At 51.1% G+C, this 70,036-nt stretch overlaps 3 protein-coding genes across 3 annotated transcripts; all 3 read right to left on the bottom strand.

Moving 5' to 3' along the window:
* Positions 1 to 8,144: 8,144 nt before the first annotated feature.
* On the bottom strand, positions 8,145 to 11,831 carry LOC144266419 (acyl-coenzyme A amino acid N-acyltransferase 1-like). Its single transcript, XM_077819874.1, has 3 exons — positions 11,369 to 11,831; positions 9,399 to 9,601; positions 8,145 to 8,735 (listed from the first exon to the last, which is right to left on the bottom strand). The coding sequence occupies exons 1-3, from the start codon at positions 11,829 to 11,831 to the stop codon at positions 8,145 to 8,147; spliced, it is 1,257 nt and encodes a 418-aa protein (XP_077676000.1).
* A 12,548-nt stretch (positions 11,832 to 24,379) lies between these two features.
* CCDC86 (coiled-coil domain containing 86) lies at positions 24,380 to 30,463 on the bottom strand. The gene is made up of 4 exons (XM_077820858.1): positions 30,119 to 30,463; positions 29,620 to 29,749; positions 26,398 to 26,472; positions 24,380 to 25,489 (listed from the first exon to the last, which is right to left on the bottom strand). Exons 1-4 carry the CDS (start codon positions 30,457 to 30,459, stop codon positions 25,370 to 25,372), a joined length of 666 nt encoding a protein of 221 aa, XP_077676984.1. The 5' UTR covers positions 30,460 to 30,463; the 3' UTR covers positions 24,380 to 25,369.
* A 6,023-nt stretch (positions 30,464 to 36,486) lies between these two features.
* LOC144267138 (membrane-spanning 4-domains subfamily A member 15-like) lies at positions 36,487 to 49,223 on the bottom strand. The gene is made up of 7 exons (XM_077820857.1): positions 49,095 to 49,223; positions 46,339 to 46,505; positions 44,266 to 44,385; positions 41,512 to 41,568; positions 40,252 to 40,404; positions 38,544 to 38,663; positions 36,487 to 38,093 (listed from the first exon to the last, which is right to left on the bottom strand). Exons 2-7 carry the CDS (start codon positions 46,492 to 46,494, stop codon positions 38,085 to 38,087), a joined length of 615 nt encoding a protein of 204 aa, XP_077676983.1. The 5' UTR covers positions 46,495 to 46,505; positions 49,095 to 49,223; the 3' UTR covers positions 36,487 to 38,084.
* Positions 49,224 to 70,036: the final 20,813 nt, after the last annotated feature.

Raw genomic sequence — 70,036 nt, 5'->3', positions numbered from 1 at the left:
GAAGTCTTTAAACCATGATTTGAGGACTTCAGTAGCTCAGACATAGGAGAAAGGTTTATTGCAGGAGTGGGTGGGTGAGATTCTGTGGCCCGCATTGTGCAGGAGGTCAGACTAGATTATCATAATGGTCCCTTCTGACCTTAATATCTATGAGTCTATGAGGATACTGGGCTAGATGGGCCATTGGTCTGACCCAGTATGGCCGTTCTTATGTTCTTATGGGGGATTTGCAACAGGGGCAGGAGGTAATCTTGCCCCATCCAGAAATGTTCAGTGGCTCCACTTCCCACCGCAAACATAACAAGTGCTTATGTAAAACTCAAAATAGCACTGAATTCCCAGAACCCTGAGAGGGCTCCAGAGCAGAACAGCAGGGCTGGGCCTGCCCAGAATTGAAGTGAATTGCTCAAGCCGTAATGGGGTCCAGCACTGGGATAGCTGGGGGTGCATGGGGCAGCAATGAGACTGGTTGGCACAGCGTGGCCTATTCCCAGCTCTGCTGCTGGCCTGCAGGTGATCCTGGGCAAGTTACTTTGGCTCAGATCCTCAAAGGTATTTAGGTGCCAAACTCCCAATGGGGGCCTTCACCTCCCGATGCCTCAATTTCCCCATCTGTGTAATGAGAATAATGATCCTGGCCTTCTTTGTAAAGTGCTTTGAGAACCACAGGTGAAGAGCTCTAGACAAGTGCTAGGGAATATCATTAAATGAGAACCAGGCTCTGCATCTGGAAGTCTACAGAACACACAGAAAGAACAGGAGTACTTGTGGCACCTTAGAGACTAACAAATGTATTTGAGCATAAGCTTTCGTGAGCTACAGCTCACTTCATCAGATGCATGCACACAGAGACATCCAGGGGCCAAATGACAAATTGCCAGTAAAGGTATCACTTCCCAGCTGCTGCTGCATTAGCTGGGGCAAGAGATGGGTCATGCAGTTGAATCGGACACAGAGCGTACTTTACAGCTCAAGCCAACATCTTAAACACCTGCTGGAAATTGATGGGAAGCCAGCAGGGGTCATAGAGCTCATGTCAGGAGCTGACTGTGGGAAACCCCTTTTGGGCCAGGAGCCAACAAAATGCATAAGCACATGCTTGACTTGAAGCACGAGTTGTGCCACTGAAATCAACGCTTACGGTTAAGTGTTTGCCGGGCTTGGTTCCTTGTTCAGCAAACGGCTGCCGGCAACACTAGCTTCAGTTTCAGAGTGAGCGAAGGCTCACTTCGCAGTGACCCACTCTGCAGATGACATAGGACCAGAGAACACCGAGCAGCTCCCTGCATGCCAACCGCAGCTGAGATAAAAACTCCTTCCCCTATTTTAATGGGGTGACCATGGCAACGAGATGGAAGGATTCTGGAACATTAAAAGAAGGGGTGCTATAGCAACAAAGGGGGCTGGGGCTGGGCGTGGGCGTGGCTACCAACCTCAAGTCCCAGAACATTGCAACAGGGGTAACCGGGTGGGCAGGTTCCAGAACATTACAAAAGGGGGCACTATGGCAGCCCGTCCGAGCAGATCCAGGATGGCAGGGAAATGGCAGCTGGCTGGGGAGGGCAGCACAGGAGCTGGAGGGTGACAGGTGGGTAAGAGGCAAGTGGTGAAGGGTTGGGAAGTTAGCAGAGACCAAGCAAGGGGAAAAGCAGAGAATCAGTTGCACTCCGGGCTCAGCATGGGGGAATTTAGAGTTCAGGTGGGTCTCATGGGTCTGTGAGTGACGACCAGTCACTCGGGGCTTCTTCTCAGAGGGACTTCCTGATAGACTGGAGAAGCTGGATTCAGAGCCAGAGATCTCCCACCCAGCAAACCCCCAGAGAGGAATTTTTCCTTAAAGAAAGCAGTTGAGATCAACCATGTTTATTCCCATTATCCTGCCGAGGGTTTTGGTCTGACATGGGATGGGAGCAACACAGACTTTCTGGGACAGCCACCAGACTATATGCTAGAACAGGGGTCGGCAACCTGTGGCACGTGTGCCAAAGGCGGCACGCGAGCCAATTTTTACTGGCACGCTGCTGCCAGCCGGGGTCCCAGTGCAGCGTATTAAGTTTTTCCCCGTAGGAATGTGATACTTGCGGAGCACTGGGACTGGCAGCCATATAGTAGTACCCCGTAAGTAGCACGTTCCTACGTGGAGAAATTTAATACACTACACCTGGGTAGGGAAGGCTGTGCCTCCCCAAACAGCCCGCCCCCATCCGCCCCCTCCCACTTCCTGCCCCCTGACCCATCCAACCACGCCCCCCCCCGCTCCTTGTCCCCTGACCACCCCCTCCCGGGATGCCCCACCCCCTGACTGCCCTCCTCAGAGCCTCCCACCCATCCAACCCCCCCTGCTCCTTGTCTCCTGACCGCCCCCTCCTGGAACCCCTCACCCCTCTCTGCCCCCCCCCAGAACCCCACCCACCCATCCAAGCCCCCCCGCTCCCTGTCCCCTGACTGCCCCGACCCCTATCCACACCCCCAACAGGCTCCCTGGGACTCCCATGCCTATCCAAGCACCCCTGTCCCCATCCCCTTGCACGAGGACGGGCAGCCGTAAGTAGTACGCTGTAAGTAGCACATTCCTATGGGGAGCAATTGAATACACGACACGCAGCCCGCTCACAGTCTGGAGTTCTCAAAATATGTTCTCGCATCACTTATCAAAAATTACACTACAATTAGCTTAAAAAACTTGAAAACTTAAAAACTTTGTTTGTATATTACAGTAATTGTTAAAAAATTTATAATGTTAAGACATAGGTTTGATGAAACAAAGTAGTTGTACTTATATGCCTGTGCTTAATTTGTGTTTTCCATGATTTACCTTCTAAAAAAATCTCGCATGTCTCGCACCCCCAGAAAGGGCATCTCGCACCCCAGGTTAAGAACCACTGCACTAAACTGATAAGATCTGCATTTTAATTTAATTTTAAATTAAGCTTCTTAAACATTTAAAAAATCTTGTTTACTTTACATACAACAATAGTTTAGTTATATAATATAGACTTATAGAGAGACCTTCTAAAAAAGTTAAAAGGTATTACTGGCACGCAAAACCTTAAATTACAGTGAATAAATGAAGACTTGGCTACACCAGCTTGGGATCTGAGGGGCCCAGAAGTTTCCTCGAGGTCCTCAGAGGCCATGGGCCATGTTCAGAGCAGAATCCAACCGCCCTCAATGGGATCAGGTGGGCTGTGCGAGCCGTGTGAACTGGGATCAGCTCGTTCCCTGACTCTGCTATCTTGCCCATAGCTCTGGCATTATGCAGGGAATTTCCACCTGCACTCTTGGGACAGGCATTACTGGTTGTGCTTGTACGGAATCCATGGTGTTGCCTCCACTCTCTCCCACATATATAAGAATGGCCATACTGGTCAGACCAGTGGTCCATCTAGCCCAGTACCCTTTCTTTTGACAGTGGCCGGTGCCAGGTGCTAAGGAGGGAATGAACAGAACAGTCAATTTATCGAGTGATCCAACCCCTCAGGCCCACCAACAGCAATGCTGGGCCCCAGGGCGGAACAGTCAATGGGCCCCCACTGGTGCCCAGTCAGCTGCTGCCGGCTGGGGGTGCTCTTCTGGCATGGCCAGGGCTTCCGCATGCCTGCCCAGCGGCCTTCACTGCCACCAGTACTACCCCGCGCACGCCTAGGAGCATATGCACCAACTTCCAGATTTCCCAGGGGGTGCTTGACCCCCCCGCTCCATCCTAGAGCCCTTTCCCCAATGCCCCACCCCCACCCCACCTCTGTTCCGTCCCCTCCTCCGAGGGCACCCCATATATAACTGGTGCCTCCCCATAGCGTGTGGGAGGCACGATCTAAAGGGCAGGTCACGTTCCCCGCCCCCCCCCCACTGCCGCGCTCTCCCCACCCCATGTTATCTGTGCGGGGGGGGGGGCGCTTTGTCCCCCTGCTGCGCCTCCCCCCCAGCACACTCTGCGGCTCTCCCTGGGGGGGAGCAGGAGGGACCCCCTTTTAACCCAGGCCCCTCCCGGACACCGCTCTGCAGCCCGGCCCCTCAGCTGCCTGAGATACCTGGCTGGGGAGGAGGCAGCTTCCGCTCCCCACCCGGCTCAGCTGCTGGGGACCCCGCACCCGAGCCCGGGCAGGAAGTGGAAGCGAATCCCCCGGCCAGACTCTCTCCGGCAGCCGCTGCAGAAGGCTGGTCCCGCCCCTTCCAATCCCAGGATCTGGGCCATGAGTCACCCAGGCCCGCCCCGCACCCCCGCTCCGCCCCCTCCGCCCAGCGCCCGCCCCCTGCGGCCAAACAGCTGATAGCAGCGGGCGGGAGGGACTGGAGGGGATGGGGACAAGCTGATTGCTGCCGCTGGTGGGAGGCGCTGCGGGGGTCGAGGCGGGTGGAAAGGGCCCGCTGGTGGGTGCTCAGCACCCGCTTGGTGCCTATGCCTAGGAGCCCTGCAGCCCCAGGCACTTTAATCACCCGGGCCCCTGGGCAGTTGCCCCCTTTGACCCCCGTCAGTGGGTCTGCCTGCCATGCATTCACAGTCTGGCAGTCAGAGGCTAGGAACACCCAGAGCATGGGGTTACATCCCTGCCCACCCTGGCTAACAGCCATTGATGGACATATCCCCTGTGAACTTTTCTAATTCTTTTTTGACCTGTTAGTTTTGGCCTTCACAACATCCCCTGCATTCCAAACATTGACTATGTGTTGTGTGAATTACTTCCTTTTGTTTGTTTTAAACCTGCTGCCTATTGATTACATTGGGTGACCCCCTGGCTCATGTGTTATGTGAAGGTGTAAATGGTTATTGCCTTGAACTCATGCTACCCTTCTCCCCAGCATGGAGTGGGTGCATTCATAGTACATAAGAATGGCCATACTGGGTCAGATCAAAGGTCCATCTAGCCCAGTATCCTGTCTTCTGACAGTGGCCAATGCCAGGTGCCCCAGAGGGAATGAAGAGAACAGGTAATCATCAAGTGATCCACCCCTGTCGCCCATTCACAGCTTCTGGCAAACAGAGGCTAGGGACGCTATCCCTGCCCTTCCTGGCTAGTAGCCATTGATGGAACATAGTGCACTGTTTTTCAACAATACATGACTGGCATAGCAGGCCCTTGGGGATCGTACCAAGCCAGCAGAATTTAAGAGCTGTCCTGAGATTGCTCCAAATTATGCCAGAGGCCAAATCTGCCCTTGGCAGCTCCGAGGGTCGGTAGAATGCAAAGGTGGCTTAAAGCCAGCTTGCCTGCCCCCCCCGCCCCCCCCCCAGCTGTGTCATGCACAGCTCTGTGCCCCGGGAACTGGGTTAAATCCTGGGACTGTACAATCATCAGCCCAGATCCAGGGTCGCATTTAAATGTTAATGGTGCTGTAAGCTGGTCCTCTGACTTTTGCAATTATAACAGAGTCAAGCTTTGTGCTAGCACAAGAGAGGGAGATGAAATTGACCAGACAGACAACCCACAGCCTTGAAGCTGAGGAGCCTATTGTCATTTTGCAAAAGGAGAGAAAAAGTCAGTCAACTTCATGTTGATGAATCAGTTAAATGCTTAAAAAAATTTCTGTCAGAAGAATTAACGTTAACTTCGTGAAGGATATTTGTTTGTGTGGCTTTTCAGGTATGAGGTTTTTTCAACAGGATGATGCCCCTTTAACAAATGCTCCTTTCTAATCAGCCCCAAGGCTCATTAATTTGCTCCCCCCACAGCAGAATAGCTCATCACTGTTTGAGCCTAATCCACCCAGGGGCACGACTGGATGTGAGGAGTAATGTTAGGCGCTACTTAGCAAAGGGTGAAGTGACAACATGTATAGTAAAAAGAAAAGGAGTACTTGTGGCACCTTAGAGAAGTATTCCTTTTCTTTTTGCGAATACAGACTAACACTGCTGTTACTCTGTAACATGTATAGTCTGGTTTCAGACTAGCAGCCCTGTTAGTCTGTATTCGCAAAAAGAAAAGGAGTATTTAGAGACTAACAAATTTATTTGAGCATAAGCTTTCGTGAGCTACAGCTCACTTCATCGGATGCATTCAGTGGAAAATACAGTGGGGAGATTTATATACACAGAGAACATGAAACAATGGGTGTTACCATACACACTGTAAGGAGAGTGATCACTTAAGATGAGCTAATACCAGCAGGAGAGCGGGGGGAGGGGGGCGAAGGAGGAGGAGAAAACTTTTTGTAGTTATAATCAGGCCATTTCCCTCAGACATTCTTGTCAACTGCTGGAAATGGCCCACCTTGATTATCACTACAAAAGGTTTTCTCCCCCCTGCTCTCCTACTGGTATTAGCTCATCTTAAGTGATCGCTCTCCTTACAGTGTGTATAACACCCATTGTTTCGTGTTCTCTGTGTATATAAATCTCCCCACTGTATTTTCCACTGAATGCATCCGATGAAGTGAGCTGTAGCTCACGAAAGCTTATGCTCAAACAAATTTGTTAGTCTCTAAGGTGCCACAAGTACTCCCTTTCTTTTCATGTATAGTCTGTCACCCTTCCATGGTGAAAGCCTGGGCTGGGGCCTTTAAAACACAAGGATTATTCCCCTAATCCTCCTCGATCAGCATCACGCCCAACCTGGAGCACAGTTTGTCTTGTGGATTTATGTTGCAGCGAAAGCTCATGGGTTACGGATATGAAGGACAATGAGAAAGGCTTCCCCTTTGTACAAGGGAATATGGCCACCTGCAGCCTAGACATTATTCACTGAGTATGACACCCTCCCACCACCTCGGTGCTTGATTGTCTGAGGCTCCATCTCAGCTACAGAGTCCAGATAAGGAACTCAAGCCATGCAGGCTCCTGCTCTTAGCTCTGCAGGGCCCACGTTTAGCTGCAGGAAATGACCAAGACAATGGCCGTTCCCCAGGCTAGTGTGGCACTTAATTCCCACCCCTGAGGATGAGATTGCTTTCTGTAAATTATCATGGCACAACGAGGCGTCTCATTTTAAAGTCATTTTCAGTGAATTACCTTGGAAACCAAGCAGCCATGGATGTGCAGTAACTAAGCTTTTCTCTGGGAGCTAAGAGGGGAGGGTGAGAACATCAGAAGATCTAACGTAATATCTGGTGCAATGGCTGCAGTTTAATCCACTTTGAACTTGTTATAACTAAGGCTATGAAGCCCAAGGCAGTGGGGGTACCCAGCTGCTCCTGGCCACCGTGGGTAGCTGGGTCCCCGCAGCTACTGGCTGTTGTGGGTGGACCCTCACAGCTCCCTGCAACACCTGCCTGCCACAGGGCGCCGGGTACCCCGCAGCTCCTCACCACCATGGGCGCAGGGGAGCTCCAAATGAGTGAAGGGGGACCCCACAGTTCCTGGCCCATCCCCACAGCTCCCAGCCTCTGGTGGCAGGGGACCCCACAGCTCAGAGTGCGGAGGAGAGGGACCCTGGAGCTCTGAGCCCCCATGGGGGGTGGGGGCCCCCAGAACTCCCAGCCAGGCCCCTGCAGCTGCCTAGCGGCTACCTATTTTGTGATGGATATTTTTAGTAAAAGTCAAGGACAGGTCACGGGCTTCCATTACTTTTTCTTTATTGCCTGTGACCTCTTTGTGATTTTTACTAAAAATATCTGTGAAAAAATCTTAGCCTTAGTTATAACCTAATGGGGGATGGATACCTGTTCCCTTGTATCTAAGCTAATTATCTCCTGCAGATTCCCCTGCCTATAAATGCAGGGCGTCCCCTTCTCCCTTTAAAGCAGCGCCCTCTCCTACATAGCCCTCTTTACCAGCTAGATTCCAGTAGCACCTTCAGACTCTGAGTCAGGCCCGTGAGCTGGGCATTGCACACACACTAAGAGCCACTCATTCCATTGACGAGCTTGCTGTATACGTAGACAAGGCAGAAGCATTATCCCCATTTTACAGACAGGGAACAGAGGCTTAGAAAGATTCAGTGACCCACCCATGGTGTCAGCAGCAAGGCTGAGACTTCAGCCCAGGTCTCCCAAATCCAGGGCAGTGCCTTAAGCAGCAGGCCAGCCTGCTTCCTTCCTTGGGCACTCCCCCTTGCACCCCCACACCCACCCCTGGTGCTCCCCTGGAAGCTTCCCACATATTCTTTCTATGTTCTCAGTATTTATTATGTTGATCAGGCTGGGGTGATGGGAGGAGCTTCCCCAGCCTGGCAGGAGGGGGTCCCCCTGGCCCCCCACTCCCTTGGCTGTTACAGGTCGCTGGTGGGTCCAAGACAGCGGTCGAGGAATTTCAGGATCTCCTGCCAGGAATGCTCCTGAGCTTTGGCATGGGGCTCCGGCTCACCCCCCCAGTGCACAGGTTTGGGGCTCCCCCGGATCAGCGAGATGCTGCACAGTGGGGACCCTGGCGGCTCGATCAGGTGCCCAGCCCCGGGGTAGGAAAGCAGGGTATAGTTCTTCTTCCCATGGCTCTTCATCCTCTCTATAGCCATCTCAGCAAACAGCTTGCTGTTAAAATTGCGGTCGGCTTCTCCCACGACGAAGAGCACCTCCCCTTGAGCCTTCTCCACAGGGATGGCGGCAGCCGCGTGGGCTGGGTCCCGGGGATCCCTGAAGACATGGTAGTTGTCCAGGGCCCCCATCTCTGTGATGAGCAGCCGCTCAGGGCAGTAGGGAATGTGCGGGATGTGGACCCCTTTGTAACGGAGTGGCGTGCCGTTCAGGAATCCTGTGCCATTGATCCAGACCGCGGCCACCACCTGCTCTAAGAAGGCAGCCATGGCCAGCGAGACCTCAGCCCCTTTGGACACCCCGATCACGCCGAGGCCTGGGCCTCTCACCTGAAAAACCCATGAGAAGCCACATTGGAACAATCATGCCAACAGCCTGGGAATCTGCAATTTGAAGCCAGCACAGGATGGTACCAGGAGGAGCCTGCAGAGGGCGCTGTGACACAGACGAAGATGGAGCCTGCACTAGCCAATCCCGCCCTAGCCAGCAAGGGGCACTATGACCCTGGGGCAGGAACCTGCACTGCCCAGCCCCATCCTCCCCAGCAGGGGGCACTGTGATACCATGGAGGGGGAGGAGCCTGCACTGCCCAGCCCCATCCTCCCCAGCAGGGGGCACTGTGATACCATGGAGGGGGAGGAGCCTGCACTACCCAGCCCCATCCTCCCCAGCAGGGGGCACTGTGATACCATGGAGGGGGAGGAGCCTGCACTGCCCAGCCCTGTCCTCCTTAGCAGGGGGCAATGTGACCCCGGGGCAGGAGCCTGCATTGCCCATCCCCACCCCTCCAGCGGGGGTGCTGTCACACCAAGGCAGAGGAGGAGCCTGCACTGCCCAGCCCTGTCCTCCCCAGCAGGGGGCACTGTGACACCAGGGAGGGGTGGATCCCATGGGTGAGAGCCGTTGCCAGGACATGTCAGATATCTAGGCTGGAGCCTGAAGCCCCTCATCCAGTGGCTGTGAAGGGACCCTAGTGAAGGAGTGGGACATACCTTGGGGTGTTTCAAGAGCAGGTTGGCTGCTTCCTCGAAATACTCCAGGTCCACCTCCGCCAGCACCTGCGGCAGGTCGTCATAGCCAAAGAATGCCAGCGCCAGCACGGCGAAGCCCCGGCTGGCGAGCAGGCTGGATCGGAATTCAATGAGCCCGCCAGCCCCGCCAAACATGTCGATCACCCCCGGAAAGGGGCCCGGCCCTGCAGAGAACGGGGGAGAGAGGCATTGTGGGGAAAGGGAAAAACACAGCCGTTAGTTATGGCGACCCCAGGGCTAAGGGCTTAGCTTAGCCTTAGCAAACTAGGGCTCAGTAGAGAGGGAGGATCACAGGAACAGGAATCTATTTCACTTGTGCAAAAGTCTTCCATTGAACTGGATATCAATGGAAGTTAGAGGCCTAAATACCTTTGTTGATCTGGGCCACTGCCTCTTAAGAAACTCCATATTCCTGTCCTTCATGTGTTGAGACCATGGCCACAGGACTATCGCCAACTCTCACCATTTTATCCTGAGGTCTCGTGAGATTTGCGGATTTTCTTTAATGCTCATGCAGATTTCAGCTTTCTTTCTTTTTTTAAAAAAGTTCCTAGCTCCCATTGTTGGAGAAATATTAAATGTGACCCAAACACGCTCAGGAAGCAGATGGCCCAATAGAAAGAACCCTATATTTATTATTTTTCAAATCTCAAGATTTTTAAACCAATCTGGTGATTTTTGAACACCTGGGATTGGCAATCCTGTACCTCTGTTTTCTCTGAGGGGCCGAGCAATTAGTTTGGAAGTTTTTGTTCTATTTGAACCTCTGAGAATTGTCTCTAAAGAGAATTAACTTCTTGATGAGCCTTGAAGTGGTTATAAGTGGGGAGGGGGGGAGGGCAGGGGAAGATTTTTTTTTTATATAATTTTGATAGTATTGATGTTTATTTTTAAGCATTTTTTCTATTTTTATTGATTTACATTTTCACAGTTGTGTAAAAGTTATGGATTTTAAGCATGTTTAAAAAATTTTATAGATCAAAATTTTCACTGTTGTGGAAAATGATGGGGCGGGGTCAGACAATTATTTAATGGCAGCAGATATTGAGACTCAAAAAGTTAAAGCTTTACAACCGTTAAAATACAAACTATCAACATGACATCAGAATATAAAAAGGCACTATCCTTCAATCAAACTAACGATCTCAGCCAGCATTTTTCTTACTTTATCGGCAAATTTGTATTATTATCGATGGAAATAATTATCCGTCAGTTTGTGTGTCTCTGATGAAATCAATCTTTACTGATGTTTACCAATAAAAAGCTAAGTGCGTTTATAAGCTCCACCTAAACCCAATCTTTGGTCCAAGGAGACCAACAGCCTGTGGTTGCTGCAAGGTTGTGCAGCCGAACTAGCTCGGCTAAAAGCGACAATATACTCCCCCAGCCAGGCCTGAGAAAGGGATGGCCTCCAGCTGATGAGCCCACTGCTTGGGGTCAAGGAGGCTGTTGCAGTGGGACTCCAGACATCTGCCTCAGCAACCGGGAAGGGCTTGTTATTCACTATGGCAGGGAATCAGGGTGATTTAGGAAGAGAACAGGGATGAGTCCGGCTTTGTGCTGAATACAAATGTTCATGTGTCAGTGGGTGGCATTTCTGTGACATCATGGAGGGGAAGGAGCCTGCAGCTGTCCAACCCTGCCCTCTCCAGCAGGGGGTGCTGTGACAGTGAGAAGGAGGACAAGCTGTTGGTCCTGCTGGGACACCAGGGAGGGGGACAGAGTCCACAGTGAGCTTACCTGATGGTCATGCCCTATTGCAGGGAGACTGACCCTTTGGGTTGAGGGGTACAAGAGGAACTTGTATATGCAAACAGGGCAAGACAAGCACCAGAGAGAGGTAGGAAGGGGACGCCAGGCTGGACTGGGAAGGGAGGAGAACAGGGATAAAGGATGCAAAAGGCAGGGATGCGATGAGCCAGTTTCCTTACCAGGAGGCAGGAATAGGGCCCCTCGGACCCGGCCCTCCTTGATTGGGACACGCTCCACTCCGGGGCCCACATACCACCTCTCCACGGTGCAAGTGGCAAGGGGCACCAGCTGGGGTGAGGGAAGGAGCTGGCAGGAGTCAAAGAGGTCGAGCTGGAAGCAAAAGGGGCCGCTCATCACATCCCGTTTCACCAGCCTGTGGAAGAGCTTCTCCGGCTTGAGGAACCAGAAGAGGCCCATGGGCCAGACGCCCACGTAGTCACCGCCCTTGGCAGCTGCCCGCTCCAGGTCCACCTCCCCAGCCTCGTCTGCCCGGTAAAAGGCTCGGGCCCGGAACTGGACGCCCCTCTCGTCCGTCAGCGATGACTGCAGGGTCACCAACTGAGTGGGTGCTAGGCCAGAGACATGGATCCTCACCGGCATGTCGACCAGCGATGTCTCAGGCGTGACCCGGAGCTGGATCATGACTGATGGGTGTTGGGCTTGGAACCTGGGAAAGGGGGAGTCTGGGGAGCAGAGTGGGGTGAGGGAAACAGAGGAAAGGGAAATGGGGGGACAGACTGTTATCAATGGGAGAAGCTAGGAAAGGTTTGAGGGGGGCAGGGAAAATACCAGCAGCACTAAGCTGTCCCTCCTCTGTCCCCTGGTATCCCTGCCTTCCAGGGGGCAGAAAATGGGGTGCCTGGGCTTGGGGCGGGGAACCGATTGCAAGACCAGAACCTCCCCCGGTGACGCTGGCAGGGAGTAGTTAGAGCTGGCACCCTCACACCCCTGCCCCTAGCTCCCTGACCCGCTCCCCCGATGGCAGACCCCCAAACCCCACAGGGTCTGACTTTCCAAGGCTGGTGCCTTAACAGGAGCTTTGAGTCCAACACTCGGGGATCTAAAAACTGAGCTCCCTGCCCCCACCCCTCCCAAGTCCCTTCAGTGCCCCCACCTCTTCCTCCAGCCCTGGGGCCCCTTGATACCCCCTCCTCTACCTCCGGCCCCGGGCCCCTCGGCACCCCTGTCTCCCCCCCGCCACCAGGGGCCATGCAGGCCCCCAGAGCTAGCCGCGGCGCCGCCAGCCGGGCCCTCTGTCATGTGACCCGCCCCCCACGTGACCCTGCAGAGTTCCCCACCCGATGGAGCGTGGCGCTGGGCCGCTCCCCTGCCGCTGTGGATAAGGGGATCGCGAGTGAGGCGGGGCGAGGCTGGGCTGTTTCCTGCTCATCCCGCGCTGAGCGGCCGGCGGGGGGCACAGTCCCCAGCGCCCCCTGCCTCCGCTCCGACGGCGACCCTCCTGCGTGGGATGCTTTGAGATGCGCCGCACACGGGCAGGGAATTGCTGCTGCTAGATGCGGAGCGGGGCAGATGATCTCACGCCTGCTACGGCAGCGTTACCGTCCCCTGAAGCGTCGGGGGCCAGCCGACCCCCCTCGGGCTCCCGCGCTCGGAGGATCCCCTCGCCTCTGATCCAGCCTGGCAGCAGTTCCCATGCCCCCCTGCCCCGCCCACCCTGGGGCCTGGAGAGCCGAGTGTCGGTCACCGGCAGCCCTGAGCCCCCCTTGCTTCTGTCCAAGGGCCCCGTGCCGACCCCGAGCACAGCGCACAGCCCTGGCGCAGCCCGATCTATCTAAGGTACCGACCCGGCTTCCGCTGCTGTCAGGGCCAGTGGTGCAAGGATGTTTGCGCCCTAGGCGAAACTTCCACCTGGCACCCCCCCCCCCGCCCTGAGGCGCCCCCCCGCGGCAGCTCCCCGCCTGCCCCCCGTCTGCCCTGAGGCTCCCCCCCCACGGCAGCTCCCCGCCCGCGCCCCCTCCGCCCTGAGGCGCCCCTCCCCCACGCGGCAGCTCCCTGCCGCCCCCTCTCCCCTCGGGGAGCTGTGCAGCAACTCCCTGCCCCAGCTCACCTCTGCTCTGCCTCCTCCTGGAGCAGGCCGCCACTTCTCCCGCCTCCCAGGCTTGGGGCGCCAATCAGCTGTTTGGCGCTGAAGCCTGGGCGGGAGAGACGCAGAGCGGGGCGGTGCTCAGGGGAGGAGGCGGAGCAGAGGCGAGCAGGGGGGGGAGCGATTCCCCTGGGCGCCACCCCACCCCCCGTTACTTGCTGCAGGCGGCCCTCCCCGCTGCCCCCTGCCCCCAGCTCATCTCCGCTCCACCGCCTCCCCAGAGCGCGCTTTTGGCCGCCCCCAACCACTTGGCGCCCTAGGCGACCGCCTAGTTCGCCTAGTGGTTGCACTGGCCCTGATTGCTGTAGTATCTGAGCGCCTCACAGTCTTTATCGTACCATTATCCTCATAATACAGATGGGGAAACTGAGCCACAGCGAGGCTACGTGCTGGATTCACAAAGAGACTTAGGCGTCTAAGTCCCAGATGCTAAAGGTGACCATATTTCCCAATGGGAAAACAGGACAGTGCATGGGGCTGGCCCGAGCCCTCCCCTCCATGGGGCTGGCTCAAGCCACTCACCTGAGAGCCCCCCCCCACTGCTTGCCCAAGCCCCCTCCCCATGTGGGGGGTCAGGCAGGGCTTGGGCAAGCAGCAACGCACATGTTAGATAGGGTGACAGTATTTCCCAAAGGCTGGGGTTGATGTTGCTGCTTGCTTGAGCCCTGCCTGCCCCCCTCCCAAGCCCTGCCTCCCCCCCCATGGGGCTGGCATCGCCAGTCACCTGTCCCCCCCCCCCCGCCCCCCCGCATGTTCCTCTGTACCTCATTTTTTTGACAAAAGTGGGCATTTGTCTCATTTGCTCTTGCCAACTGATCAAGCTTAAAAAAGGGATTGTCACCTGCCCCGCTAACCCCGTAGGAGCCTAAACTCACTCCGCACCTACATTTTTGCAGTACAGGTTTGTTGGGTGCCTCTGTTTCTGCCTTTGAACATTCACACTGCACCCTCCTGATAGGCTGGAGCCGGTGCCTGGTAGGTGCGTTCTAAGCAACATGTGACTCTAGCCCTAAGTGATTTGCCCCAGGTCCACAGGGAGTCTATGGCAGAGCAGGGATAAAGGGTCTGTCTCTGCTTCACACTGGTGCTGGTCAGGCCAGTACCTTTTGACTGAACTGGGTCTAGATCAGGGCCCACGCGGTCACTGACGCAGCAACTCCATGTGTACCCAACCCACACTGATGCGAATGTAGCCAACATCAGGGATCAAACCTGTCATCATCCCTACCGTAAACCTCATACACACCCCACCTGAGCCAAAGGACCAACTCTGCAGATTGTCACTAAGTAGTCAGCTATCATAGCTGCTAAAGGAGACCCAATTCCCTGTGCTAAGCCAGCATGTTACCCCTCCACCCCCGCTCCGACTCCCACCTTCCTCAGCTCTGTCTCTCTCACCCCCACCACTTCCCCAGAGTCTGAACTCGGAAGACAGGGCAGTACATAGGTGCTGGAATTAGGGGTATAACCACAGTCTGTGGCTGGAAGTATACAGGTAACAGTTTGGTTCAATGGCTCTCAGCACCCCCACTATACAAATTGTTCTGGCACCTCTGGAGCCGTAGGGAGGGAAATCTGCTGTGGAGGCCCATGATCCCATCCAAATTCAGCCTGCTCCCTTCCCAGCCCAACTCAAGGGAATGGATGCTCCCCACGGCTTGAAAACTCCAGCCACCAGACAGCTCAGATACCGCTGTGATAGGCTCCAGAAGCTAGGCCAGGGTAAGAGCGTTCCCTGAGTCCAGGAGGAAAATCAAGGTCTTTTTACCAGACAGGAAGGAATGAAGGTGAGCTCCTTGAGTCTGCGGGAAATCTCCAGGGCTCCCACCGAGATGGAGCAGTTTTCAGGGTTCCCCCCTGGTGTGTCTGCAATGGGCCAGAGTTGCAGGAGAGAGAAGGGTGTGAGAGATCCAGGACTTTGCTCTTCATCTGACCCCACAAACCTCTTGTTCTCGCTTTATATCTCCCGCCCTCCTGGGATGCCCTTTGTGCTCAATAGTGGAGATAATCATTAACCCGGAGGGACAATCAAAGCTAGAAATATTTCCCTGTCTCAGAGGGCACTGCATCGTGACTGAGGAGCCAATGAACCTCAGACTTGCCCCACTTAACCCTCTCCTATCCCAGCCCTGTGTTCCCCCCAGCTCTGCCAACACCCCTCAATCCCAACCTTTAGCTCCCACTGCTGTTCCAGCCCTGGACTGCCCACTCTCAGCAGTGCCAGTGCCCCTCAATCCTGACCCAGAGCTACCTGCTATCTTAGTGTGGGTTACCTCCCACCCCCCAATCCCCTGCTGCCCCTGGGCTCGGCTGCCAATGCCTCTCAATCCCAACTCATAGCCCCTCAGTGCCCCCTGCCATTCCGATCTCATCCTTTCTCTGGCTGTTCAGGGCAGGCTCTGTCTCCCACTAGGAGTGTATTCAGCACCCAGCGTGTTGTGGCATTTAACGGCTACCCTCATCTAAAAATAAAGATGAACTAGGCACCACATTTTCCAAGGTCTGAGGTGCTTACAATTGCAGCCAGGCACCTAGTGGGATTGGCAAAAGCTGCTTGCCCCACGTAACCCCTTGATCCCACCACCAAGGGGTTAGCCTGAGAGCAGTCACACCTGTGCTCCACAGCCAGCCAGCTCCAGGGTGAAGTTCAAGGCCCTAATGGTGGAAAGACCTGGCTACTTCAGAGCCTGCTGCTCTCCCCTGCGCCAGCCTGGCCTGAAGCATTTATGACGCAGCGCTCCTCTATTTAATCTCTCTACCCATCCAGGTACTTTATACTGTGCTTATCTCCATGGGATCTGGGTCACCATAGGAAGGTAATAAAGTCTGGTTCACTGTCACAGGGCCTTGTCTGTCCCGGTTCCTAGGGCTCATTAGTAGGCAAGAGTTTCCTTACTGAGAGAAAGCAAGGGCAGAGGAGAAGTCTCTGTGTTGCGAGGTAGTGTGGCCTAGCAGACTGAGCACAGGACTGGGCATCAGACCAAGATTCGTGTTTCTATTCCCACTGCTACAACTGACCTGCGGTGTGATTTTGGCCAAGGCCCTTGCCTTGTTCCCCAGTTCCCACCTTTTGTCTGTGTAATAATACCTAGTTCTTTATATCGCACACAAAGGTGGTCAGTATCATCATGCCCCTTTTACAGCTGGGAAAAGTGAGGCACAAGGCAGTGAAGTGATTTACCCAAAGTCACCCAACAGGCCAGTGGCAGAGCCAAGAATGGACTCCAGATCTTGAGTCCTAGTCTAGTGAGCTATCCACTAGGCAATACTAGCTTTGCACAGTAGGGACTGTCTCTTGTGTGTACCCTGATCTCAGGCAGGATCTCTATTCAGTGCCGGGTTTACAATGGCTCCAGTGGCTCCATGGAGCCGGGCCTATGCTCAGAAGAGGCCGCAGCCTGCTCCACTTGCACTGCGCCCCGAGACCCCATTGGCTCCCCTCGCCCACCACTTGCTCCTCTCAGCCTGCCTGCTGGTTAGCCAAGGACTCCGCTCCACCCCCTAGCCCCACCCCCTGCTCCTCTCAGCCCCCCAGCCAGACCCCAGTGCACCTCCGGCTCTGGGCAGTCTCTGCTTCCCACCACCTGTGGGGCCCCACCTTTCCCCCCAGAGCTGAGCTGCCTGGGATTGGTGCAGAAGCCTGCCCAGTCTCAGCCAGGTGTGTGTGGGGTTGGGGGGAAACAGTGTGGTGGGCTTGGCTGGGCCCCTCCAGGCAAGCACATCTTGAGGGACCCTGGCTGGGGCAGGTCCTGGCCTGGCTGATGGCAGCACTCCTGAGGGGCCAGAGCTATTCTCGGCCCTGGGACCAGTCCTGGCTGCGCTGCCAGCTCAGCCCAGCAGACACAGTCACCTCCCAGCAAGGCCAGTGAGTGCAGCCGAGAGGCAAGATGTGGCGGAGTAGGTCTGTGGGGCGTGTGTGTGTGGGTTCTGGGTTGTGAGGGGGCAGGGAAGATCTGTGTGTGTTGGGGCAATAGGAAGTGGGGGTTCTGTGGAGGGTGCTGGGCAGTTGTGGTGGGGCTATGGGCAGGGGTGGTGTTGTGCAGGGCACTGTGTATTTGTGGGTGGGTCCAGGGGGGCTCTGGCCACAGGGAGTCAGGGGGTGTTGGGTGGGGGAGGCCGTGTGGTGTGGCATGGGCCTGCCCCTGAGGGAAAGGGATACGCTGGCAGCACAGGGCCAGGCAGGCCACTGTGCGTCTGGCAACTGCTGGTTTGTAAATAGTGCCCTCGCATTGGGCAGAGCAGAGCCACGCCTGCCATGCCATCCCCCATTGCCTGTAGCTGATCTCCCTGCACCATGCTCCATTGCCTCCTTGGGAGCCCACAAATATGTTTGGAGCCAGGCCCACAAAAGGTTAATCAAACCCTGGCGGCTACTGTGCTGACAATGCATCTAGAGCTGCATGAACTGAGAGGGATGATCATCCCGGGCAGGGAGCTCCACAACCACAGCCTGGCTCCTGAGAAAGCCCTGCCTCTAACCCACCAGCCTCTTGTTACAGGCAGCTCCATTGTTCCTGCTGAGCACAGCCATGGGCCTGGCTTACCTTGAGCACTGAAGGTCAGGGAGAAATCCTGACTCTAGCAAGATCAATGGCAAAACCCTCACTGACTTTAATAGAGTTGAAGTTTTTACCCCAGCTCTATTACCACAGACTTGATTCACTGCCCACTGCAGAGCCAATGCTGTGCCTGGAGCCAGAGGTGATGCTGGGCTTGGAGCGGCTGCAGGTTGTTCAGCGCTGATGCCCTTGCAAGACTTTTTCTCCAAAACATTCATTAGTTGCAGAATCCAGCATTAATAGCAAACAAGCCCAGACTCTGAACAACTTCTCTAAACCCCTTCCCAGTTGTTCAGCCTCCACTTCCTTCCCACTCCAGCTGTCCTCCTTTGGCTTAAAGTTCCAATTGTTAACGCTGGCTGGGAGGTGCTGCTTTGATCTCGATGTATGGCTGAGCTTTTAAACTATGCCCAAGTGTCTATAACCTATGAGGGAGACTTTCCTTCCACAATCCATACATCTATATCTACATAAACCCATAATAAACCACTGGTGGATCCACAGCCTGTTCCTGCTAAGCCACAGGGGCTGCCTTAGAGTCTGCAGCAATGGATACCCCACCTCCTCTGGCCTATGCCTTTTTACCAGTCTGGACAGTGGCAGTACAGGAAGGGTTAAAGATCCCTGAGTTGGCCCCCAGGGGAACAGGGTATGATAGCTGCATTGCTCAGCCTGATGAGGAAGCAGGGGTGGGGAGACAAGGAACCAGTCTGAATTCCCACATGTGTGAAAATGACTTTTCTTGCAGAGAAACTGGGACTGGATTTCTGCCTCTCAGGCTCAGTGGGAAGACAAACAGAATTTTTAAAATAAAAAGCCAATTTATGTCTTTCTACACCTAGAAGGTAGGCAATTGTCCTGTGGCCCACAGAACCCCTTATTTATCAGCCAGCTGCTCCTATTACCCCTAAAATAGAACTCCAGGCACTCCTACAAGAGCCTGCCTATATTCACAACTTAATCCTCAATTTGTTTGGTTTTGGTAAGTGGCATGCCCTAGAGGAACTGCCAGGATTTTATCAGGGGGCTTCCCTCCAAATTGTGGAGGATATGGATACCCTTCTGCTCAAAGGATTGACCCTCAGGCAGTAATCCTTCAACAACAAAAATAATCTTTATTTAACACAATATTTCCTAATAAAGTAAATCTAAAACATATTAAGAAAACAGCAAATTTAAAACATATTAAAAGAAATACATTCATATTTTCTTAACAAAGGCATAGAATTCTGTTAGCACAGATGCACATTGAAGTACTCAAAATTGCAATATCCTACAACTGGAAAATAGCTTTAAGTGGTTACATTCTATATGCAGTGGCTAATTACATATAGGATGCTGACAACAAGTTCTTAAACATTAAACATATATACACAAATATCCAGCTTTATTATCCCATACACACCTATTCACTCAGTTTATTTCTTATTATGGGCTTACTTTCCTGTTGGTTTTCCTTCCCTCTACTCTAGGTCCTTCTGATCTGTCAGACCTAATGTTGTCACTGCTACTTTGCTTCTGCTCTCTGTCTTCTTATGATTTCAACTCTTTTAGTTGAGTTTCTTTTTCTTTTGCTTCTCCTACTCATTCCAACTACTTCCGCTCATGCTGAGGCAGACAAACTAACTAAAGCCAGTCAGCTCTCTGCCTTATACAGATTTTAGCTTATCCTGATTGGCTCTCTTTTAAATCCCAATCATTATCAGCCAATCAGCTTCAAGGTCTTCACCTGTCAATCAAAGCTGGACCTGATTGAAAACCTGTGCTCTTAAGGCTGGACCAGTTTGAAGACCTGTATTCTACCTAACTGACCCCTCTCTTCAGGTTTTTGGAGTGACCTTTATTTCACCCCCAACCTGCCTGCTTGCCCTTGGCCAGATCATTCTAAGGCCTCCAGTTTGGTTTTCCCAGCTTTGATTTCTTGCAGCTGCCATAACCGCTTAAAACCATCTTTATTAACTATTTAAAGCCTCATGATTATTAAACAAATTATACATGTATATGTACCTTAACATTATGTTTCACTGTCACCACTCCAATTTCACTAATTCAAACAAGCCCAAATCTCAATTTCTCCCTGCTTCAACTAATGGTAACAGGTCAGCACCTTTAGTTCTGGACAGTGCTTCTAGTGCTGTATTTCCACACAGAATAGGGCAGCCAGAAAAATCTCTTGTATCAGTCCCCTCCTTATTGCATGATATACTTGTTTATCAATCCAACACCTAATTAGTGAGTTCAGTGGATGTTCAGTTTTGTCCAGCATTAGCTCAAGGCTCTCCATGAGACCAAGCAGATATTTCTTCTTGCTGGCACAATATCTTGTCATCCTTGATTCTGCCTCACTAAGGCTGCACACCTTGTGCACCATTATAACTCTTTTAAGACTTGTGGACAGTATATGCTCAGCTGCTTCAATTTCTCTTTGGGCAAGCACACCAAAATGATAAGTGTAATTGCCACCAAAACCTGAAACACCAAAATTATTACTAAAGGATGTAGAATAGCATTAAAGAATCCTGTTGCTGTGGGAGACCATTCCAAAAATATCTTCCACCACCTATGTTTAGTATCTTTTTGTATTCGTTCCATAACTTGTTCATCACTAGAGTGGTGTGCAATGATTATGACTTTTTGTGTACTTTCCTGAGCTTTCTGTAATTGTTTTTGTAAGTCAGAATGCCTTAATAGCTGCCTAACTAAACTTATATTCATTCCCAATGGTATTGGGTTAATCTTGATATATATCTGAAACTGATCTTTAATGTCTTCACTTTTTCTTTCAGGCAATGAAAAATTAAAATCACACCCTATTATAGTAGTTATATTGCATAGACATTGGTTTTCCTGAGGATCATGTGTTATGATAAACGATTAACTTCAAACCAGTTACACCAACTTCCAGTACATACACATTTCCTATATACACAACTACAGATCCATTAAGTGGAAAAGGATCGAGTTGGTAATGACATCTTCTCTTTTCTGAACTTAAACTTATATCATATGGTTGTATAGTATCATAACTGCAAACATATCCAATACCCACACTCTTCCATGCAGGCTTCAAATTCCAGTTTTCCATACAAAGGTTTGTTTCATGCCCCACAATTTATGCTCCACTGGCTGCATTAAAGCGTCATTAACATTTAATCCTAATGCCAAAATCCATTCTATCACTATATAGGTGGTAATTTGATTTAATTGTACATCATGTGTAAAATTTATCATTTTCTACCAAGAATACAATTTTTGTTCAGAGATAGTAGCATATTTCTACGTAATGCTTGTTATTTCTAAAGGCAAAATCCCACTCATTCCATCCCTTATGATGTCCTTTACCACATCATTAGTCCGTGTTTGTGCTTGTACACAAGCTAATGCCATAGATACATTGCTCTGTAATAGCAGTATTACGAACAGTGGAGGTAAATGATCCACTTCTTGTAGCTTCTCCCATCCAGGGAGCAAACTAGCTATCAGCCGATGGCTAGTGCTTATCTCATTTAAAGTTGTTTTAGGGGGTTTAGGCTCCCTGTTCTGAAGCACTACTAAATCAATTTGTTCTTTCTATTTTTGCTATTGGGGTTGATCGGAATTGTGGCTGCCATACTATCCCCTCCTTGGTTCCTTTCTCAGCCTGTTCATCTGCCTTGCTATTCTACTGAGCTCTTTCAAGGTTTCTCCTATGAGCGTTCACTTCGTCCATTAATACTAGTTGCACAGGCGTTGACTCCATGGGTGCTCCAGGGCTGGAGCACGCACAGGGAAAAAAAAAATTGCCACTGGCAGGCAAGCTCTCCTCCCCCTCCCCCAACCTCACCGCATCCTCACTCCTCTGCCTACCTCCCAGCACTTCCCACCTAGCTGTTTGGCAACATTAGCTCGCTCCGGAAGGGAGGGGGAGGAGGCGGGGTGGGGATTTGGGGAAGGAGTTGGAATAGGGGCAGGGAGGGGGAGGAGTTGGGGCAGGGGCTTTGGGGAAGGTGTTGGAATGGGGGCGGGGTGGGGCAGAGGTGGGAAGAGGAGGGGCAGGGGTGGGACTTCATAGAAGGGGTGGAGTGGGGGTGGGGCTGAGGGCAGAGTAGGGGGGTTGAGCACCCATGGGGAAAAAGGGGAAGTCAGCGCCTATGACTAGTTGGCTACCATTATTCAACATATCTATTCCTATTATTCCATTGCCATCCAAATTTATCAGGCCAAATTGTCCTATTCCTTGATTTGTTCCTAACCAAAAAGATATTGGCTAGCTAAATGGCACTTTACTTTCTGTTTCATTAAATTCTTGCAATCTTTTTATTGCTACTGGTGGTCCAAATAAATTCTTTTTACCCGTACCAAAAGTGGCACTTGTGTCTACTAACATATTTTGTTTGAATGCTCTGCTATTAATCACCACATAAATTGTGGGTCTTCCACATTCAACCCATTTTAAATGTGCCACTATGTCAGCATGATCGTTTGCTGACAATGGGGAGCTAGGGAGGCGAACCGCCGCTTGTACTTGGTCTTTGGAGCATGGGGGAGCCATAGGTTTGCTCATGACTTGCCAATCTCGGAAACAATTCTTTAGTGGGTAGCCTATCAATCTGATCCAGAGGCTCATACTATAGCAATTTTCTCCAAAGCCAATTTCTGCCCGGATCAGAAATTCTCTTCTTTTCACAAGAGGCAAGACTTTTATCTTTGCCCTCTTCTTTCCTTGGTTCCCCTTTGTTTATTTTGCTGGTTCCTCTTTTCCTTGTGGCCCATTGTTGGGGAAAGTTATCAGCAGTGCACCTTGAGTTTTTTCTTTGGAGGTGGCCATCCTTTCTGTATTTTACCTACAACTTTTCCTAGACTGTTTAAAGCAGTATATGAATTATTAAACATTACTGCTGTTTTCACTGTTAAACCAAATTGTGACACTAACGTTCCTTCTGATTGTGTTACATCACACGGTACCTTCCCATCCAGAGTCAACTCGGGATTTCCATGCACTAATTTCCAAGTCATACATGACTCTGGTTTTTCTTTTACCCATTGTTTCTCTACAGAATCAGAATCCCCTACTGGGAAGAAAAACTTCACTTCTTTTCAGGTTATTGATATTACTTCCATAAGGAAGTCCAGAAAAAGTTTTCTGAACTCGTATGAGAGCTAACCCTGTTCTTTTCCTCCAATTTTCTGAACACAACTTTCTTAATGCTCACTACAGCACTGCTTCCCAGAGCTGCACTGTTTACTACCTTCATAGCCTGCAGCTCTTCCTATAAGCAAGCTGCTTCCTGTTGGCAATATGCATGGTTAGCCAAAGTCTGCTGGTGTTGAGAGTTCAGAACCACATTTACTGCTTGCCGCCTTTGTGGCCATTTTCCTTTAAACAGCAATCTTGCTCCCTTAATATTTCAAGCCATTGCTGATCACAAGTGCATTACAGCTATTTAATCTTCAGCTCAACCTTTAAACCTTTCTCTTGTAATGTGGAATTCTCAGTGAATGCTCAGTGAGAGAGGGACTGGTTACCAGCATAGCCGGGCAGAATTCCATGGCTGCTGCCACATCCACCCTTCGCCCACTGGGGAAGCAGCAGCAGCTAAGCCTCAGTGGGCATCCTGCCCCTCTGCTATGGGCTCCACCACCTACTTTTACCATAGTGAACCTGGCCAGGCAGGCTCTTCCACATGAACCTGTTACTGCAGCAGCTGCAGGACTCACCTTGGGGGATGGATGCAGCAGCTCAGCGGGTTGGCCTGCTGGTGCAGTGAGGCAACAGGATGCACCACTTGGGCCTGGCAGGGCTGGAGGCAGAAGTCCAGCAGCTGAGGGCTGCCAACTGCAGGTGATGGGCTGATCTATTGCTACAGGAATCGGCCTGGCAGGAGGTATCAATCAAAGGCCCTGTTATCATATACACGTCTGGCCACACCTCTAAGTGTCCCTCATGCCCAGCCTTAATCCTCACTACCAACCCCTTTCACCTCAGGCCCACCTCACCACTCTATCCTTCTTTTTACAGATCTACCCCTCACCGAACTCCATGCTGCCCCCTCCCAGCAATTCACTTTACACACAGGCGCCCCCCTGCTTCCTTATGTGTGGGAGGGGTCTCCGGGACGAGCCTGGGGCAGGGGCTTGGAGACCAGGAGGCAGCTCTGAACTGGGGCTTGGGGTGCAGGAGGGGTTGCGAGGTGTAGGCTCTGGCCAGAAGGCGCTTACCACAGGTGGCTCCCAGTGGCAATGCAGCGAGGCTAAAGCAGGCTCCCTGCCTGCTCTGGCCCCACGCTGCTCCCGGAAGCAGCTGGCATGTCTCTGCAGCCCCTGGGGTGGGGGAACTGCAGCCAATGGGAGCTGCCAGGCAGCTCTTGTGGGCGCAGGCAGCGCACCGCTACCCGCTGCCCCTTTCAGGGCTGCAAGCCTTCACCCCATGCTGAATGGCTCCTGCACAGCATGTCTGACTCCCTCCCGCCATCCACATCAGTGTTTGTTGTGGACACTCCCTGCGCCTTACACTCCTCTGGATGAAAAGGAGAGAGCAGGACACAGGCTTGGCTGGTATTTTTCCTTCTGTTTCATTTCTTTGGCCAGAGCAAACATGGATGGATCAACAAATCCCTTCTCACATACAGCCCTGATGTGGTTGGGAGCAACCCACCGTCATTCTCTCCTAGCTGTTGCCAGGAACCTCTTCAACGAGTTAGTGGGTCACCTGAGGCAGATTTCCAGGAAGAGTCCAGCAAAATAAAAACCCACCCTCATTTAATAATCAGGCCCCTGGTTGTCAGTCTCAGCAGAAAGGCCAATTGGCTAAGGGAAGAATGATGAACACCCACCTCAAACCTGGGGAAGAGGTTGATTGATGGGAGAGAAGCTTGGCCTACTCTGGGCAGCTGGGACTTCTGTCCTTTACCACAGAGCAAGGTGACAGACCATTACAAATATAAGACAGCAACAGACAGCACCCAGTCCACAACCTAGGTCCCTACAAACCCACATCTTTTTCTATGTGGTTCCTCCTAACAGAAGATCAAATTATTGAGGCACAGGCCAAGACAGACACCAGAAGCAGCTCCCTGCTCCAGCCCTGCTCCCACCAGCTCCACAAGCCAGTGAGCGTGCACTGCTTAAGAGGATTCAGAGCCTTTAACAGCAGGGGCTCCAGTTCACACATTGGCTCAGCTGCCACGGTCTTTGGTTTCTTTGCCCCAAGTCAGGCAGTATGAGGACACCTCATCCCTGTCTCATTAGGGCTTATGACACCTCCCAGCGCTGTGGACTGCAGCATCCTGCCTCGCTGGTGCAAGAGAAGACAATGCAGGTTTCCATTTAAGAGCAGCCGTGCGGCCCGTGAGTTTGTATAACCCCTCGTGAGTGAGCGAGCATGTACTCAGGGCAGCTGATCAGCCTACTGCAGGGAGGAGAGGTGATGGGGAGTCCCCAGCGAAGGATGGGCAGGATAGCTGGGAAAGCAGTGTCAGGACAGATGGACCCCAGAGAAACAGCTGCCCTGAGCCTTATTCCCCTTCCCCTCTGCAGCCTCACTCCTTGGCCTCTTTGCGCTGCGCCTGGCGTTTCTGCAATAGTGCCAGCGTATCCCGCTTCTCGATCCGGCGCAGTTGCTTCTTCTTGGCACGCTTCAGCTTGAGCGGATTCCGGATCTGCAGGGGTGGAGCAAGAGAGAAAAGCTGTGAACCTCAGCCATGTAGCAACACAGACCAAGGACAACACACCTATTGGAGACAGCTGGTCAGAAAAAAATGGTGCTGTGGTATCTCATGAGAGGGTAGTTCAAGTGCCTCATAATCCCAATTCTCCTCTATAGGCTGGGCTGCCTGGTCAGACTACATCTCCCATGATGTATCGCACTGTCCCTTCGTGAAGATGTACATCGTGGGCTGGCCTGCCTGTGGTGCATCATGGGAAATGTAGTCTGGCTGGTGAGTCCAGCTGAAAGGAGAATGGGAGCATGAGGTAACTTGACTACAACTCCTAGGAGGCACCACGGCAGCTTTTCCAAATGGAAGCATTTCAGTTTTTCAAATAAAAAGACAACTCTCACAAAAAAAGTTAATCCTCCAATTTTCAGTCAAAAACAGTTTCAGTGGAAAGTTTTCAGCCACTGGGGCAAGTCATGCATCTCAGGGCCAAAGCAGGGCTGTTCCCTAAAGTATGGCCAGCAGGGCTCTGCCTAGTCCAGTCCTGAATAGTTTTAGTGACGGGCTCCCCCTGCAACAAAAGACTATTCCAGAGGCTCACAGATTCCAGTATGAGGCTGTTTTCCCCACTATCCATCTGGATTTCTCTCTCTCTCAGTTCATTTTCACCTTCTTGTCCCTGCCTTGGGCATTCAACAAGAACCAGTCTCTGCAGGGAGAAAAACTGGGTTGACCCCAGAAACTTACGAAAATCTGGCATGTGTCAGGCCTCAATACAAATATGGTTTCCCAAGTAGCAACCGGGACACAGTGAGCATGGGAGGAGGAGCCCCCCAAATGAATCCGTCTCATGTTGGAGAGGTGGGTTCTGGGTCTCCCTGCAGGAGAGGCTAAAAAGCCAAGACACTCACCACTTGTACGATCTCCGCCTTCCGCTCGTTCTCCAGGCGTCGTTTCAAGTTCTCTTCCCGGCGCTGCTTTTTCTCCTGCAGAAACAGCAGAGTGAAGCTTTGATTTTATATCCTGCTGTTCAGGGAAACTGCATTCTAGGGTCATGCCCAGGAATGAGAGCAAAGGGGGAAGAGGCAGAAAAGGTGAGAGGGGTCCCCAGCAAAGATTGGAAGAGATGGAATCACCGAGGCAAGAGAGCACAGGGAGGGCAAGAGCTGCAGAGGAGAAGGCTCTTGCACCAGGCCCAGTGAGATTCTCTCTAGGTACTTTAATAATTAGTTGCGTGTCTGTGTGTAGAGATCCTTCCTGGGAGACAAGGGAGTCAACATGATGAGTGGGTGAGAGCTACATAATCTAGGGACCTCTGCTATGGAAGTTCTGACTCCTTTCATAAGCCTCTCCCACTGGGAGGTGGTTTTGCTGCTTCAGTAGAATGCTGGGATCGGAGTTGCAGTTAGGAAAGGCGATCTCAGGTGGCCAGAGACAGTCCCACACAGAGCTCTGAATAGCAGGACACACCCCTCGCTTTGCACTCTGTATCCAAAGAGGTGACAGAAAAGACAGTAAATGACAGGAAACTGGGGTGATGAGTTTGTGGGGACCTGTGCCACTCAGTAGTTGGGCTGCTGCATTATGTACCAGAGGGAGCTTATGTACCAACTATTGGGCTTAATTCCTTGAAGCGGTTCCAGCAGGTGGCACTGTTCTATACTCTCCAAAGTTCTTTTTCTTAGTGCACAAGTCTTATAGATTTAAAAGTCAGACAAGACCATTGTGGTCATCTAATCTGAGCTTAAATTTTCACCTCATTTCTAGTCTGCGTTTATCTAGCTTACATGTCCAGTCATAGGATCTTGTTATGCCTTTGTCTGCTAGGTTAAAGAGCCCTCTATCAAATTTCTGTTCCTTACGCAGGTACCTACAGACTCCTAAAGAGAAGATCAAGGAGTGGCTTGAAGTGTAGCATACTGGAATTGCAGAGCATCCCTTTAAACAGCGTGACTCTTAGACAGACATGCTGGGTCATTTAGTTTTGGGTTATGCAAGGTTCTGGGAGCAATGATCCTGGGAAGGAGGAAGCCACATCAGTGGTGGGAGTTTGCTCACTGCTCTGATCAGTCAATTCTGGAGGCAGAGTTGTTCGCTGGGAACCAGGCTCTAGTGCTGTTCAGAAATTCCTGGATAGATTTGCCCTGTATGCTATTTGACCACCTCTGTTCCAGAACTGGTGTATGGGTAAGCTTGGAAGTATTAGATATTTATCAGTAAATGCTGATTTCACCATACACGCTGAAATTGATGAAAAAATATTTCCAGCAATAGTAACTGAAAGGTACAGATAGGCAAAGAAAGAAAAGTGCTGCTTGAGAACTTATTAGGGTTTGAGTTAAAGCTGTTTACTTTGCATATTTTGACATGATGTTGACAATTTGTGTTTGAACAGCGATAAAGCTTTAGCTCTTTGAATCCCAGTGTTTGACTAAACACCAAATAATTATTGTCTGACCCCCTCCCTCATAATTTCATGCAATTGTGAAAATTTAAATAAAAAAACAGAAACAATGTTTAAAAATAAACATTGATATTATCCATCAAAATGATAAAAATTGAATTATTCCAAACCTATGTATAGCATAAATACATCAAAGTCACACTTAGATTATACCCAGACTGTGTCTCTGATTTCTCCTCTACTAGAAAAATAAACGGCAAGGCCCCAAACTTTTGCTACCATCCAACAGAGGGGTGACACTGGTGTCAGAAGAAGAGGCAATACAGTAAGTTGTGTGGTATGAAGGAAGAGAGAAGGTGGCTAGAGCAAGGAAGAGACAGTCCATGTGATAGCCTGGAGCTAGGATGTGGCAGGTTTTTAAACAAAACTGGATCAGGAACTTAACAGAAAACCAGTAGAATTGTTTCAGGACGGAAGGGATGGGATCAGCACATGGCAGTAGGTGTCTGCACATGCAAACTGCCACCCCAGATAAAAGGTGAGATCCATCCAGCCCAATATCCTGTCTCTGAGAGCAGCCCACACCAGATGCTGCAGAGAAGGTGCAAACAACCCACCTATGGAACAATCTCAATGGATAAATTGGAGAGAGTCCAGCGAAGGGCAACAAAGATGATTAGAGGTCTAGAACACATGACTTATGAGGAGAGGCTGAGGGAGCTGGGATTGTTTAGCCTGCAGAAGAGAAGAATGAGGGGGGATTTGATAGCTGCTTTCAACTACCTGAAAGGGGGTTCCAAAGAGGATGGCTCTAGACTGTTCTCAATGGTAGCAGATGACAGAACGAGGAGTAATGGTCTCAAGTTGCAGTGGGGGAGGTTTAGATTGGATATTAGGAAAAACTTTTTCACTAAGCGGGTGGTGAAACACTGGAATGCGTTACCTAGGGAGGTGGTAGAATCTCCTTCCTTAGAGGTTTTTAAGGTCAGGCTTGACAAAGCCCTGGCTGGGATGATTTAACTGGGAATTGGTCCTGCTTCGAGCAGGGGGTTGGACTAGATGACCTTCAGGGGTCCCTTCCAACCCTGATATTCTATGATTCTATGATTCTCAGCAAACGGAAGTTTCCCCTGGAGCCCAGGCTGCACTTAGTGGTCATATTATATCCTGACACAGCAGGCTTGATACCTCATATTTGTATCCCCTCGTATTTATCATTATCCCACAAAGAGGAATGTGGAGAACAGGAACACAGGGAAATCATAGGAAGGAGAGCCAAAGATCGGGGTGGAGCTAAAGCAGCAGCATGCATAGGCAATGCTGCAATGGAGGCAACAAGGTCCCAGACACTGGAGGAGGGTGGTGGAGAGGAGAGAGGTCAGGCTCAAGAACAACACTTACATTAGAGGCAAACAAGAGGCAAGCTGAGAACTAGAGCTGGGGTGAATGAGGGAGGCTTCTCTAGCCTGAGAGAAGCATTTCTGCACTGGAGACTTAGAGCTGAAGGAACTGAGACAGAACAGCAAGGTTACTTGATCACAACAGGCAGAGGAGTGGCAATTCCAACATCAGGATACCATAAGATCTTGGGGTTCATTAACTCATGCAGGCCTCCTCTTGGAGCCTAGTTTACTACTGTGATAACATGTGGGTGCGGGGAAGGGGAGACACACACAAGGGTTTGGGATAATTGGGCAATGAGCTGTGCTGCACCATCCGCTCCTGTTACCTCACGCTCCCTCTGTTTTTCTTCCTGAAGATGCCGGGCAAAATCCTTGACTATTTTCTTCTCCTGGCGCTCTTTCATCTTTCGCTCCCAGGAGGTGCGGAGGGGCTTGTCCTGAATCATATGGGAAAACCTGAAGAAGGGGGGGGGGGGGGAGAGAAGAAGAGAGAATTCCCATCAGCCACCAACACACAGAGGCGAGCATTTGCATTAAGACAGCTTCACACAGCAACAGGCCAGGAACGGGCTCCAGAGCACTTTTACAAGGGGGAGAAGCCTTATCCCGGGTGCCCATTTAGCGTTAGCGCCCATCTCCAATTGCGTCTGTTTGTAACGCACCACGGGGAAGTCACAAGCCATCCTAGCTGCCAGCGCCTCAAGCCTCCTTACGCCACCCCCACCCTACCCATGTCTCCTCCCTCCGCCAGCCCCCACGCTCCATGGGCCTGCTCCTGGCTCCCCCCCCCCGCACCCCACCTTCTCGCCCGGCCTCCCCGCTCACCGCTTCTTGCCGGGATCCTTCCACACCCGCCCGGATTTGGGCTTCCCCTTGGGAACCGCCGGCGCCTCCTTGCCCGGATTCCGCCGCTGCAAGGCCGGGGCCGCCCCCAGGGTCTCGCCGCGGCCGGGCTCCCCGGGGGCACCCGCTTGCCCGTCCTCGGGGCCGAGCGAGGGAGCCGGGGGCTCCTCCCGGGGACTGTCGGGCGCCGGCTCTAGCCCCTGCGCCTGCAGCCTCCGGCTCCTCCGCAGCCGCCTGGCGCCCTGGTCCGGCTCCATCCGCACGTGCCCGGCGGCAGCCTCCCGCCGCGTCCCTCCCAGCGAGGCAGCGGCCAGCGACGTCATTGGCGCGCGCGACACGCACCGTTGGCAAATCTACGCGTGCTCAGAATCAAAGCGGACCGACGTCAGGTGCCATGTTTGTGAGGGGAACCAGTGACGAGCCCGCCCCCGTCCGCCATGTTTGTGAGGGGAACCAGTGACGAGCCCGCCCCCGTCCGCCATGTTTGAGAGGGGAACCAGTGACGAGCCCGCCCCCGTCCGCCATGTTTGTGAGGGGGCATCAGAAAGAATCTGATGAAGTGAGCTGTAGCTCACGAAAGCTCATGCTCAAATAAATTGGTTCGTCTCTAAGGTGCCACAAGTACTCCTTTTCTTTTTGCGAATACAGACTAACACGGCTGTTACTCTGAAACCTTTCTAACGGCAGAAACCTGAACACCCTTGTCCCCGCCCTTGCTCCGCCCACTGCCCCGAAGTCCCGCCCCTACCCACCACTTTTTCGAGGACTCGCCCTTTCCCCCCTTTTTCTCTCCTAACCTTGCTCACGTTCCCATTTTCACCAGGCAGAGAGTGAGGGTGGGGCCGGGATGAGGAGTTTGGGGTGGAGGAGGGGGCTCTGGGCTGAGGCAGGGGGTGGGAGCGTGGGGGGGGGTGAGGGCTCCGGCTGGGGTGCGGGCTCTGGGGTGGGGCCGGGATGAGGAGTTTGGGGTGGAGGAGGGGGCTCTGGGCTGAGGCAGGGGGTGGGAGCATGGGGGGGGTGAGGGCTCCAGCTGGGGTGCACGCTCTGGGGTAGGGCCAGGATGAGGAGTTTGGGGTGGAGGAGGGGGCTCTGGGCTGAGGCAGAGGGTGGGAGCATGGGGGGGGGGTGAGGGCTCCGGCTGGGGTGCGGGCTCTGGGGTGGGGCCGGGATGAGGAGTTTGGGGTGGAGGAGGGGGCTCTGGGCTGAGGCAGAGGGTGGGAGTGTGGGGGGGGTGAGGGCTCCGGCTGGGGTGCAGGGTCTGGGGTGGGGCCAGGATGAGGAGTTTGGGGTGGAGGAGGGGGCTCTGGGCTGAGGCAGGGGGTGGGAGCATGGGGGGGTGAGGGCTCCGGCTGGGGTGCAGGGTCTGGGGTGGGGCCGGGATGAGGAGTTTGGGGTGGAGGAGGGGGCTCTGGGCTGAGGCAGGGGGTGGGAGCGTGGGGGGGGGTGAGGGCTCCGGCTGGGGTGCGGGCTCTGGGGTGGGGCCGGGATGAGGAGTTTGGGGTGGAGGAGGGGGCTCTGGGCTGAGGCAGAGGGTGGGAGTGTGGGGGGGGTGAGGGCTCCAGCTGGGGTGCAGGGTCTGGGGTGGGGCCAGGATGAGGAGTTTGGGGTGGAGGAGGGGGCTCTGGGCTGAGGCAGGGGGTGGGAGCATGGGGGGGGTGAGGGCTCCAGCTGGGGTGCACGCTCTGGGGTAGGGCCAGGATGAGGAGTTTGGGGTGGAGGAGGGGGCTCTGGGCTGAGGCAGAGGGTGGGAGCATGGGGGGGTGAGGGCTCCGGCTGGGGTGCAGGGTCTGGGGTAGGGCCAGGATGAGGAGCTTGGGGTGGAGGAGGGGGCTCTGGGCTGAGGCAGAGGGTGGGAGCATGGGGGGGGGGGTGAGGGCTCCGGCTGGGGTGCGGGCTCTGGGGTGGGGCCGGGATGAGGAGTTTGGGGTGGAGGAGGGGGCTCTGGGCTGAGGCAGAGGGTGGGAGTGTGGGGGGGGTGAGGGCTCCGGCTGGGGTGCAGGGTCTGGGGTGGGGCCAGGATGAGGAGTTTGGGGTGGAGGAGGGGGCTCTGGGCTGAGGCAGGGGGTGGGAGCATGGGGGGGGTGAGGGCTCCGGCTGGGGTGCACGCTCTGGGGTAGGGCCAGGATGAGGAGTTTGGGGTGGAGGAGGGGGCTCTGGGCTGAGGCAGAGGGTGGGAGCATGGGGGGGTGAGGGCTCCGGCTGGGGTGCAGGGTCTGGGGTAGGGCCAGGATGAGGAGTTTGGGGTGGAGGAGGGGGCTCTGGGCTGAGGCAGAGGGTGGGAGCGTGGGGGGGGGTGAGGGCTCCGGCTGGGGTGCGGGCTCTGGGGTGGGGCTGGGATGAGGAGTTTGGGGTGGAGGAGGGGGGCTCTGGGCTGAGGCAGAGAGTGGGAGCGTGGGGGGGGGTGAGGGCTCCAGCTGGGGTGTGGGCTCTGGGGTGGGGCTGGGATGAGGAGTTAGGGGTGCAGGAGGGGGCTCTGGGCTGAGGCAGAGGGTGGGAGTGTTGGGGGGTGAGGGTGGTGCTTACCTCAGGCGGCTCCCGGGAAGCAGCACCGTGTCCCTTCGACTCCTAGGCAGAATAGCGGCCACTGGTAGTTCCATGCACTGCCTGTGCCTGCAGGCGCTGCCCCCGCAGCTCCCATTGGCTGCAGTTCCCTGCCAATGGGAGCTGTGGAGCCGGTGCACAGGGCAGGGGCAGTGTACGGAGCCCCCACGGGCACCCCTATGCCTAGGAGCTGGCGAGACATGCTGGCCACTTCCCAGGATATGCAGAGAGCCTGGCAGGTAGCCTGCCTGCCCTGCTGATGCCAAGTGGACTTTTAACAGCACAGTCAGCAGTGCTGATCGGAGCTGCCAGGGTCCCTTTTCGACCAGGCGTTCTGGTACAAATTGGACATCTGGCAACCCTACAGGAAAGGGAAGGAGGGAACCCTCCCCAAACCTCTACCCCAGCCGCCATACTTGTGATGGGCTCTCAGACCCCCCCTTCCTGATGTCTGCCATTTTTGTGAGGGGCACACAGTGTATTGTTTTGCTAGGCCAGTGTGTGACATTGACACTTCCTTGAAATGGGGAGGAACCCCCCAAAACTGACCCTGGCCCCCATTGTTATGGTGACACTGAAAGCATTAAGATCAGCTTAGGATGCGTTTTGCTTTTATTTCATTTGACCAAATCTGACTTGTCATGCTTTGATTTATAATCACTTAAAATCTATCTTTGTAGTTAATCATTTTTTTTATTTATTCTCTCTGAAGCAGTGCGTTTGGTTTGAAGCATGTCAGAGACTCCCCTTGGGATAACAAGCCTGGTGCATATCAATTTCTTTGTTAAATTGACAAACTCATATAAGCTTGCAGTGTCCAGCGGGTATAACTGAACTCTGCAAGATGGAGGTTCCTAGGGTTGTATCTGGGACTGGAGATATTGGCTAGTGTAATTTGTTTGCACAATCCAAGGAGCAGCTGACATGCCAGAGGCTGTGCGTGAACAGCTCAGGTGTGGGGGTTCTCACAGCAGAGCAGAGTAAGGCTGGCTCTCAGAGTCAAGGATTGACTAGCAGATCACCGGTCTGGCTAACACCAGAGGGGAACGTCACACCCTCTCCATCCCTACCTCCTCCCTCCCCTCCATCCCTGCCACCTTCATCCTTCACCCTCCATCCCTGCCACCTTCATCCATGCCTCTTTCTCTCTCCCTCCATTGCCACCTCCCCCCATCGCTGGGAAGGAGGAACAAAGCATTTCACAGAATGATATCACTTTTAATCTGAAAAGGGAATTGCACGGGGAGAGGCTGGTATATACTGAAATGAGAACACAGGTGTTCAGAACAGCAGCATTATACAGTTATTCTATTCAGCGCTAACGCTGATATTGCCCTGTGCTGGTTATATGCAGAAAAGACATTCATTGTGTGATTGATACAAGAAAAGGCGTGAGCTCTAAGCAGAATCCTGAAGCTGGCCCGTTTACGATTTTAAACAAGGCAGAGTGTCCCATGGACCTCATTTTCCAGAGATTGAGATTCATAGCTGTTAAGGCCAGAAGGTGCCATTAGACCATTCTAGTCTGACCTTCTATAGAACATAGGCCAGAGAAGTTCACCCAGTTTCCTCTGTACTGGTGTATGTAAAACTGTTTAGCGGTTTGTATTGTCACCACTTTCTTGATTCTCTTATGTTACAGTTTGTCAGCACCATATTGACCAGAATAGTTGGACGCTCTATTCCAGAATAAAAGTGATTTCATTCCAGAATAAGTTACTCCATTTTGAAAGCACATTCTGGAGTAAAGTGACTTTTATTCTGGAATAGAATGTCCAGATGGGGAGCTATTCTGAAATAATTATTCTGGTCAGTTTCCTTATGTAAACAAGCCTTTTCCTAAGGAATAAATGTCCAGGGTATTTTGAAGTGACATTTTGCAATAAGCCTTTTTGTTGACATTCCACAACTAAAGGAACATTTATTCTTTAATTTTTGACTTAAAATGTTGTTTTGTTTCGGATACTGAAAAAGTTCAGTTTTCCTTTGGGTTTGGGGATGTTTTGGAAGTTCCTCATTCAGTGACTTTCTCCTCTTTGTTTTTTTCAATGGAGGAAGCAAAAAAAGTTGTTGAAATCCCCATGCCCCCCCGCTCCCTTTTTTAAACTTCTTCCAACTTGGAAGAGTTAAAAAAGTGAAAAGCTCTTTCACACTTTTTAGCTTTTTTGAACTGAAAAGATGTGAAAAAAGTTTTTTAAAAAGTCATTAAAAGTGCTACTTTCTCTAATTTGTAATTTCTTTTATAACTGAAAAAAAGTGTGAACAAGTGTTTAATTTTATTTTTACTTTTCTCAACTTGTTCCCCATTTTTCTTCACTGGAAAAAGTGAAAAAAGGGAGTGGAGGTAACTACCCCATTTTCTCCAGTTTTCAAAAGCTGAAAAGAAAGTTTAAATTGAAATACATTGAAATTTTTAATTTCAAATCTACATTTTGAAATGCAACAATAAATCTCTGTTGTTTTGTTTCAAAGTGGCATTTCAAAACTAAAGCAAAAAAAAACACACTAATTTTGTTTTGAAATGCCCCACAGAAAACCAACATTTTCTAATGGGAAAATTTCAAAACACAATTTTTCCTGTGGAAAGATCCATGGGACAAATTCTGGTGTTCTGATCCGGTCTATATAATACTTTTCTGCTGTCATTGCCTAACAGCTGACCCTAAGCAGCACTGAATATCTGCAGTGCCCAGTGCAGTCAACTAGAACTGTGAGTACTGAGTAGTAAAACTGGGTAGAAAACAGTTCCCATCTGGATAAAATTTTTGAGATTTTTCTTGGCCCAAATTGGGATGAAATGTCAAAATCTCAAAAAAATTTGCAAACTGAAAAATCTGAAATTTTTTTTAGTTTTGATCGATCAAAACATTTAATTTTGATTTTTATCTTTTTAAATTAACTTTTTCCCCCTATCATTAGCATAGATTTCTAAACAAAAACTAGTTTTGCATTGAAAAAAATTATTTTTTTTGTTTCAAAAATAAAATTCTGACTCTTTTGTCCCAAAATTTTTCAAAACAAGAAGTTCCTCAAAACCACCCTTTTCCCACAAACTGTTTTGGTTTCAGTGAATTGGCCTTTCCACACACACACACAAAAAATTTTTTTGCTGAAAAATTCTTGACCAGCTCTAGTCAGTACCACTCAGAATCCAGACTGGTAAGGTTCTAACCTCTAGCGACCACTTCTCAAATTCGAGAGGTAAGCTTGGTTTCGAATGGACAGATAGGGATGTAGATAGACATAACATTCTGTGGGAACATTTGTTATAATAATACTGTAAGCTCAGGTTAATATAGCAAAAAATAAAAAAATTCATCTTTAGCATTTGCATGGTACCCAGTAGAATGAACCTGGCAATACACACAAGAAGTGGATTCTTGCTGGAGGTATGAAGGGAACAAGGAAACCTGATACATTTATATAGCCCTAGAGGTGTGACTTTCCCACTGTGGCCTACTGAATCCTTCCTGGCAGGTTACAAAATGAGACATTTTAAGATCCAAGATTAAGAGTAACAGCCGTGTTAGTCTGTATTCGCAAAAAGAAAAGGAGTACTTGTGGCACCTTAGAGACTAACCAATTTATTTGAGCATGAGCTTTCGTGAGCTACAGCTCACTTCATCGGATGCATACCGTGGAAACTGTAGCGGATATTATATACACACAGAGATCATGAAACAATACCTCTTCCCACCCCACTGTCCTGCTGGTAATTAGCAGGACAGTGGGGTGGGAAGAGGTGTTTCATGATCTCTGTGTGTATATAATATCTGCTGCAGTTTCCACGGTATGCATCCAATGAAGTGAGCTGTAGCTCACGAAAGCTCATGCTCAAATAAATTGGTTAGTCTCTAAGGTGCCACAAGTACTCCTTTTCTTTTTAAGATCCAAGCAATGGGAGAGGTGAGGTACTGGAAGACAACTGGGATACTGGAAGTGAAGGGGGATCAGTGAGAAGATCTTTCTTTTATGACATGATCCTCAGAATGAAAGAGCTGCCATAAAGCCAAAGAAGATTGGAAAGAAGTTAGGGGGTGAGTGAATGTGATTCTAAACAGCAGTAACCCTGGCAGTCCTAAGAACTTTATTCTATAAGTCCTGAAGACTGGTAAGGGTTTGACTTCCCCTCAGAAATATGTAGTTTGAGAGTATCAGCAGTGGCTGAAGAAATCATTCTAAGGACTTGGAAATCAGCAAAGAACACAAGTGCTAAGGGCTGGTCCATAAAACATGTGGTCGGATGGATAATACAACATGAAGGGAGAACAAGTGAGGATTTTCAGGAGACAAAAGGGCCAAGTTCTTGGTGGAAGCCCAAGACATCAGGAGCTACATGAGGGCTGAATGTGGCATTTACATGGAGATCATGGCATCACTGCTCTGTTTGGGGACAATCAGGGTGTCATGTCTCTAGTGGTTTGGTTTTTTTATATCACGCGCTGCCCTGTATGTTCCATCACGTAATAGACGTGTTTATATCTGGCTACAAAATCTGTTACCTTCTATCCACAGCCCATTGCTTACTGCACTCCTTTACTGCAACACAAATAAAAAAAATTAAACAGACCCCCACTCTCTGTCTTGGTGCAATTAAGTTGTGTGAGGGAACCAGGGGGCAAAGACCAAGAAAAAAGTCATCTTCTACTCCATAATCCTGTTGACTCCCACTGCTTTCCCCATCCATCTTGTTTGCCTGTGCAGACCGGAGGGTTTGTGGAACTGGGGGAGAGGCGTGAGCAGGACGGAAGGAGTGGCTTTGGAGTTTGCTGTCTTTTGCTCTGGTTGCAGAGAATTCCAGGGATCATAGGAGGATTTGAGGGGAGAGGGGGCCCTGGGTTCAGTCTCATTCCATCTCCTCCCCCATTACTGACTGGCGAGTTTGAGGGGCCAGGGAAGGTGTGTGGGGGTCAGTTTATTTTCACCATCCCCATACAGGCTGGAGCATTTGGGAGTCAGGGGAGGGTTTTGGGGTGCAGAAAATCAGAGTTAACTCCTGCCTCCTAGTGTCAGGAGGGAGGGGGGAAGTTCAGGGGTCAGAGTCCATGAGGGGATTCTGTGAGTAGGGTCCTGAGAGAGGTCATGGGCTGCAGTAGGTTACAGACAGGAGAGTTTCTGGGGAAAGTCAGGGGATAGTTTGAGCGTTAAAGCTGCTCTCATCTGTCAGTTGGGGGGCTCAGGAATAGTGGTGTCTGGCTCAGCATTCGCCCCTATCCCCTAAACACAGAAGGGGGGGTAGGTGGGCTGCAGGAGATGTTGGGGCTCAGAGTTTGCTCCCTCTGCCATCCTGCCTGGGAAAGTGAAGATGTGGCCAAGGGTCCATGTTGCTGTGGCTCCAGTGTGGGAAATCTCTGTCATGTTCTCAGTGCACCTGGGGGTGGGAGGAGCAGAGCTGGCCTCTGTTCCATCACAGCACCTGGGGAATAATCAGAGAACAGAATTTACCTTCCCATCTCATCAGGATCACACTGAAAACTGGCATTCGACCCCTCCCCTCCTCTGCCTTTTCTGACAGTGGTTCATCCAGGGCAGGATTAGAATCCATTGGTCGATCAACATAGAGGTAAAGCGCTGGACTGGTCCAACATGGGCAATGAATTCCCCTTTCCCCAAGGAACGGGGTCAAGGGGATCTGACCTTGCTCCAATTGAAATCCCTGGACAAACCCTCACTGACGTCCATGAGGGCTCAGCTGGTGGCTCCATTGTCAGAGCAATGGGGCAGGAGGTCTCTCCAGGGCTAAGGGAATGGGAGTCTTGCTGCTGATGTCAATGGGCTATGGATCAGGCCCGAGGTGAGGAGCACGGTTTGCGCGCAGTTGCTCCAGGGTTGTGCGGCAGGGAGTGTGTCTGTGCTCCAGCCTCACCATCCGTGTGTAGTCCTGCTGTTTCATGGCCTTGTGTCCGAACACCAGGGCGGCGATGGCCGTGCACAGCTCCAGCAGGCACAGCAGGATGAACACTGAGTTAATCCCGTGACTCAGAATCTGTGGGGAAGAAAGCCCAGGTGAGGTCATCCAGCAACCCCACTGCATGGAGCCACCTCGCCCCAGGGGAGGCCTGTCCCCCAGCTGGGAAGTGTCATTACTACACAGTGAGCGGGTGAGGACTGCCTGAGCTCTCCTCTCTGCACATGCCCTGATAGGGGACAGGGCATGGCAAGGGGGCCCAGCCATCCAGTGGACAGACATACTATGTGTTAGGTCCTGCATGGCACTAGCTAGGACTCAAATTGGCTGCATTAGGCAGTGACTCTCCCAGTACAGCCAAAGGGAATCCCTTCTCCTCCCAGGGCTGAGCTGGGCAGAGCCTATCTTGTTTCAGAGTCTAGCTCCCTGTCCCTCCTTCATCTCTGGCTCTTCTCCTGCCCCTTGTTCTCACTTGGGGCAGTGAAGCTCACCAGAGACACTCATAGTTTTGCAGGGCCCTGGGCCAGGTCACACCCATGTTGTCCCAGGTAGATTTCAGTGACCCACCTAGCATTTTTGAGGTAAGGGGGTTTGGCAACAGGATGGAGGGCAGGAAGGGGGAAGCGGGGAGCATTGTGTTGGATCGGGGCAGGCCAAGGGGGCTGCAGCTTATCATGGCACAATATGGGCCCCATAAAGGCCACGCACAATATGGGCCCCATAAAGGCCACGCATTAAAAGCATAGTCTCTGTACTGTTCCTCTCACTACGACCATTGTGATGGCTGCCATCTTGGCTGGCGCACCAGGGAGCCTCTGGAGTGTGGTGTATTGGAAACGGTGTTAAAATTACAAGCAGTCACTTTATATTGTAGGGGATCAGCCACCATCTTGGCTAGCCCCTTGGGGAACTGAACCGGGGACCCCTAGACCTAAATTATTGAGTCTTTACGGGTTGAGCTAAAGAGCCAGTAGCTGCTGTGCACCAGGTGCTATGGGGACCCATAACACCCACACACTGACCCTACACCCACTCCTGAGCTTCCTCCCATAAGGCTGTACAGCTCCTGGGTGATCCAGTCCCCATTCCGGGCTACATACTGATGGTATCATTATACTGGCCGGCCAAAGAAAGACTGGTCTCTTTAAATCTCAGGGTGCTGAGTTGTAGCAGATCTCAGTGTGGGCCCCACCTAGCTCTGGGGCAATGCAACTTTAAGAAAAACACCAAATATTGTGCAACTCAAATAGACCTGCAAGAGTTGGCAGCACCGCTTGCATCTGAGCCTCTCAAAGGGCTTCACAAACATTCTGATGGCCAACCCACCCGAGGAAGGCACTATTAGCCCCATTTCCTAGATGGGGAAACTGAGGCACAGAGTGGGGTTGCAGAGCAAGTCAGTGACAGAGCTGAGATCTCCTGACCCACCCTGGTCTAGTGAATAACTACTACAGCTTCCCACCACTCTTGTTTGATTGAAACCCCCTCCCCAACCAGGTGGACAGATGGATTCGTTGCCCCTTGCTGAGTTTCTATTCCCAAGTTGCGGAGCCAGTGGGTCCTGAGAGGGATGATCCCAGGTCCCCTGAAGTGCTATACCCAGTCAGACCCCTTCAAAGAAGCTGTGGATTGCTGCAGGAGCAGGCGGCGTGGAAGAGGTACCCACGTAGACAGACTGGGAGCAGTTCAGCAGGGTCATTTTGTTGCCCTCAAGTATGCTGCACCACGGGATGTCTTGGCCCATCTCCACGCTGTGAATGATCATGGCCGCCAGGGTAGCCAGGATGACCAGGCCGCTGATAATGTAGCAGACTTTCACCTGGATCAATCACAGCCAATTAGAGGAGAGCAGGGCACAACATCTGCAATCGTTACAGCACTCACTGAGATCAGTGTCCCAGTGCGATGGCAGCCCCGTGGGCACAGCAAAAGGCATCTCTACCCCAAAGGTCTTACCGTCCAAACAGACTAGGCAGAAAGGACTGTTACAACCCCCGTCTCCCGCCTCCCACTCTACAGGTGTAGAACTGGGGCACAGAGACATTCGGTGCCTTGCCTGAGGTCAAATCTCTGGCAGGACTGGTAAAAGAAGCTGGCTCTCTAGACCGCCCAGGACAAAGCCTTAACTAAAAAGCCATCCTCATGGCACATTTATAATATGGGTGTAATCTCTAAGGGCCCATCAGCTGAGGCACCTGAGCCAACAGTCCACGGGATGAAACAGCTGTGGCTGAGTGGCCTACGTGGGGCAGCTCTGGGGTCTGGAATGGACTTCCCGTGCTGGTCCTATGGAGTCTGAGCACGTTGCCTTGGAGGACACAGCGTATCTGGTCCAGCAGGGGGTGATGGGGCTGAATCATTATGCGGTTGTGGTATTAGAGTCCTAGGGCCCCATTTTGTGATGCTCAGAGCCCCACCAACTCCATGGGCCCAAATCTTCATTCAGGCGGATGCAGGAATGGAGAGGGTTGGGCAAATGTGGTTAAAGCCACCCTCACACATCCCAGCCCCTAGTGTAAGGGTCCATCTACACAGCAGCTGGGAGGTGTGACTCCCAGCTCAGGTAGACATGCACATGCAAGCTCTGCTCAAGCTAACACCTAAAACTAGCGGTGCTGGCCTCAACAGCACGAGCCAGGTAACCTGAGTATGTACTTAAGATCTTGGACAGGGTTGTACTCGGGGCCACCACCCATGCTGCCATGGCCACACTGCAGAGCTAGCGCATGTTCACATGCCTGAGCTGGGAATCCCACCTCCCAGCTGCAGTGTAGAAATGGACTGAGTTAAAGCAGGCTCAGGGCTTCTGAAATTTGCATCCAGGCTACGTAGGGCCTCCTAGGTGCCATCAGCCACTGTGGCTAGCTGGAGTGCAGCCACGCACCCGTCCCACTCCCATGAACGAAAATGCTTGGAGGATATTTACCAGCCAGATGCTTTCTCTTCTCTCAGTCTCCACCAGCACGGATCCCGAGGACACGAGCTGCCCAGGGAACAGCAAATGGGGAAGAGTTATCGGCAGGTTCCCATCCCACTCAAAATCACGCACACGTTGGAACTGGGTGGAATGAACCCCATAGGATTATGGGCCATGGAAGCCCTGCCCCAGAAGATGACACGAGATTGTCACTAGGATCGAGGTGTAAAGAGACCCAAATTCAGGTTTCGGGAGATTAATGGTGGGATTGAGGTCTCACAGGCTCTCAAGTCCCATCTCATGGGACTCCCTCTCCTTTTATCCCACTGCAAAGCAGCCCAGAGGAGCTGGGATTTTCCCAAATTCTCAGAAACCGAAGGCTCATTGTCCGGAGCCACAGTGCAATCTGCTGGGCGTTTCCGTATGGCAGGGTAGCTGTGAAGTTCTCCAGATAGGATTTGCTTTCCCTCCATGTCACCACCTGGATCCATTGCCTCCCTGACAGTTGGACAGAAGCCTAAAGCCTGTATGCCCTACTCTACTTGCGCTATATTGATGACATCTTCATAATCTGGACCCACGGAAAAGAAGCCCTTGAGGAATTCCACCATGATTTCAACAATTTCCATCCCACCATCAACCTCAGCTTGGTCCAGTCCACACAAGAGATCCACTTCCTGGACAGTACAGTGCTAATAAACGATGGTCACATAAACACTACCCTATACCGGAAACCTACTGACCGCTATTCCTACCTACATGCCTCCAGCTTTCACCCTGACTACACCACACAATCCATTGCCTACAGCCAAGCTCTGCGATACAACCGCATTTGCTCCAACCTCTCAGACAGAGACAAACACCTACAAGATCTCTATCAAGCATTCTTACAACTACAATACCCACCTGCGGAAGTGAAGAAACAGATTGATAGAGCCAGAAGAGTTCCCAGAAGTTACCTACTACAGGACAGGCCTAACAAAGAAAATAACAGAACGCCACTAGCCATCACCTTCAGCCCCCAACTAAAACCCCTCCAACGCATTATTAAGGATCTACAACCTATCCTAAAGGATGACCCAACACTCTCCCAAATCTTGGGAGACAGGCCAGTCCTTGCCTACAGACAGCCCCGCAACCTGAAGCAAATACTCACCAACAACCACATACCACACAACAGAACCACTAACCCAGGAACTTATCCTTGCAACAAAGCCCGTTGCCAACTGTGCCCACATATCTATTCAGGGGACACCATCACAGGGCCTAATCACATCAGCCACACTATCAGAGGCTCGTTCACCTGCACATCCACCAATGTGATATATGCCATCATGTGCCAGCAATGCCCCTCTGCCATGTACATTGGTCAAACTGGACAGTCTCTACGCAAAAGAATAAATGGACACAAATCAGATGTCAAGAATTATAACATTCATAAACCAGTCGGAGAACACTTCAATCTCTCTGGTCACGCGATTACAGACATGAAAGTTGTGATATTACAACAGAAAAACTTCAAATCCAGACTCCAGCGAGAGACTGTTGAATTGGAATTCATTTGCAAATTGGATACAATTAACTTAGGCTTGAATAGAGACTGGGAGTGGCTAAGCCATTATGCAAGGTAACCTATTTCCCCTTGTTTTTTCCTACTCCCCCCCCCCCCCCGACGTTCTTGTTAAACCCTGGATTTGTGCTGGAAATGGCCCACCTTGATTATCATACACATTGTAAGGAGAGCGATCACTTTAGATAAGCTATTACCAGCAGGAGAGTGGGGTGGGGGGAGGTATTTTTTCATGCTTTGTGTGTATAAAAAGATCTTCTACACTTTCCACAGTATGCATCCGATGAAGTGAGCTGTAGCTCACGAAAGCTTATGCTCAAATAAATTGGTTAGTCTCTAAGGTGCCACAAGTACTCCTTTTCTTTATGCACAGGTAGCTGACCCTGAGCTTGGGACTCAGAGAGAGAATTGCATGAGCCTCTTGATCTAAGAATAAGGGCCAATTTAGTCCCCTGCTGATGGCTGCATCAGTTTCAGTAGTGTCTTATGGGGCGCAGCCACTGGCGGGAGGCAAAGATCCACCATCTCCCAGACTGGGGTGTATACACAGTGGAGCCTGATTGAATGTAGGGGTGAATTTCCATCATATCCGAGAGTTCTTCCCTGCCAGAGCTGGGGCCTCTCCGTCGGAGCGGTGATTGTGGGGTGAAAACTAGCAGACTGAACCCCACCCTCACACCAGCCTGAGGAGTGTGGGGGTGGGGGGATGGATCTGATCTGGGGCAGGATTGGGGCAGAGCAATGTCATAAGGGTAGGGTTGCCAGTCTGCCCCAGCGTTCAGGGGTCTCGCCCACGTTTCCATGAGCCTCATTTGCAGGCCTGCATCCCAAAATGTGTGTGAGCGCTGATGATGGCATGCTGGCCCAGGGTCCTGCACATCTGCATGCCGTGACCCTGCACCATGGGGGGGCCCGATGGAGCTGCCACAGGTTGAGCAAACGGACCCATCCTAGGGGGAGTGAGTCCACCCTGAAAGCATTTGCAGGGTTACCACCACCTTCTCCGCCCCTCCCAAGGGCTCAGTGCATAGCACACTCCCTGTTATTCTGAAAGCCTGCCTGGCTATGCTCACTGCCTTCTGTGCCAGAGTTCAGGGCATATCCCAGAGCAAATTTGTTGAGACACCCCCCTGCCGCCCCTGAAACTGGATCAAAGGGCTGAGCTTCTCACTCCCGGAGCTGACTGTGCCTACCAGGAAGCCGATCCAAAAGTAGACTCCGCTGGACACGGTGAGGGCTGGGGCTGGGAATTCAGTTACCATCAAGGCAATCCCAAAGGAGATCTGCGTGAAACCAGATATGATCTGTATGGCCTAGAGGGGAAGAGGAGATGGAGCTTGGTGTTACTTATACACAATATGTGCAGCAGCATTACCATGATCTATGGCATCACTGTTATCACCATAGCCATCACCACTGACATCATTACCTCCATCACCCCGCCATCACCCCATTACCCTGCTAACATCATCACCCCACCATCATCATCACTGCCAATCTCATCACCCCGCCAACCCCATCACCGCCATCACCCTTACCAACCTCATCATCCCCACCGTCATCACCACCATCAGCCCATCACCCTGCCAATGTCATCACAGCCACCAACCCCATCACTCCATCATCCTGCCAACATCATCACCGCCATCAGCCCAACCAACCACATCATCCTGCCAACATCACCCCCATCACCCTGCCAACATCATCACCCCCACCATCATCATCCCGCCAACCCCATCACTGCCATCACCTTCACCAACCTCATCACCCCCACCATCATCACTGCCATCAGCCCCACCAACCCCCTCACCCTGCGAACCCCATCACCCCATCAACCCCATCACCGCCATCACCCCCACTAACCTCCTCACCCCATTACCCTGCCAACATCATCACTGCCATCAGCCCCACCAACCTCATCACCCTCACCATTAGCCCCACTAATCCCATCAATATCATCACCCCATCACACTGCCAACATCATCAACCCCATCATCCGGCTAACATCATCACCACCATCACCTCTGACAACCCCATCACCCTGCAATTATCATCATCACTCCCACCACCCCCACCAACATTATCACCATCACCCCATCACCCTGCCAACATCATCACTGCCATCACCCCCACCATCAATGCTAACCATCGTCTTTACCATCCCCACTACCGTTATGAACAGCAGCTGCATCCCCACTGCTGCCATTGTCATTATTTTCTGTTTTCTCTCCCCCCACCCCACCCAGGGAACAAATTGCGACTCCCCTCACATCGCCTCTTGAGATCTCCGTTCCTGGAGGAGCTCGTCTCCTGATGACCCACAGTGTCTGAGACACACATGCTCAGCGGCAGCCCTTAGGTTAGCCCCAGACCCTAAACTTATCAGCAGAATGAGAGCAGATGGGGGAAATCAGCTGGGTTGAGGCACCAAAATCCTCCCATGGAGATAATCCTCTCTGCCTTACATTGTCTGGCTGGCCAGCATTTTTCTGGGCATACGGGGAGATGTTTATGCCTTTGAATGCCAGGAAGCTGTTAAGCTAGGAAACCCTGCAGCTATAGCACTCCATGGTGTGCTCTTGCCAGCTCTCGCCAGCTAAACGGGGCTCAGGCTGTGTTAATAGCACTGTGGGAGGCTGGTGATGCAATAGGGGGGTTCTTCACTTGGGGTTAGGTCCAGACCTGCTCCCTAGGGTAAGTGGGGCACTTGCCTGTTGGAGCAGAGATAAAACTGAGGTCACACATGGTCTTTTAAGATGCCAAAGGGGGAGGTTAGATGTGGCATCCTGGCTCATGGAATTACTCACTGCCTTCCTCAAATTTCCCTCCCGCTGTTTCACTTGCACATGGTTGCTGCACAGTTGCTGTGTGTCACCCCAGAGGTGGCCGCATTTCAGCGGCTGGAGCTGCAGCGTGGAATCTTTAGGGATGCAAGGGACTACGTGACCATCCAGTGGGGGGTGACGCTTACAGTTCAGCTGGCGCTAGCTGAGCCCCTTGTTGGGCCATCTCAGCAGCCAGGCAAGGGCTGAATGTGCAGGGCGCGGGTTCCAGTTCTAAGCCCCCCCCCCACACCCAGTGAAGAATTAATTCTTGCTCCTCTAGGCCTCACCCACAGCATCCTTGCAAGTGAAGGGAAGGAGAGTCCATTAGTTTCCTAGTGACCCAAGGGGAAGAGCCCCGCTGCCCCTCACTAAGTGCACTGTGCGGGGGCGGGTCACTCTCAGTTCCCCTTCGTTCATCCAGCAGAGATGTCAGACCCTCACCCCCAGTGCCTTGGGCTGTGCCTTCCTGAAGCCTTTGACCTGGGCGGAGCTGGGCTGTGGAGCCGTTGAGTCCAGCTGTGCAGCCCGGGGGTCAGTCTGCGGGATGACCTCTGTGATGACCTTCATCCCCCCGGATTCTGTCACTGTTGCTGCCATTTCGGTGCCAGCTGTGGAGAGAATGGGGAAGTTGGGGTCAGTAGCAGGTCAAGGCCGGGGCAGAGGAATGGCAGCTCCCCACTGCGGGAGTTAGGCAGAGGAGAATCCTTCACTTCCTGCCAATGGAATGGGACAGCTGACTCCTTCCTAGCTGGGGAATCCCTTCAGACAAATAGCCTATAGAGGAGGGGGGAGCTTGCTATGGGCATCCCAGGGTCTGCTCGTTAAGGGGTTCCCATGGAAGAGATCCCAGGGACCTGCTGGCTAAGGGGCTCCTAGAGGAGAGACCCCAGGGCCTGCTCGCTAAGGGGATCCCAGAGGAGAGACCCCAGGGGCCTGCTTGCTAGGGGAATCCCAGAGAGAGACCCCAGGGGCTTGCTCACTAAGGGGATCCCAGAGCAAAGACCCCAGGGGCCTGCTTGCTAGGGGAATCCCAGAGGAGACATCCCAAGGGCCTGCTCACTAAGGGGATCCCAGAGGAAAGATCCCAGGGCCTGCTCGCTAAGGGGATCCCAGAGGAGAGACCCCAGGGGCCTGCTTGCTAGGGGAATCCCAGAGAGAGACCCCAGGGGCTTGCTCACTAAGGGGATCCCAGAGCAAAGACCCCAGGGGCCTGCTTGCTAGGGGGATCCCAGAGGAGACATCCCAAGGGCCTGCTCACTAAGGGGATCCCAGAGGAAAGACCCCAGGGGCCTGCTCGCTAAGGGGATCCTGGAGGAGAGGTCTCAGGAGCCTGCTCATGAGGGGAATCCCAGGGGAGATAATCCCTGGGGCCTGTTCACCAAGGGGATCCCAGGGGAGAGATCCCAGGGGCCTGTTTGCTAAGTGAACCCCACGGGAGAGATCCCAGGGGCCTGTTGGCCAAGGGGATCCCAGGGGAGAGATCCCAGGGGTGAGCTAACTAGGGGGATCCCAGGGGAGATCCTAGGGGTCTGCTTGCTATGGGATCCCCAGGGAGAAGTCCCATGGATATTCGATGTACAATGATCCCAGTGATTTACCCCTTAGGGTTTCCAGAAGAAGCTAGGGGAGGGGCAAATCGCAGGCTCCACTGAAAGCAGTGCAGGGGCCATTGAGGCCAGTCCTGTGGCTGCGTTCTGTGGGGACAGATCCTGGCCCCTGTTACATCCCAGGCATCTGGAAGTGATGAGGCTGTAGGCTTCAGGGAGTGGGAAAGGAGTCATGGGGCAAGTAGCCCCGCACTGGGTAGACTGCTGTGAAGACTGGTGGACTAGCAATACAAGTAGGTCCCTAGGATCCAGGGCGGGCTTGGACAGCTCACATCTTTACTGCAATTTTGTTCCACGCTAGCTCGATGAAAGCTAGTGCGGGTATGCCACAGCGCTGCAGTCAGACCTCTGACAGCAGCATGGACACACTCAAAGATTGCTCCATGCCAAGCATGTGGGTTACTTCCTGACATTCCCCCTGCCCTGGCAAAGGGAGAAGAAATTCCAGGGGATGAGGCTAAGGGAGTGGGTGGGGGTTAGAGAGAGGAGGCCAAAGCAGGGAAGGAGGACAACCCCCATTTGCTGGGAGAAAGCAGGGCCTGGGGAACAACAGAACCAAACAGAGATGGGGGGGAGGGGGGAGAGTGTGAGAAATGAAACAACAGGAAGAGAGGTTTCAGAGTAGCAGCCGTGTTAGTCTGTATTCGCAAAAAGAAAAGGAGGACTTGTGGCACCTTAGAGACTAACCAATTTATCTGAGCATAAGCTTTCGTGAGCTACAGCTCACTTCATCGGATGTAGCTCATGAAAGCTTATGCTCAAATAAATTTGTTAGTCTCTAAGGTGCCACAAGTCCTCCTTTTCTTTTTACAGGAAGAGAGAGAGTGAGAGAGGGAAAAACAGAATTGGTGTGGAGGGGAAGATACAGTAGAAAAGCTATAGGGAGGGAGAAGGAAACAAAGGGAAGGACAAAAAGTGAGGAGGGGGGACAAAGTATTTAGGAGACCAGATCCCAGGGCGAGCTCCCTATGGGGGGGAGGGATAGAGTAAGAGGTGCAGAGGAGGAGGAGGAAAGATAAAAGGGAGGGGGAAGAGAGGAGCACACAGGGGAATAAGGAGGATGGAGGAAGAAATGAAATGATGGACTCAGAAAAAAACAGAGAGAAGGAAATTGGCAGAGACACATTTTGACTCCAGTTGTTCAGAACTCTTGATGGATTCAAAACTACCACAATGCAAGTGCCAATCTAACGATTGCCCCCCAGTTCCTTGGGGATCTCCCACTCCCCTCCCCCTACCCCCCAACCTAACAATCACCTCCAGTTCCTCAGGGATCTCCCACTCCCCACAGCTCCCTGCCAACTTAATAATTGCCCCCCAGTTCCTTGGGGATCTCCCACTCCCCCCACATCAATCTAACAATCTCCCCCCAGCCCCTTGGGATCTCCCACTCCCCACAGCCCCCCCCCCATCTAATAATCGTCCCCCAGTTCTTTGGGGATCTCCCACTCTCCCCCATCAATCTAACAATCTCCCCCTAGCCCCTTGGGGATCTCCCACTCCCCACAGCCCCCCATCCCCAGGGTCTCCCTGCCTCAGTGAGTGTCTGTCAGGGGGAATGCAGGGGGCTGACCCACTGCCTTCACTTACTCTGCCTAGCTGTCTGGCTGGTGGGACGCCGTGTGTTGTGTTGTGCAAGCCTCGGGTTCTCTCTGCCTTGGCAGCTTTCCCCAGCTTGTTGGCCAGAGTCCAAGGGTGGGCGGGAATGCAGGGAGCCTGTCAGAGGAACTCATTGCCATTCTGGCAGCTCTGCACTGACAGGAAGTTTGTTTGTGGACGTTTGGGAGGGTTCCTGTTTCCCAAGTCTCCCATTCTGGCCTGTTTCCCAGAGCCGAGGAGGAAAGGGGGCGGCGAGAGGGAGGATCAGTCCACCTCTGTGGATCTGGGTGCCTGAAAGAGAGACAACATGGACCGGAGACAGAGACCATGCGCAGGGAGAAAATAATGTGAATTACTCTGTATCTTCATGAAGTATGCACAGCCCTGGGCACTTGAAGGCCCCTCTGTATCCCCAGTATATCTTCTGTATACAGCATGTGCTCTGTGACCCAGGGACCCCTTGATGTCAGCTGGCAGAGGGCACAGGGCAGCATAGGGATTCCCTGGGTTGGCTACCTGCATAATAGCTCACCGAAGGGTGGCATATGAGGTCTCTATCAAGAGCCAGTAGCCTACTGATTGTCACAGTCATTGTGAAATGTACATACAGGTAATATTTAAAGAGTCATGTATCAATAATAAAAATTATGTTCTTAAGGTCTTGGAGTTAAGGCCGGTCACCAGGCAGTGACATACCTCGGAGATGTTCCTTTCAGACAGGAGGTAATAGACACCTATTTCCCTGTCTGGCCATTTGTGTGTTGTGCGCCTCTCAGTGGATGTCTATTTGCAAACTGAGCCAGGTCTGAATTGAGAGGCTGTACAAGAGAGGCAATCTATAGGGAGAAAGGAGCAGCAGGGGTGGGGGTGGCCTGTTGATGAATAAAGATAAAGAATTGGCTGGTATATCTTGGTGTGCAAGAGACACGCTGAATTCTTCACCAAGGAGGCCAACTGACTGTATTCTTCTCATGAAAGGAGGGTCCCAGCCAGCCTGGCTGTAAAACTCTGCAAGGATTTTGGGTGAGCAATATTCTACAAGACAAGACATGAGAGTATCTTGTGAATTAAGTCTAGGCTCTAGAATGCATGTTATGATTTTGTTTTATATGTAGTCATTTGTTTCCAGTACTTCCACTTGCTACTATTTGGATCTCTCTGCTTTGGTAAATAAACTTGTATTTGATTTCACTATAAACAAATCGAAGTCGTGTGAATTGAGCAGAGTGGTGGTCAGAGGTGGAACTGATAAGCTGGGCCATATGGCTTCTTTGGAAGTAGCAGATTGGTGAAGTCTGTGAGTGTCTAGAGGGCCAGGGAGTGGGCACTCCAGTGGGATGCTTGGAGGGTGCCTGTTGCTAGCCTATAGAGAGCCTGCAGGGCTTGGGAGCTCTAGAGGGGAGTGATTGTGTTGCTTGTGGCTAATGGAGTTGGGGAGCTGACCCCCACCAGGCACAGACAAAGCTCCCTCATGCTAAGGGCAAGTGGTAGCAAGGTGCTTTCACTCTTGTGTGACAGGCACACTTCCTTCACACAGCCCTGGCAACATGTCTCAGCCCTGCCTTGGAAGGAATGGCTGCCTCTGGGAGTGAGGGGGACTCCTGTATGCCCTTGTCATCAGCCTCATCTCCTCATAGCACCGTGGCACCAGCGGCCTGTGGCTGACAATGGCCAGAATCTCCTGCAGAAGCTGTGGGGTTTTGGGGAAGATGCTCGGAAACTTTCTGTGGGAAAATGCCCTTTTTGCATAGTTCAGAGTTTTCAGCAGGACGTCTCCCTGGCTGGCCAGCCTGGAAGACTCATGTCAGTTTCACTGCCTGAATTTCATCTGAATTTCAGAATGTGAAATTGACAAAAGCCATCCCAGAGGGGGTGCCCAGTTGTAGTGCCTTGACTCTGTGCTGCCCAAGCTCTCAGCCTCCCTACCTCCTCCCCAGCTCTGGGGCTGAGGAGGCTGAATGCCCTGACTGGCTCTCTGCTTCTCTGGCTCTCAGAGATGGGGGAACCAGGAAGGTTGAGTGGCTGGGCTGCCAGAGCCAGGTGCCAGGGTGAGTGGTGGGGCTCTTCATCTGTTGCAGCTAGGTGGGAAGGCTCCTGTCAGTTTCACTTTCAGAAACTAACAAGTGTTTTCCAGAGGGGCAGTTGAAAAGCTCCAAAGGAATTTTACTTGAGATCCCTTCCTGCAAACAATGTCACATGTTTGTCTTTTCCTCCTGGAATGGAAATTTTTCAAATATGCGACATTGTCCATGGAAAGGGATTTCCATTTTCCAGCCAGCTCTAGGGAATACGTCTGTGTCCAGTTATCTATTGCTGTGGTGTTATGACCACGATTTGTGACTGTAATGGTCCTTGTGAATTAGATCATCTATCTGGTGTGTGAGGAGGAAGCTATGTTTTGGGAAATGGGGCAATCAAGGCTGCTCTGGCCCTCTGGCCCCATCAGCAGTGAGTGGATTTCCCTGTTTGAACAATAGGGTTTTGAATGGACTTACCTCTTCCCAAAGACTTTTTAGGGGGAGAAGAAGGGAGGCTGGAATTTCTTCCTTCTCCCCGCTCTCCAATCTCGGCCCACGACTTAAAGAGCTGCAATTTTCTCCAGCTGACCACCTGACATGGTGTCAGGAAAAGTCTGCTTTTAAAGGAGACCGGCTCTCTAAGGAAGGAGAGCCAGTTCACTGCCAGAAAGACAAGACATGGCTGGAGGCATCGGGGCAAGAAGCAACTTGCTGTTCCTTTAGGACACTGGCCAAAGCCCCAAGGACTCTCAGGAGGGATGAGAATTCCAAGGAGGTGAAGGTGGTGAACTGCATTCAGATGTTCATTGTTTTGTCTACATCTGAATTTCTCCTGTGCTGTCTACAGGGTCTGTGTTTAAGAACTTCCTTTGCAAAGCTTGTATTCCTTGCTTTATCTGCCATGTGTCCTCTAAGAGTTAAACTTCTGAGTGCACAGCTCTGGGGACAGCATGCATAAACTACGGGTGGGAGGCCTGGGGGGCTCAGCACTGCTCTCGGGGTGGAGGGCAGTATGACTGTGGGATCTCACATGCCAAAATGGGCACCAGAGAGGACATCTGCACCCCGGGAGTGTGCGTGAGAACTCAAAGCTAGAGACAGTATCAGGAGGCTGCTCAGAACCAGCAGGCTTGAAAGCACAGGGAATCCTGACATTGGGTCCAATAGAGCTGACTGGTGATCAGCCACTAGAAGGGAACTCAGCCAGGGCTGTAACAGAGGCCAGAGAGGATTTAATTACCTCTGGCAAGCCATGGTGCAAATCCCAGAGGGAGGGCTTGACATGGGGACTGGGCTAATTCAGTTATCTCCATTGGGTTAATCCAGTTGTGTCCTGCCGAGAGGATTTTCCATGTAACATGGTGGATAGGGCGGCTCAGATCTGGACTGAGAAATCTCCCGGCATGAAGGCAAAGCAAGGGCTGGAGGGACGAAATGCCAGATCTTCTCAGCTTGAGTTTCAGCCTCTGCTGGGGGAGCACAGGGCTATGATCTGAGGGTTGGACTCAAGTTTCCTGGATGGTGAAGGACAGCAGGCAAAATCCAGTGCTCAGGGAGAAAGTCCTTGGGCTGCTGCCTTTTGGAAGGACTCTTAGGCCTCTGCTCTAGACACCGACCATGTGATGTGGACAATCTGGTTGTCTGTCAGCCCCTTTCAGATCTCCCTGAGAATGCTGTGGTGAGGCAGTTCTGGCAATGCCCGGAGTCCTCAGCTTTCTTAGGGCTGGATGCGAAGACTCTGGAGGTCAGTGGGAGCCCTTCGATTGACTTCAACAGGCTTTGGGCCAGGCCCTTCGACTGTCAGTTCTGTGGAGCCTCAGGGGGAATGTAAAATAATACAGACATGAGTTCAATTCACTGAGGTTCAGATTCATAGCAGAGATGGTGAGCTTTGCAAAGAGTTCCTTTAGAATTCAGTTCATAGGTCATAGTCCAATATCCAAATCTCATATTCAGGGTGTACCAGCATAACTGGGACTTCAGTCTTGTGCCTCAAACTTCCCCTGATGAAGCCTAAGCAGGTCTGAGATGACAGAATCAGGACCCAAGGATCTTTTATACAATTTCATGTCTTTTGACAAGTTGGAATTTCTTCAGGGAACAAAAGGTAATTAGGATGACTTTGAAGGAGGTCCATCACCAGTACTTAGCTATATGAATTAACATAAGGCCATTCACTGTACATTTCAAAGAGAGATGAATACCGAGATATCCTATGTTTACAATTAATTTAAATGCAAGGATCTTCTTTTGACCTCTGAATTATCAGAATACGGCATAGACAGGGACTGTTGATTACATTGTCAGACCCAACTCATACATATGTAAAAACACAAACATTATCTCCCCACATGTCTTTTGAGGGTTATTTATTTTGCAGGATGTTTAACCCTTTCTAGCCAGGTGTCACAGAAGGGTAACACTAAGCTCAGTTTTAGCTTATGCAATGGGGACTGAAAATCATTTGCCTTTGCAAGGAAGGAAATAAGAATATGTGTCACATCCTTCTTCAAAAGCCGGACAAGTATTTCATTCTCTAAAAGGAACTCTGTACGCAAACAGATGAAGTTTCACAATAGGGTGCAGAGAAAACATGGGAGCCTTTGCCCAAGCTCTACATGAACAAGCAGAGCATTGTGGCTTTGGCATCCAAGATCAAGGACACTGTGCAGCAGAGATTGTCTAGTAGCTGCGGTTTTCAGCAAGGAGCTTTCAGAACAAACAGCCAATATCTTAGCTAGCGCTGGACCAGGCAAATCTAACCGGCACGGCAACGTGAGCTAGTGAAAATTAACTGCCAAAAAACTTTGCTATTGCAGTGTTAAGGTTGCCCAGTAGTGCCTCGTGCCCTTCAAGATCATGGAGAGAGATTAAATTTAAACCTCTGAAAACAAAGAAATTAAGAGTTAAGGTACATAACAGCTGGTTGGCAGCCGGTGTCAAGTGGAGTGCCCCAGGGGTTGGTCCTAGGGCCGGTTTTGTTCAATATCTTCATAAATGATCTGGAGGATGGTGTGGATTGCACTCTCAGCAAATTTGCGGATGATACTAAACTGGGAGGAGTGGTAGATAGGCTGGAGGGCAGGGATAGGATACAGAGGGACCTAGACAAATTGGAGGATTGGGCCAAAAGAAATCTGATGAGGTTCAATAAGGATAAGTGCAGGGTCCTGCACTTAGGACGGAAGACCCCAATGCACAGCTACAGACTAGGGACCGAATGGCTAGGCAGCAGTTCTGCGGAAAAGGACCTGGGGTGACAGTGGACGAGAAGCTGGATATGAGTCAGCAGTGTGCCCTTGTTGCCAAGAAGGCCAATGGCATTTTGGGATGTATAAGTAGGGGCATAGCGAGCAGATCGAGGGACGTGATCGTACCCCTCTATTCGACATTGGTGAGACCTCATCTGGAGTACTGTGTCCAGTTTTGGGCCCCACACTACAAGAAGGATGTGGATAAATTCAAAAGAGTCCAGCGAAGGGCAACAAAAATGATTAGGGGTCTAGAACACATGACTTATGAGGAGAGGCTGAGGGAACTGGGATTGTTTAGTCTGCGGAAGAGAAGAATGAGGGAGGATTTGATAGCTGCTTTCAACTACCTACTGGGGGGGTTGGGAAATTCAAATGCCTCATGGGAATGCAGAAAGTAATAGTCCAATCTCATCATGACCCCCTGTGGCTGTTAAACATGCACACAATCTTACAGGGACAAGTGAGTGGGCAGCGTATTGCCCAATGGTTGCTGGCTCTACAGGCAGAAAATATTAAAGCAGAAGTGTTAAAGGAACCCATAGTATGGGAAGCTGGATTACATCTGGCTGGCACCCCACACCAATGTGAAGCCAGCCCAGGTAAAACCCAACATCAGGTGTTTCGGGCGGCTAACCCCAATCAGGTAAAGGAGGGGACACTGGTATGGTTTTTGGATGGAAGTTGTAGGTATCAAGGGGGACGGAAAACTGCAGGATTAGCTGTTGTGGGAATCAGAGGCAATGAGACAGTCAGCACCATTGGTTTCTCACTAGAAGCAAAGTCAGCTCAGGAGGCAGAACTGGCAGCCTTGCTAACAGCTTTAAATGAAGTGGATCCCAAATTTGAGCCAGAATGTTGGGTGGTGGTAGATTCAGATTATGTATTTCATGGTGCCACATTAATGCTGAGATGGTGAGTGGATAATCATGTCAGGGCAACAGACGGCTCCACAATCAAGCATGCTACCTGCTGGAAGCGAGTGGAGGAGCTCAGTCACTGTTTTACACGGATCAATGTGGTAAAGGTAAAGGCACACAAGAAAACAGGACCCCTAAGCAAAGGAAATAATCTGGCCAATGTAGAGGCCACGTGGGTTGCAAAAGAGGCACCCCATGGCCTGGGAGCCAGAAGAGAAAGTGCCTGTAGCAGTGTTAACAAGAAGCGGGGTGGATGCAGATCGGGGAGGGCGAATTCGAGAGTTGCAAGAATCTGACCCAGGACTGGAAGGCATCGTGAAACTTGGGGACAGGCATGTGCCAAAGGTGGAACTAATGGAAGGGATTTGGTGTGTCTTAACAACTGAGGGACCAGTAATGTTGTGCCCTCAGGGAAGTCAGACGGCTTTCTTAAGCTGTGTCAAGGTTCCTTCCCCACTCTGAACTCTAGGGTACAGATGTGGGGACCTGCATGAAAACTCCTAAGCTTACTTTTACCAGCTTAGGTTAAAACTTCCCCAAGGTACAAACTAATTTTACCCTTTGCCCTTGGACTTCCACTGCCACCACCAAACTTTATCTGGGTTCCTGAAAAAACGTAGTTTGGAAACGTCTTTCCCCCCAAAATCCTCCCAACCCTTGCACCCCACTTCCTGGGGAAGGTTTGGTAAAAATCCTCACCAATTTGCATAGGTGACCACAGACCCAAACCCTTGGATCTGAGAACAATGAAAAAGCATTCAGTTTTCTTACAAGAAGACTTTTAATAGAAGTAAAAAGGAATCACCTCTGTAAAATCAGGATAGTAGATACCTTACAGGGTAATTAGATTCAAACATAGAGAATGCCTCTAGGCAAAACCTTAAGTTACAAAAAAGACACACAGACAGGAATATTCATTCTATTCAGCACAGCTATTTTCTCAGCCATTTAAAGAAATCATAATCTAACGCATATCTAGCTAGATTACTTACTAAGTTCTAAGACTCCATTCCTGTTCTGTCTCCGGCAAAAGCATCACACAGACAGACACAGACCCTTTGTTTTTCTCCCTCCTCCCAGCTTTTGAAAGTATCTTGTCTCCTCATTGGTCATTTTGGTCAGGTGCCAGTGAGGTTACCTTTAGCTTCTTAACCTTTTACAGGTGAAAGGATTTTTTCTCTGGCCAGGAGGGATTTTAAAGGGGTTTACCCTTCCCTTTATATTTATGACAAGCTGGGTGCATGGAAGCTTGGCAGGGGGACACCCCGGGTTTGAGGAGGCACTGGGAACTTTTAAAAGGTTTTGCTGGTGGCCAGGAATGGCAGCTGATTTAAAATCACATCTGGAACGTTGTTTGGACTGTGCCAGGCACAGCCCACCTCACAAGGTGCTAAGGGGAGAATTAATGAGATAAGCCCCAAGGGGACCATGGGAAAGAATACAAATTGACTACACAGGACCCCTACCACCAGATCACAGGAAAAACCGATTCATGTTGGTGGTAGTGGATGCTTTCAGCAGGTGGGTGGAAGCTTTCCCCATAAAGTATCAAACTGCCCGGGTAACTGGTAAATGAGGTATTCACTCGCTGGGGGGTCCCAAAGGTGATTGACTTAGACCAAGGAGCAGCTTTCCGGTTAGATCTGTTAGGGGAGCTATCGGCCCTCACTGGAATCACACAGTTGTTCCATATTGCTTATCACCCCCAGGCTGCGGGGCAAGTGGAACGCATGAACCACACCATTAAAAGTGAGCTAAGAAAGGGAGTGGAAATGGGAGGAAAAAACTGGTCACAGTTACTGCCCTTTGTCTTAATGAGAATAAGGGCACAGGATTTTCTCCATATGAAGCTCTCATGAGAAGGCTCATAGAACGGTGGGAAAATCTACATACCCTAGTACCTGGGGAAGTCACTACACACGGCTTAACACAAGAATGGATGTTAACTCTAATCGAACATGTAAAACAGTACAGCAGGCGGTGGCCTGGCAAGACGAGCAAGGAGCAGCAAGAGTCAAAGCATGGTATGACCTGCCTGGGGAGCGTAATCTACCCATGGTGGGAGATCTAGTGATGTACAAGATTCCAGGTCAACACCATCCGTTCCCAGCTCCTAAATGGAAGGGCCCCTACCTTGTCCTTGACCAATTAGGGCCCAGTCTGCTATTACTGGGTACAGAGAATGGAGGATGAAAGTGGGTTCACTGCATGCAAATAAAAAGGTACAAACAGGGGATTGGGAAAGGGGACGTGTAAATTTTGTTATGTGTGTATTACAGGTTAATTCAAAAAGGAGAAAAGGATGAAAATTCCCTGGCCCTGGATGGAACAATTACTAGTGCTAATCATAATTGTCACATTTACAAATTCTATTCAGATCCCACGATGTGAAGTGTCAAAAGGAGGAAACACATGGACGGCTACACATGCAACCTGTGACAATAAAGCTAATGAAGACTATGAGAATCTCCCCATAGAAAGATGTACCACTAATACTCCAACAGGAATTTGGCAGTGTCGGTATATGGTTTATGGGTTAGATGCGGGAATCCCAACCTGGTGGAGAATATCAAATTTATCAGAAAATATCGCATGGTACTCCCTGGGTGCTGCCATGATTAACGATAGTGGAAAACACAGTTACCCAGCTATGTGGTTTGTTACAGAGGGTCCAAAGAATATAACCCTCTGGTCTCCTGGAGCAAATGATCCCTCTTGGGAAAATAGGGCCCCACATTTAGGGTATGATGTTACCATATGTAACCACAATGGTACTTCCATGGAAGATAAGCCCCGAAGGTGTGATTGTTATGTACATATTACATTAGGCATAAAATCCCCTTTGGGACGCTGGGTGTATGATGAGTTAACCATTTTACAGAATGTAACCCTACAGGTGATATGGATGCCAAGCTGGAAGAATCCAAATTTAAAGTGGCCACAGCCTGGAGCCGAGAATATTCCCCGACGAGCAAATGTATGGGAGCCATTGTGGGAGCAGGTGTAGCCAGCACTTTTTGACGTGTCCTTTCACTCTATTACATGGGTGGTACGCCCCAAGGAATGGTGGGTGGACCATCCATCCTAATTGTAGTATGTACATAAAAGGATTGAATCAACAATTCAATGGGTGGGTGAGGGGACACACCTGGAATCGTCGTCGGAAAAGGGGATTGTGGGCAGTGGGGAACACTATGCTGGGTACATGGAATGTGGGGGATGAGTGGGTAACCAAACAATTAGTAAGCCAAAATATGAAATTTCAACAACAAATTAATGAATTAATGGCACAGCAACAATCGGCAGTTGCCACAGGGTGGAGGACAGCAGTAGAGGTAAACTTGCAGTTAACTCGTTGGGCAGGGGACCTGGTGACATCAGTAGGGGATGGCTTCAGAAGACTAGCATGGGGAGAAGTGTGCATAGGTATTCAAAACGCTCAGGTAATAATGTTAATGGATATTATGAGAGATGCTTGGTCAGAACAATGGCCTTCAGTATTAAATTGGGAGGCTAGCCCATATTTATCCACAATTGCAAAAACATACCCATCTACCTGGAAAATAACATCCCCGACCTATGGGGACAGTTCTTGTGTAATTGTTACTATGATACCATGGGAAGGAAATGCAAATAAGGTGGTTCCCTTGAACCCTATGGGAGTAAGTAGGGAAGGGGGAGTGCGTTGGAAGCCACTAGGAAATAGGTGGTGGGGGGGTGGAATGGGGTAACTTGGACTGTCATCACATTAAGCAGTTGTATATCCAGAGGAGGAATATGGATGTGCCCCTCTCCTGTGACTATGGAGGAGCAGGATCAATGGCCTATTGCAAAGGGGGGGGCATTTAGGGGTAATATATATGGGGTACGGTGTATTCTGTTGGGAATGTATGCAATCCTGCAATATAACACTAGGAGGCAAAATCCTTCCAGTGTATGACCAAATTATGAACTTCTATACACTGCCACCTGGACTATTGTGCACCAATGGATCAGTGGACTTAATCGTTTCAAACAATCGAACCGACACCTACTACCCCATACTGTACAAAGTATTTGAATTGGTTTGGACAATACCAAATTTCACTGTGCATATTCAATGGACACACAATATGGACAAAAGTACACAAAGATTACAAGAGCAACTTGCTGCAAGCGCCAACAGTTGGACACACTTACAATACACACTACAGGATGGCGCTGACAAAATTTTAACCTTATCAAAGGAGTAGAAGCAGTGTTTTTGGTGGTGGCCAGGATGTTGGAGCATACTGCAGTGGTCAGGACTCTCGGTGTTGCTGTGGATTATCATAGCAGCTGATGTATTGTTAACTATATAGTATGCAAATGGAAACAATCAAGGGGGGCACAACACCCTAGAGAACAGCCACTAATTATAACCTATAAGTAATGTAGTAAGCCCCCCCCAGTGTACTAGACAACCCGGACCCAACCTTCTCGGGCCCACTATACTGGGAAGTCTGGAACACTAATTTTAATAGGTGTAGTATGCACGAGAGAAGGTGCAGGGCATGGTACTACACAAGGGGCAGTGGGACAGATGGAGCATCGACACCTTCCACCTTGATGCCTGGCCCTATCAGAAAGTGTGTCGCCATATGTCCTATGCTTTTCCAGGGATACCTGGGCAGGAGGATCCCAAAAGAAAAAAAGGGGTGGAGTGTTAGGATACAGATATTCAGACCTGTCTGTAAAGGCCTATACTCTAAGAATGTAGGTATATGTTTATTATTTAGCTAGTAATAGAGGTATACAAGAGAGAATCTGTGTAAGGGCCTTCTCTCACTGTGACAGTCTGAGGCCCTGTTCTTAGGCCAATGCCTTTGGCTAAGCAGCAGAGGCAGCCATCAACTGGGAAGCGACCAGTCACATCCTCACATTCCAAACTAGTCAATCTGGGGCTGTTAGGAAGGTGATCCGATCTATCACCTCCAGAGAAAGGGAAGAGCCTAGAAGATGTAAAAGGAAATTTAGGTTGATAGTTTTCTGTCTGGTAAGAACTCACTTATCAATAGATACAGCTGGGAAACCCTTATGTCTTTATAGATGTAGTTGTGAAATCCTCACTTCTGTATTGTTTGTCATTATAGTTCCCACTTTGCTATTGTTTATTGGCATAGTCTCTGTCTGGTTCTGTGATTGTTTCTGTCTGCTGTATAAATAATTTTGCTGGGTGTAAACTAATTAAGGTGGTGGCATATAATTGTAACCCTTCTGCCAGGCCAAGTTGATAGCAGCAAGGGCCGGGTTCAGTACACAGGGGTTCCCTCTCATCAAAGCAAATGCAAAACTGGCTCGAGCCCCCACGTAGTGACCTGGGAAAATCTTACACACCCCCTGGGCACCTCAAAGAGGCAATAGTTCCCCTCTCGCAAGCACAGAGTCTCGGTGTAGCAGAGAATCTTTAATAACATGAGGTAAATGACATCAGCATTAAATTGGGGAAACACCACAACTAGTGTTCATTAACCAAACCATGAGCAAAGACCCACCCCAGCAAATTGGGCCACATCCTTTCCCTCGGGTTCTTGAGTCCCAGAACCCAAAAGTCTCTTGAGTCCAGCAATCCACAAATCACCCAAAGTCCAAAAAGTCCAGCCCCAGAGTTCAAAAGTTCATCTGCAGAGTGTTACTCCCCAGTCTGGCTAAAATATGCCTGTGTGGGGGGGGGGGAAGAGGTAAGGGGCACCTTACGTGTCCTGAAGCTGACTGCCCCACAGGGCTCCGTTCCACCACGACCGGCTCAGCTCTGCACAGCTCGCCATCTCACAAACGCTCCACTCCACCGTCTCACAAACACACCACTGTCTCATGAACGGCTCTGCTCTGCACAGCTCACCTCACCATCTCACAAACACTCCACCAGCCTATCCACAAACAGCACCATTGCGCTCTACATCTTCCGGCTCTCCACTACTTGACACCCTGCTCAGTGATTCCAGCTCATAGTAGTGGGAGCCTTAGTGCTGGTGCACCATAAGGCCAAAGTGAATTCAGCACAGTACCTGTAGCAAGACTCTTAATCCACCCAAAATTAGCTCTGACATTCCACAGTGGAGAGAGACAGAAGTACAATTGGTGTTTCAGGCCATCACAAGAGGGCCCACACCACCAGGTACTAATACCTATCTCAAGCCTCTCTCAATTCACAGAGTTTTGGAACCCATGTCCCTTGCCTACTGAGTGCTACTTAGTTGATGGTGAGTCCCTCCATCATAACAAAAGGCCAAGTACAGTTCCAAGCACAGTTCCCATAATCAGGGAAATAACAATTTATTCTTCCCACCCCAATAACAGAGACACTGGGGATCCCACAACAGCCAAAGTGACCATTTGGGCAGTTATGGCCTCATTCTAGGCGGGGTGGGTGTGCCTATGCAAATGAGATCAGCCCCTGAAGTTCTTTTCCACAACTTGCCACACCTCACCACCAGATGTCAGGGTGGTGCTCATCCTGACTCTGCTTACATAATTGGTTAGCTAATCATGTTACAATATGTTAGGATTGGTTAGTTAAATTTCAGTAGAATGATTTGTTAAGGTATAGCTAAGAATATTACTATATAAATTAGGGGCAAACAGGAAGTAAGTTGGGATTCGAAAATAAGGAAAAAGGAACTTGGATTCAAGCTTGCTGGAAGTTCACCCCAACGAACATCGAATGGTTTGCACCTTCGGCCTTCAGGTATGGCTGCTCTCTGTTCATGCGAGAAGGGCCCAGGAAGTGGGAGAGTGAAGGAATAAGCTCTCTAACAGGTAGCACCAATTTCTAGGCCCAGAGGCTCCAGACTTTGACTAGCCGCTTGGCAGAAAAGGGGCAACACCCCATCAGCTGTCATTGCTTCTGTGCTATGAAGTGTAGGGATCTGTCACATGTGAGCAAATGACTTTGACTAAATGAAAGCTATTATCATCACAGGAGCTGCTAGAGGCACCCAGTGTACTAGGCACAACACTTACGAAGGCATGGCAGATAAGAGAGAAGTAAAAGGAAGCATTCTTTCCCTATTTCCATTTTATAGAAAGGGAAGCGAGGCGCAAAGAAACTATGCGAGCAACTCAAATCCTGCACTATCTGTGGCAAACCTAGGTCCCCCGAGTCTTCGGCCAGTGTGTTAACCCCAAGCCCACCTTTCCCCTCTACAGGCTGCTTGTGCTCTAGGTGCTACAAGCAAAGGTGGTTTTGCACTCCCCAAAACACACAAGTTGGAAGACTCTTTAGGGCGGCAGGCACGGACCACCATCCACTGAACTCAGCTCCACGTCCTGCTCCTAGTGAACTGATGAAATGCAGGGCAGCTTGTGCAGGTCAAGATAGCTCAGACAAACCCAAACTGCTCCTCTCTCCAACACCCAAAGCCCAAGGGAAGTGGAAGCAGCAGGCATGGTTGAGGCCCAGGACTGGACGAGTGCAGGTGTGGAGGATGGGCTGCGGAGCAGGACTGAAGGGTAGTGGCAGAATTGACTGTGTACAGAGATCCAAGACTGGAGTAGCAGTGGGGCTACAGGTCAGGACTGAGGTGCACCACAGAGCTGGGTATGTGAGGAGCCCAAGGCTGGGATAGCAGGGGGCTGTGGGTCAGGACTGAGTTAAAATGGGGAGCCCAAGGCTAGGATAGCAGGGGGCTGTGGGTCAGGATAGGGTTATTGGCAGAGCTGGGATGGGGCTGGGAGGGGGGCGGTCCCAGGGTTGGAATAGCACGGGGTGCTGAGGGGTAGAAATAAGGTGAATCAGCAGTGTCATCATATGGGAGTTAGGGGCAGGTCTGGATCAGCATGGGTACTGCAGGTCAGGAATGGAGTGTGTTGGTGAATGATATTACTGCATGAGCTGGGATAGGAGTTCAGATGTCATTATTGCAATGAGTTAAGCGTTCTCCCCAGCAGAGTCCTCCCAGATGCCTAACAATGCTCCTGGAGACTCATTTCCCAAGTCTGGAAACTTACTATTAAGTAATTTCAGTCATTGCCTGTTGTCTCGATCAATGCCCATGGCAGCTCGTTAGCCTTTAATGCAGTGGATGCCCCTGGGTCCATTCCCCATGCTGAGCACAAGAGAGAAGGGAACAGCACCATAATTATAAACAAACACATTTTGAAATCTCTAAAGTATTAACTCTATTGTGACAACTGTTTGATGAAAACAATGTTCTCTTTAAATATTGGTGAGCTGAGCTGAAAGTTCTCAGCATGGGTCTATGTAAAAGTCTCATACCCCTGTTTCAAACCTTAGCTGATGTCACTTTCTTAGGGTCTTTTCACTGCAGTCAGTCAAAATTATAGCAATTTTATAAACTTTACCCACCTTTCCTCACCCATTCCAGCAAAGTCCCAGGGACCTGGGTAATCATACTTGCTGCCTTTTGAGCATTGGACTAAGCTCCCCAGAGACAGAGCAATGACCAAGAGACTCTCCCAAGCTGTAGCAAGGACGCGGGAAGTCCCAGTGCTGCTGTATTTTCTAACATTTTTTCCCCTCTTCATTGGCTTGGATCATGGGATTTCTCAGGTCACTCTTCACCGCCCCCATGGGGCTGGGGTGCTTAACTGCCACAGGTTTGACTGCCTCACCGTACACCGAGGGTTGGTAGGAAATTTTCCATTGAAACTGTTTTGAATGGAAAATTGGGGGTTTTGACTAAATGAAATTTGTCCACAAAAAGTGGCTGCTTTCTATGGAAAAAATGATTTTTTTGGGGGGGTTGGAAAAACAAATGTCCTCAAACACCACAATATTTTGGCCAAAAATGGAAATATTGCCATTTAGAAATGCTGCCAAGGTGCCTCATGGGAGCAGATGTTCTGTGGCCTCATGTTCTCTATGGGCTAGGCTCCCTGGTTGGACTATATCCCCCATGATGCATCAGGGCCAGAGACTCCCATGATGCACTGCCTCCCCTCATCATGAGGGGAGATCATGGTGCAACATGGGAGATGTAGACCAATTGGGAGACCTGGCCTATGGAGGAGAATGGGAGCATTAGGTGTCTGAACCACAACTCCCCTGATGCACAGGGGCAACATTTCCAAATTTAACATTTTCACTTTTCAGCTGTTTTGTTCTTCTGTTTTCAAACAAAATGTGTTGGTATTCAAATTGCGGCTGAAAATTAAAATTATCTTTGGAAAAAAAACCCACCTTATTTTCCAAGCTGTACTTGCTCCTGGGCCTGACAACGACTTGCAGCCTTGTAGAAGCTAGATCTGTCTGGACAGGATATCTGAGAAAGGGGCCTGCGGGCACCTGGCCTGGTTGTTAACCAGAGAGCTCTATACCGAGGTATATATAAAAAGCTAATAGAGAAGGTGCTCGTAATATGTTAGTGGTTGGCTTCATCATTGGTCTTTCGTTTTTAACCACCTGAGAAGTAGGATCGTGCCCATCTACCCCTTGAAGTAGCTTGTGGGTACTAGAATATGGCTCATTAATCAAAAATGAAACTTTAATTAAGAAAACAATTGTGGGGATGTTTATTTAAAGTGTCTTTCCTCCAGGAAAAATAGTCCCTAACAGGAGAAGGGCGGAGTGGAAGGAAAGGAAAATTTTTTCAGTAGGAAACAAGAGCTGAAAGTGGCACCTGGGCAATCAAAGCTCAGGAGATACAAGGCAAGAGAGCAGTTTAATGTCCCCCCTTCCCCCACTCCAGACCTCTCCTTGCCTTTTCCGCCTGCCTCTCCTCCCCGTCTCCTCATTTGCCCTTTCCCCCTTTTCCAAACGCTTCAGGCAGCAGCTCCCAAGTAAAATTCAGCTTGAGAAGTGCTGGGTGGTTTTGTCATCAAAGCTGGGCTGGGTGGGAAAAGCTGCTCCAGCTGTGGGACTTCAAAGGGAAACCACACAGGGTCAGATTAACTTTTTTTGGGCCCGGTGCCAAACATATTTGTGGGCCCCCATGTAGTCATTATGGGCCCCTTCCAAGTGTGGGCCTGGCGCAATGCCGCTGTAGTATACCCGGCACTGCTGGGATGGGGATGAAAACCTTTATTCATACAAAATCAGATATTTGAAGCCACACTTGATTGAGACCTCTACTCAGCCCATAGAGAACAAACTGGGCTAGCATCAGTATATGCAGAGTACTCTTGAATTTGTTTTATTTGTGTGGGAGGGGGGTTGTTTGTTAGTTTTGTCTTTTTTGTTTAAACACTCAGGGCCTGCTTGGGGCCCTGAACACAAGTGCTTAGGTAGCACATTTATGAGCCATATTAAGCCCGGATGGAGCAGTCAGTGGAGTTGCACCTGCAACTCCCCACCATCACCACCACCTCCTCCACCCAAAGTTATGTTTCATAAATACGTTTTTTGAAAGCTGGATTTTCTACTTTGGTACAATAATGTTTACAAAACTTTTTAAAAAGTTATTTTCTTTAGCCTATTTCTCCCTTTGCCTCACCACCCCTCATGACTTCAAGTGAAACAGTAAAGTTACTGGGGAGGAAAATTGCTGGTGCCCTTTTTGCAGGGAGAAAGGGCCACTGAGACATACACCAAGGCTACCACAATCCAGCCTCAAGCCCCCACCCCAACCTTCACATCTGGGCTCTCCTCCTATCCCTCCTACTGTCTGCATCCCACACAACTAACCTCCACTTTCACACAAAAGCTCTCCTCAATCTCCCTGCTACCGCCCACCCACCCCCACTTTCACCCCAGGGCTGTCACCTTCCTCCCTTCTACTGCCCCACACAGAGCCAACCCCCGACCTTCAAGTCAGACTCTCCCCTCCCTCCCTCCCTCTTCCACTCCACCCTGCTTCTCCTACCTCTCCCCGGGGTCACTGCCAGCTCCCACAGCGCACACGGACTTGCCCCACAATGCCCCTTCCCCCGAAACTGTGCTGTGCCCTCTCCCCAGAGTGTGGGGGAAGTTTCTGGGCATTCCCACTGGCAGCCAGCCCCGCTGTCATCATGCCCCCAACCCTGGGGGCCACAGACAACCAGCCTCCCCTGTATCGGCCCACTGGCAGGGGACACACACTGCACAGGCGCTGACTTTATAATGTGCCCCCTGGCTCTGCCCCAGACCCCTCCCCCACTATACCCCTTCCCCCAAGGCCCAACTTCCACCCTGCCTCTTCCCAGCCTGTTCTGCCCCCTCCCCAGAGTGTGCCATGTCCTCACTCCTCCCCCATCTCCCCCAGAGCCTCTTGTGTGCCGAGAAACAGCTGACTATGGCAGGCAGGAGGTGCAGGGAGGGAGGGAGAGGCGTTGATTAGTGGGGCCCGCCAGTGGGCAGGAGACACGGGGGGGAGGGGGAGGTTCTGATGGGGGGCATCTAGAGAGAGGATTCTCTGCACCACCTCAAACCACCAGCCCACCCCAACCAAGATCCCATCTCTAGCAGTGGCCAGATCTCTGATGCTTCAGAGGAAGATGGAATAATTCCCTAGATTACAGCTGAGCATCAGTGGGGGGCAAATCTTTCCTGACCCCTTCAGTGTCTGGCTGAAGGCATGCAGCTTGAGGGTGGATTATAGTCATTAGGGTCTCCAGTACGTGTCCCCAGAGCACAGCACTGTGCTTGGAAGAGGAGGCTTCCCGGTGTCTTGCCTACGTGCCTGTATTCAGAAAGTCTCTAGCTGTGTTTTTGGATGGGGTGGGGAGCTAGGGGAGAAACGCTTGCTCTGTGCCAGAGTCATAAAGCCGCTCAGGGTGGGGTGAGGATTCCCTGGCCCTCGGACAGGGGCCAGTCACAAAAAAAAGTGCCCTGTATCTTGGCACCAGGGTTTCTGAATGCCCTGGTGGGCAGTGGCTGCCATGGAAACCCAAGGAGAATGATACGGGTTGCAGTGTAAAGCTGTGAGTCGGGGGGGAGTGCTCGGGGGGAGGGATAGCTCAGTGGTTTGAGCATTGGCTTGCTAAACCCAGGATTGTGAGTTCAATCCTTGAGGGGGCCATTTAGGGATCTGGGGCAAAAATTGGGGATTGGTCCTGCTTTGAGCAGGGGGTTGGACTAGATGACCTCCTGAGGTCCCTTCCAACCCTGAGATTCTATGATAGGGGAATTCTGATTAATTCCTGCAGGGAACAGCCCTGGGGCCTGTTTAACACTGAGATCCCCTTTTCTCCGGTAGGTCTTGCCTCTGGTTTCAGCCTCCAGTCTAGCAATGGGGGCAGTCCCTGCACTCCTGGCCTGTGTCTCTTTACACGGACTAAATGAGTGTCTCTGCTACAGGGAGTCAGTGTACACAGAGCTGATAGCTCGAGGTTCACGCTGCCGTGTCTGGTTGCCATGCAGCCAGGTTGGCTCTCGATTCCATCGTCCAAACATTTCCCAGCTCAAGTCTGCATCACCCCATTAGAGGCAATGCGTGTGTGTGTGCAGGGGCAGGATGTGGGGTCAAGTGCCCCCCCATTGGCCTGCCAGGGGAAGGGTGGGGCTCTACTTTCTCTCCCTGCGCCCCCTCTTCCCCCTATTGGTTGATCTCCCTGGCAGCTGGGCGGGGAGCAGGAAAGAGCCACGTCTGCCTGAGAGCGGTAGCCTGCTCCCTGCCTGGGCTCGGCTGCATGGGAGGAAGAGGGGACTCCAGCTCACTTGGCCCCTTTTTAAACCCTCTAAAGAGCAGGCAGCAGAGTCAGAGTGGAAGTAAGGGCAGAGTGAGGGCAGCAGCATCAGCAGATGTTACTGAGCCGGCTCAGTTCCTGTGAGCATGCTCAGTACAACCGAGACAGGGAATTCTGCCCAGGAGGGGACTCTGGCTCGCTCACCCCTGACCCTGGCAACTGGGGCGGCAGCGGGCCACCCCCCATCCGGGCCCTGCTGCAGGGACAGGGGCCGAGCAAGCCAGAGCCCCACTCCCTCTCCTTGCAGCCAAGCCCCAGCTGCCTCCCAGCCAGGCTCTCTCATGCAGAAGCGGCTCTGTCCCGCTCCCTGCCCGACTGCCAGGGAGAGTGGGTCAAACTTGTCTGGGGGAGGGGGAAGACACAGGGAGAGAAAGACAGAACTTCCCCGGGACCTCTCCCTGCAGGTAATGTGGGGTGGGGAGAATGCGGCGGCCCTGGGCTGAGCGGGGGTGTGTGTCACTCAGCAGGGGAGACATGTGGAGCCGGCATATATCCTCCCCTTTAGCTTGTGCTCCCCCAGTCATAATTTGCCCCACAGCAAATGACTCACTGGAGCCGCCGTTACTTCTCCCTACTCTTGTGCTGCCCCATTTCACCATCTTTAGCTGAGTCTCCATTGTGGTGACAGGTCTTGTGAGGCTGTCGCTTGAGCCTACTTCCCTCACCAGCTTCTTCACAGTCTCTTCACTGAACATTTTCTCATAAAACCTCTGCCTAGTGATTTCACCGTCTTCCACAAGCAGTCTTCCCTTTTCATCTCCTAAATGCTCTGTGCTTCTTTGCCTAATCTTGACTAATCTATGTATTCCTTCCCCCCTTTCTTTGTTAGTAGTTCTGCATAAAAACCTTTAAATGGTTGACCTTTAGCTTCCACCCACCGCACTTTCACCTTTTTCTTTCCCAGCTTGTTTCCTCATCACTTTCCACCAGTCTGACTTTTTGCTGTTGCTTAAGCCTGCCTGTCCTACTTCTTCTTCTTCCTCCCTGCCTCCTGCCCATTGTTGGACGCCACGTCTCCTTGCCGTGAAATTTCCCTCCTTTCCTTTGGACAGAGGGAGCTTCTACACTTCCTGTAATCTGATATTTTCCCCCAAAACCTCCTTGGTATCGTTGTGGTCATTGTCCAACCTCTGCAGAACCTCATCCTTATATCTTCGACTAACTTCGCTATCCGCGAACCTCCATCACTCTGTCCTTTGTTCCACAGCTTGTTTCTTGCCCTTCCCTAGACTTTTCACCCAGACATCCATTACAAGCTGTCTACGTTGCTCCACAATCTGCTCTCCTGGCATCACCTAACAGTTTCATGCTTTTTAGATCTCTTCCTCTTGTCAGGAAGCTGTTGAGCTGGGATGTGTTGGCACCACCCTGGTGTGTAATTAAGAGCTTCTCCCTCTTTACAGAGTCTGTATTGGCAAGACTCAGGCCATGGGCTCCGGCTAACTCTAAGCTATGCTCACCAGCTTCGTTTCCTGTTCCAAAGCCTCGGCCTCCGTGACCATCGTCAGAGCCTTCACAGTGTTCTGCCACACATCTGTGGAGATCGTCTCTGATACCGCAGGCTGAGTGCTTGGTTATGGCATGAGATGTTGCACTCTATATGTTTATGGAAATATGCTTACGAGTGTGGATATGATGTAACTGGAATATGCTTTATGCAAAAGGTCTCTTGTAAGGTATCATTACAAAGCTTATAATCTACTGAGTGTGGTCATCCTATTTGTATGTATGTATCATTCTTGTATCTAAAACTAGAAATATGAAGTATTATTCTGAAGTCCTGTTGTAATTACGCAAAGTGTGGGCCATCAATGGTGGCTTGGAATCTTGATGGCTCCCATTAACTAGGACAATTGGTTGTAGATGGCTCTGTTTACTTGCAAAACTTCCTGGATACGTGCAGGTCAGTGCTGGAAGAATGAAGGCTGGGGTCTCACAGGACATGTGACCATATCACCTGTATCTGCAAAAAGAAAAGGAGGACTTTTGGCACCTTAGAGACTGAGCATTAATAATAGAATACCATTTATTTTATTATGGTATTCTGTTATTAACAGTGTGATTAATTGTGCGATTAATCATGATTAATTTTTTTAATCGCTTGACAGCCCTAGTATTCACCATTGTGGACAGGATCCACACCAGATCAAGGGCAATGGGGA

The sequence above is a fragment of the Eretmochelys imbricata genome, chromosome 6 (genome assembly GCF_965152235.1).
Source record: "Eretmochelys imbricata isolate rEreImb1 chromosome 6, rEreImb1.hap1, whole genome shotgun sequence".
Taxonomy (NCBI): domain Eukaryota; kingdom Metazoa; phylum Chordata; order Testudines; family Cheloniidae; genus Eretmochelys; species Eretmochelys imbricata.
This window is presented reverse-complemented; position numbering and strand designations above follow the sequence as displayed.

Excerpts from the sequence above, each read along its gene's own strand:
- LOC144266419 (XM_077819874.1), bottom strand. The coding sequence starts at position 11,831 with ATGATCCAGCTCCGGGTCACGCCTGAGACATCGCTGGTCGACATGCCG. Across the intron at positions 9,602-11,368 it reads GGCCCTATTCCTGCCTCCTG|GGCCGGGCCCCTTTCCGGGG; the intron begins GTAAGGAAACTG and ends CGTTCTCTGCAG. Across the intron at positions 8,736-9,398 it reads TGCTCTTGAAACACCCCAAG|GTGAGAGGCCCAGGCCTCGG; the intron begins GTATGTCCCACT and ends TGGGTTTTTCAG.
- CCDC86 (XM_077820858.1), bottom strand. The coding sequence starts at position 30,459 with ATGACGTCGCTGGCCGCTGCCTCGCTGGGAGGGACGCGGCGGGAGGCT. Across the intron at positions 29,750-30,118 it reads AAGGATCCCGGCAAGAAGCG|GTTTTCCCATATGATTCAGG; the intron begins GTGAGCGGGGAG and ends CCCCTTCTTCAG. Across the intron at positions 26,473-29,619 it reads AAAAACAGAGGGAGCGTGAG|GAGAAAAAGCAGCGCCGGGA; the intron begins GTAACAGGAGCG and ends CTGTTTCTGCAG.
- LOC144267138 (XM_077820857.1), bottom strand. The coding sequence starts at position 46,494 with ATGGCAGCAACAGTGACAGAATCCGGGGGGATGAAGGTCATCACAGAG. Across the intron at positions 44,386-46,338 it reads CACAGCCCAAGGCACTGGGG|GCCATACAGATCATATCTGG; the intron begins GTGAGGGTCTGA and ends CTTCCCCTCTAG. Across the intron at positions 40,405-41,511 it reads GAAGAGAAAGCATCTGGCTG|GTGAAAGTCTGCTACATTAT; the intron begins GTAAATATCCTC and ends TGATTGATCCAG.